General features: G+C 52.6%; 2 protein-coding genes and 1 long non-coding RNA gene across 6 annotated transcripts; 2 read left to right on the forward strand and 1 right to left on the reverse strand.

The window, feature by feature from the left end:
- The first annotated feature begins 6,135 nt into the window (after positions 1–6,135).
- On the forward strand, positions 6,136–15,413 carry KLF11 (KLF transcription factor 11). 2 transcript variants are annotated; one of them, XM_047845170.1, is made up of 4 exons: positions 6,136–6,319; positions 8,271–8,540; positions 10,027–10,990; positions 12,757–15,413. In XM_047845170.1, the coding sequence occupies exons 1-4, from the start codon at positions 6,278–6,280 to the stop codon at positions 13,035–13,037; spliced, it is 1,557 nt and encodes a 518-aa protein (XP_047701126.1). In that variant the 5' UTR covers positions 6,136–6,277; the 3' UTR covers positions 13,038–15,413. The 2 variants fall into 2 exon arrangements, with proteins under 2 accessions (XP_047701126.1, XP_047701127.1); XM_047845171.1 differs by lacking the exon at positions 6,136–6,319 and adding an exon at positions 7,239–7,401 and having other exon boundaries at positions 10,012–10,990.
- A 5,940-nt stretch (positions 15,414–21,353) lies between these two features.
- On the reverse strand, positions 21,354–44,030 carry CYS1 (cystin 1). Of its 3 annotated transcripts, none has more exons than XR_007149315.1 (4): positions 43,620–44,030; positions 27,561–27,613; positions 22,843–23,226; positions 21,354–21,412 (listed from the first exon to the last, which is right to left on the reverse strand). XR_007149315.1 is itself a non-coding variant. In XM_047845172.1 (3 exons), exons 1-3 carry the CDS (start codon positions 43,956–43,958, stop codon positions 23,112–23,114), a joined length of 507 nt encoding a protein of 168 aa, XP_047701128.1. In that variant the 5' UTR covers positions 43,959–44,030; the 3' UTR covers positions 21,589–23,111. The 3 variants fall into 3 exon arrangements, 1 of the variants encoding a protein (XP_047701128.1); XR_007149314.1 differs by lacking the exon at positions 21,354–21,412 and adding an exon at positions 21,589–22,234; XM_047845172.1 differs by lacking the exon at positions 21,354–21,412 and having other exon boundaries at positions 21,589–23,226.
- On the forward strand, positions 43,370–52,175 carry LOC125158288 (uncharacterized). The gene is made up of 3 exons (XR_007149316.1): positions 43,370–43,488; positions 45,505–48,254; positions 50,876–52,175. It is a non-coding gene; the product is annotated as an uncharacterized LOC125158288 (long non-coding RNA).
- The last annotated feature ends 17,365 nt before the right edge of the window (positions 52,176–69,540 follow it).

The raw sequence follows: 69,540 nt of genomic DNA on the forward strand, positions 1-69,540 counted from the left end.
CAGCAACCTGTGTTCTAACACTCCCCCCCGGGGAATTCTGGTGCTGCTCAGCGTGACAACGGACCTGGATGCTCTCACAGGTCTTTTCCCGAGGCTCCCTCGCTCTATCGGGCACCCACTGTGTAGGCAGCGTGGAGGTGATGTGTCATGAATGCCAAAACATCACTTCCGTTCCCTGGATGGCTCCCGCCCACCGGTCCCTTACTTCTAGTTCCGATGACATCCTCTAAGGGACACCGTACCAGACCACCCCCCACCAGGCCCGAAGGCAGAAGTAGTTGGATGTCCTCTGCTCCCTCTGCACCTGTGCATCCGGCATGGCTCGAGGTACATTCCCTTGTCTGTGGATCAGTTTCTCCTGCCAAACGGGACCTGAAGGGCCGGGGTGGGTCTTCTTCCTCCGTGCTCCCAGAGCACCCGGCACAGAGCAGGGGTCTCCTTCCCAACATCACAGAGCAGGGGTCTCCTTCCCAACATCATAGGCCGCCCTGCCTGGGCTCTCAAGACCCCCCACCAAGTACCTTCCCCCCCAGAGAAGCCTCTAGGGGCCCATCCTCGGGCTTTCCTTGGGCAAAAGTTGCCGGTTGAGGCTCACGTGACCCTTCTCCCTGAGCCTGGGGGCCTGACCCATAGATATAACCTGGTTCTCCCTCTTGGAAGGTATGAGGACATAACACACAGGCTGCGCTCGAGCCGGAGACACAGGGTCATGGGGCTCATGGTCAGCAGAAGCAGAGCAGGAACAGAGCTTCCTCACTCACCCCCCTCCCCGCCCCTGGAGGGACGAGACTGGGCCCTCCCCTCGTGTCTGGGGGGGGGGGGCGCCGCTGCCACCCCAGGCCCACTTACAGGGACTCACATGTACTCTCAGCACCTGTTTCCTGGGAAAACGGGTCCCGGCTGGGGCAGCCCCAGCCGGCGACAATGGACAGGTGGCTTGGCCTCTCGACTTCTCAGTTTCTTCATCATAAAATGGGGCTGAACCAGAGGATTAAAAGGGAGGAAGAGCTGGCACCTTGCAGAACTCTTGACCCGCATTGACCCACATTTGATACCTAATAAATGTCTGTTGAGCTGAACCTCCTTTATAACTCCACTCAGCGGGGCACCTGGGCAGCTCAGTTCGTTAAACGTTTGACTCTTGATCTCAGCTCAGGTCTTGATTCAGGGTCATGAATTCAAGCCCTGCATTGGGCTCCAAGCTGGGTGTGGAGCCTACTTAAAAAAAAAATATATATATATATATACACACACACACACACACACACACAGATAGATATAGATATCTATTTCTTTCTATCTATCTATCTATCTATCTATCTATCTATATCTCACATTAGACATCACTATCATTTCTCTCCGGAGCAAAGTGGCTCCTTGCGGACCCACTGGGCCTCAATTTCCCCATCTGTGAAATGAATGGATTGCTCTGGATGATGCATGCCTCAGCTACCCTCGCAAGCCCGTCCAATGCCAGTGCCCCCAGCAGGGGTGGGGACAGGGGCCCTAGGGTGTTAGGCATGGCAGATGCCCACGGTTGGTGAATCGATCACCCAACAGGTGGGAGACTGGTGGGTTGGTGACTCATTAATCCCTCCACCAGTCAGTCAGTGATTAAGTGGGTCATTTAGTCAACCGGACCACAGTCCACAAGCTAGTCAGTTTGCAGCACGTCCTGGTCCTTGTGTGGCTTCCAGCCAGTGAGCTCAAGCCAGGGGGAAAGAGGGAAGGATGGGACCCAGGCCCCATGGGGAGCCAGCTGTCCCCTCACATCCACTCTGCCTGCCCCCTGCCTGTCCCCCATCCCCCCGCAGCCTGCTTTGCTTTGCGGCTCTTGGTTCCACAGCTGGGCTCCGGCCAAGGCCAAAACACTCAAGAGCTGGCAACGCCTGGGACTGCCGGTCGGGGACCCGGGGGAGGGGTACTGAGGGTCAGGAGGAGGAGTGAGTCAGCCTGCTGTGGGTCCAGGGCTCTGCGGGGGGAGGGGGGGCACCCAGGCCAGAGTGTGAGGAATGTCAGCTCCACCCATCTGTTTCCTCCAAGGCTTTGAAGTCAGCTCCTCTAGCTGAGCTTGGAGGCCAGTCCAGGCAGCCCTTGGATAATCACAGTCATCAGAGATGGAATGGGCCTCAGAAAACATCTAGTCCAGAGATCCCCAGATTTGGGCATTTCACTGACCACAGACTTTCCCAACAAACCTGGGAGGGCCAGTGTTTTGTTTTCACAGGTTAGGGCATCCTGTCCCGTCTGCGATCCCTGCCTCTGCCTACAACACAGGACATTCTAACAAGAAAACATGAAGAGAAGATTGTCTCTGAATAAATGACAGTCCTTAGGTGGTACTTAACTACATGAAAAAAACAATGCAACAAAACCACAAAGACCAACTTGATCATAGTCCGGGACGGATTAGGATCACGAAGCTCATCCACCGCCATTTTGCAAGTCAGGAAGCTGAGGCTCACAAGTGAGAAAGAGGCCCATTCTAGGTGACCCAGCACCATCATACCAGGAGCTAGGACAACAGTCGAATTCAGTCCAACAGTGTGACTGGGACCTCAGTGTGGAGGGCAATCGCTGTCACTATCCCTGGCCGTGTCTGTTCCAAATGTCAGGGCCCCCTCCCCAGTAGATGACTCCCATATCACCAAGAAGGTGGATCATACGTGAACACCCTGGCCTTCTCTCCTCTCCATTCCAGAATCTTCCTGGATCTCCAGCCATTTTCTCTCCCTTCCCCTGTTCTCCCATGAGGCAAGTCCGTCTTCCTGCGCCGGACCAGCATCCCCGTGGTGACAAGGACCCCTTGTCCTCCTCAACACATACTGAGCAGAGGAAAGGTAGAGAGAGAGGGAGACACAGAATCTGAAGCAGGCTCCAGGCTCCGAGCTGTCAGCACAGAGCCCGACGCAGGGCTCGAACTCACGAACTGTGAGATCGTGACCTGAGCCGAAGTCAGACACTTAACCGACCGAGCCACCCAGGCGCCCAAGATGGCTTTTAAATACACGTAAAACTCCAAAGGCAACTCCCCCAAAGAAATACAATATAATATGATGAGTTCTCATCTTTTCCACTTAGCTTGGTAAAGGTCAGAAAATTCGCGAAGGCCCAGCATTTGTGAAGAAACAGGGGATTGGCTCTGCAGCCCATTGTTGGGGGGATAAATAGGCACAAGTTCATGGTTGGAGGAACATTGGACAATCTTTCTAAGTTTGAAATAAACACGCTCAGGTATCAAAATTTTTATCGCAGCATTATTCATGGCAGACTGGAAACAATCCGGATGTTTCAACAGAAGAATGGGCCCAGGCATCATGGTCTGTTCTACAGCAACTAGAATAAATGAATTCCAACTGCACGCAACTACATGGCAGACCCAAAAAAGAACACACTGTGGGATTTTCGCTGTACAAGCTTCAGTACAATATCCTATGGTGTGAGGAACCACGACGGGGGGCACCCGGGTGGTTCTGTTTCTTGCCCCGGGTGCCAGTGACACAAGCGTGTGCTTTGTGAAAATTCAGAAAACCCTTGGCTTTTCACGTTTTCCTGCATCTGTACTGTACTTCCGTAACATTTACCCAAAGGAAAAAGGACAGAACAGAAAGGGACGTGTAGGTGACCCAGCAATTCCAGTTGGAGGAAGCGATCCGGTAAGTCCCCCTGCACGTGGGCAAACCATGCTCGGCCATCAGGCCCTGGCAAACTTAAAATAACCTAAGCACCCTGGTGATTTAGCCAGGGGTGCTTAAATAAATTATGTCACTTGCCTGTAGGGTAATATTCTTTAACCCTTACGAGGCATGAGACTGGTCGCCGTGAGCTGATCGGTCACACCCCGGAAGACACGTCGCGAAACCAGCCGGCAAGATTCAGAAGGTGCACGGAGCACCACCCTCTGCGTAAACAGCATGTTTGCAGATACGTCGTGGCCAGAAGGCCCGTTCGCATAGGAGTCCTCTGTGTCCACATCTGGGCTATCCACCCCTGTCTGAGGGTCTGTGGGGCCTGGTACCGACCGGGGCCTCAGAAATGTCCCTGAGTGAATGACTGTAAGCGTCTTTAGTTGAGAAACATGTCAACGCCCCTCGGGCTACAGGCAGGACCAGCATCTGGGCTTTGGGAGCAACCACCACGTGGCGTGTGCGTGTGTGTGTGTGTGTGTGCGCGCGCGCGCGCGCGTGTGTAGAAAGGCTTCGTGCAGAAGCGGTATCTGGGTAGAGGTGAGGGACGATGGCCCGGGCCGGTTATGCAGGGTCAGAGATTCTTGCCTAACGAGCGAGCGAGGCTCAGTCCAGTAGCTACTCGGATGCCGGTTGAGAGTTTTGCATCCTAGCGAGGTACCAGCTCTGCTTCCAGAAGATCATCCTAGCAGTGCGATGAAGAGCAGACGGAAAGCCATGAGGCTGGCGGCAGCGAGACATGCTGGGAGGAGGCGGCAAGAATTCAGGCGAGAAAGGGGGGTGGCCTGGGCTGGGGCAGGAGTGGGTGATGAAGGCAAGCCAGTAATTTGAGAGATACTTGGGAAGAAGGGCAGGCACGAAGTAGCTGGGAGAAAGGAAGCAAGTGCAGGGAAGGGAAGGGGCCAAAGTGACTCTGGTGTCTGGGTAGAAGCAGCGGGGTCTCTGGTGATGCCCTTCCCAGAGGTGAGCAATCCGGATGTGGGGAGAATGTGAGTTCAGTCTCCAGGACCCAGAATCAGAGGTGTCGGCAAGATGGCTGAGTCGCGGGGGTGGGGCAGGGGGGTGTTCGTCTTCAGTGGCTCATCCAACCAATCGCTACTGTGTGCCAGTCACCGGGAGTTCGCAGTGAATCGGACAAGCTCCCTAACCTAGCGAGGGTTCCTTCCGGTGGGGAGGCAATTAAATAACTAAAGAGACAGAACAGGCACGGGTCATGAACCGTGCCACGGAGGACCTGAGGAAGAAATGGAGAGAAGGCGGCCAGCTTACCCTGCCTCTACCCAACCAGGCCTGTGAGGAACAAGCAGTGGTCAGATCCCTTGGCCTCACCAGTATAGGGAAGAGGTCCTGCCGCTCCTGTGGCCTGTCCCTCCCACCCAGGGCTTCTCTTGCTCAGAGCACAGCACCCACAGTGCAGGGATCCTCTACTTTCCCCTGCCCTTGGCTTTTAGGGCAGAGGACTCTTCGCTGTGGCCTCTGCACCTTAGCTGTACCCACCCACATCAGAGCTCAGCAAGTGTGGGCAGCACGAGTGGATGAAAGGCTGTCCCGCGCTGAGCTGCAGGCTGCAGGGGTACAAATACACACAGATTGGTCCCTGATCTTCAAGAACTTAGAGCTGCAGAAGTGGATAAACCATACCCAGAGTCATGGTCAACCCAAATACAGGGGAAAAAGAAAGAGGTCAACGGGTATCTCACTCAGGCCCGAGGACTTCCTAGAGGGGGTGACGCTTACACCGGGTCTGGGAAGAATGGGTGGGTTTCTCCCGCTCCCACTTAAAAGAGTGGAAACTGCGGCCCAGGGCTGCCTGGGAAGGGGCGTCAAAGGCAGGCTCAGGCCTAGAAGCTCGGGCTCTGGGTGCCTGCAGAAAGGAGCCATGGATGCAGGAGTGTCACCTGGAGCCAGCCTGCTTTCAGAACTCTTCCTGGTCAGGGATGCACTCCTAGGAGCCGACGGTAGATCAATCAAAATAAAAACAAGCAAGCAAAACCCAGTGGGTTCCCTCTACGAGTCGAATTCACTCCACGGGTCCTGCACTTGGGCAGGCTGAGGACGGTACCCCTTTAAACGGCGTGGCACTCCCCAGCCAGCCCTGCCAGGGTACTTCCCCAGCCCCATGGGCACCGCCCTTCAGTCCCGCGCGGCCGCCGCTGCCGCCGGGACCTTTCCCCTACTTTCCAGGTCCTCAGGCCCCGCCCCTCGCTCGGACCAAAACACGTGCCGCATCCCGCCCTGCCAGATCACGCCTCGACCAGGCTCCGATCACGCGGCTCCCCGCGGCGCCCATTGGCCGGCGGCGCAAGGGCCTGGCGCGGACTGGCTGGTGGGCGCCCGGCCCCGCCCCGGTGGGGGCGCGGTGTATTTTGGTTTGCCTTCGCGCCACGCCCCCACGGCCGCTCCCTCCGCGGCCGCCCCGCCCCTCCCGCACCGCGAGGGCCGCGCCGGGGCAGAGCGGCGCGGGCGGGCGGAGGCTCGCGCCGGCCGCAGGAGCTCGGGGTCGCCGCCGCCGCCCGCGGCGCACGTGCGGCTGCTGCCGTGCGCTGAGCTCCCGCCCGCGGCTGCTTTGTTGCCTCCGGGCCGCCGGCACCATGCACGCTCCGGGCTCCGTGGGCCCGGGCGACGCGCATGCGGTGAGTGAGCGCCCATCTGAGCGCGGGGCGAGGCGGGGACGTGCCGCCTGTGCGGGGCCGGGGCGTGGAGGAGGGCGGGGACGCACGGGGCCTTGGCGGAGCCGTGCGGTTAGGGGCGAGAGCGGGCTCAGGAGCTGGGAGGGGCAGCAGCCGGGCAGGGACGCTCCGGGTGGCGCGGGGGCGTGTGCCCCGCGCCGCCCTACGCGTAGCTTTGTCTGGAGTATCCGCAGCGGCCCCCGCTTTGCCGGCTCCCAGCGCGGGGCTATTTCCAGCCATGACGTCACCAGGCCGTGTGAGGAGGCGGCCGTTGGGCGGGGCGCGGCGGGCGGGAACGCGACACGCGGACGGCGGGGGTCCGGATGATGGAAAGGGAGAGGGGGGGCGGGGTAAAAGCTGGCGGGAAGGTGGCACGCGGGGGGTGGGGTGGGCGGGATTGTGGGTGGGGCAAAGTCTGGCGGGAAGCCGGCAGGCGGGGGGGGGGGGGGGAGGGGGGCGACGTAGGGGGCGGGGCAAAGCTGGCGGGAAGGCGGGGTAGGGGAGGGGCAGAGTTGGAAGGAAGGTGGTACGTGAGGGGCGGGGCAAGACTGCAAAGAAGGCAGTACATAGGGGGCGGGGCAAGGCCGGCCTGGAGACCACAGGTGGTGGGTGGGGGTACAGGGAGGGGCAAAGCTGACGGGAGGGCGGTACGTTAGGGGGCGGAGCAAGCTCGTTGGAAGACCACTTGCGGTAGGTGGGGGTAGAGGGCCGGGGAGAGCGGACGGGAAGGCGGGGCAGGGGCGGGGTAAAGCTGGCCTGAAGACCAGATGCGGTGGGCGGGGCAAAGCTGGCGTGAAGACCACGTTCGATGGGTGAGGGGAAGAGGGCGGGGCAAAGCTGAAAAGAAGGCGGGGCGGGGGAGGTGAAGTAGGGTGCTTATTTCCTCAGCCTTGGCCACCTCGTGTCCGGGCTTGAAGGCGGCTGGGACCTTGGTCGTCGAGATTCGAGGACCCTGAGGGCTTGAGAGAGAGAGGTCTGAGTGCGCTGCATACCTGCCGTCCACAGCCTCCTGTCTGTGACCTCATGATTCCGGGGACCAGGCCGAGGTCAGAAGCCCGGCCAGCGGCGGTCACGCTCCTGGCCTGCTCTGGGGGGACCGGCGGGACAGAAGGATTTGATGCTGAGGCGAGCTGAGTGGAAACGTGTATCTTTGTAGATTTAAAGGGTCTTTGGGCAGGGATCAGTGGATTCCAGTTGCTTCTGTCCCCCCTTCCTGCTTAGACCGGTGTGACACGCAGGAAAGATGTCTCTCTCCTGGGTTGCAGTAGCTTTTTAAAATTCTTCCTGTCTGCCGCCTAGCCTTGTGGCGTTAAGGAGTGACTGAGTGTTCTCAGCGTGGGGAACAGGGCTAAACCAGCATGGGCTCCACCTTCCTGGCACACGTGGAGTTCAGCCGCCGGGAAGTTCTGCAAGTGGTGATGCCCTGAGTTTAGAAGGCTGTGCTCAGTGCTTCAGAGAGTTCCAGAAACGCATCCGTAGGGATGCTCTTCGGGTGGCGGTGCCAACTCTGAAGAGCCGTGTTTCCTCTCGCCAGCCGAAGACTCAGAGTCCGAGTCCGTTTCTCCCCCGGGGCTTACACCTGTGGCATTAAAGGCTTACTGGTCATTTACTGGAGGAAAACATTAACTTAACTTTTTTTTAACAATCGGGGTTTTCCGTGGACACTGGCTTGCCAGCCGAGTCCAGTCGTCCTCACTCTTCAGAACGTTGGCTTAAAAAAAAAAAAAAAAAAAAAGTGAAATTGACGTGCATGTTCCATTGGCGTATTTTTCTAGAATACGGGGTTTGTGTGTGGAGTCACGTGTGTGTGTTACGTGTGTAGTGCACGTGCTTGGGGTGCGTATCCACGCGCCCCTCGGGGTCGCGCCCTCAGCTTCCCCCGGACTGAGAAGCCATTGTGTTGTGTCGCCTTTAGGTGGACCTCATGGACATCTGTGAGTCGATCCTGGAGAGGAAGCGGCACGATAGCGAAAGGTCTACGTGCAGCGTCTTGGAGCAGAATGACATCGAAGCCGTTGAGGCTCTTGTCTGCATGAGCGCCTGGGGTCAAAGATCCCAGAAAGGTGACCTATTAAAGATAAGACCCCTCACGCCTGTCTCTGACTCTGGGGATGTCACTACCGCTGTGCATGTTGACGCAGCCGCACCTGAGCTACCAAAGGACTTCGATTCTTTATCGTCTCTGGTAAGAAGCGGGGAGAAGAGCATTTTATGTAGTGGCTGGATTACGTTAAATAAATGTGTTGAAGACCTTGCGGGTAGAGTCATTGGCGTGCTGCTAGTCAAGTGCATAACCTCTGTGGACCCTCAGGGTGCAAACTTGTCTTCTCCCTTCAAAATGCGCTCTTTCCGTTGCTAGATCGTAGCGTGCAGCCACAGGGTACAGCGTGCATAAGATGAAATCTGCAGGTCGATGGGAGGAGGTAAAACGTACTCGTTTCCCTGGGGAATTGCAGAGTGGGGGCTTAGTTCCCCGCCCCCCGCCCCGATGCCCCCGTCCGGGATCGGGAAAGACGGGTGGCGGCCAGAGACAGCCCGTGCTTTGGCTCCGGCCTTCCTTAGCTGGGTTGGAGTGCTGGCCTCTGCCTCCCCCGAGCAACCCGCTTCTCACGTGTGCCAGTTGAGTGCAGTCAAGCAAGGTTTCGTGTTTGTTTTCTCGCCTTGCTGGCGCTACAGAATCGCTGCGAGAGACCGCTTCTCGGCTTGGAGAAGTCGAGGACGGTCCGTTGGTAACAGAAGCGAAAATCAGAAGCTCGTGGTGCTGGGCTGGAAGCTTGCACTGGAAGGAGAGTGTGGAAGGCAGACTTGGGAGGAGGGAGGAGAAGGGACTTGCGGACGGTGGGGAGAATTAGACAAACAGTGGGCCAGAACCCCCTCGCACAGTTACTTGGCACCGGGCTCCGTAAGCGGGAGCGGTTGGGTGCTACGAGGGAGGCTCGGTGCAGGCAGCGCCGCTGGTGAGAGCCTGGCCTTTGGGGGATCATTCCAACAGATTTTTACCTCGCATCCAGTAGGCTCTGGATAAGTGTGTGTGAAATGGCTAACGCGGGGGGGTTTTTTTGAAAAAAATGGAGAATCAAAAATGCTTGTGAAAAGCTCTTATTTTGAATATAAATTAGTTTTCTCCTTTGTAGTCCTAATACTTCAAATTGCTCGTGTCAGTGGCCGTGCAAGCCCAGGAGGGCACTGAGGTTCTTTTTTTTTTTTTTTTAATTTTTTTTTTTTAATGTTTTTATTTACTTTTGAGACAGAGACAGAGCATGAGCAGGGGAGGGGCAGAGAGAGAGGGAGACCCAGAATCCGAAGCAGGCTCCAGGCTCTGAGCTGTCAGCACAGAGTCTGACGGGGGGGAGCTCGAACTCACGGACTGTGAGATCATGACCTGAGCTGAAGTCGGTCGCTTAACCGACTGAGCCACCCACGTGCCCCAGGACACTGACATTCTTAAAACTAAGCAAATTGATTGGTTTGGGAGAGGTCCGGTAAGGGGGAAGAAGCCTAGAAAGTAAGGTATCTCACGTTGCCTTGAAACGTGCTGGGTGCCGTTGTGAGTGGGCTTGGATGAATTTTTTCTAGATACTCTTTGAAGGCATTGGGGACAACGTGATCAAAGTCAGTCCCCTTTAAAATGTAACCAAAACAACCTTTTCACACAGTACTTTTTTTTTAAGTGCATGACTCCTCCTCAGAGCCCTGATCTTGTGGAGCCATCGACAGGGACACTTGTTGCTTCCCAAGTAACTGATTCCAAAGCGTGCATGGTCACGGCCGTCCCCCCAGCCTCTGCTGAGGCAGCCCAAGTGCTGAGCGGGAAGGCGGAGAGGGGCCTTCCTGGTTTGAAGCCAGAGCCACTGGAGCCAGACCCCGGCCCCTCCTGCAGGCCCGTGGTGACGAGTGTCATCCGCCACACCGGGGGGAGTCCTGCTCCTGGCCACATTCCTACTGCCCAGGTTCAAGAACGCCAACTTTCCGTCAACAGAGAAGGAGAAGCACGGTTTCTGGGACACATCGAAGCTTTGCTGGGCACACGACTCACGGACAATCTACTGAACACTGACTCGTTGTCCTGTCGGCCTTGCTTGCGCGAGTCTGGTGGCCTGATCCCCACGGACAGAGGCCAGCAGGCAGTGTGGCCTGTCGCAGTTCAAACCTGCTCACCAAAGAATTATGAAAGTGACTTGCCGAAGAAAGCCACCCCCGTGATCTCTGTCCCTGTCCCCAGTTCCCCTGTCTTTTGCCAAATGATCCCTGTGACTGGACAGAGTGGCACGTTACCGGCTTTTCTGAAGCCTCCTCCCCAGGTGTCTGTGGGGACCGTGAAACCCATCCTACCCCACGCTGCTCCGGTGCCCCAGCCTGTGTTCGTGGGGCCGCCTGTGCCTCAGGGAGCCGTGATGCTCGTTCTGCCCCAGGGGCCCCTGCCCCCGCCTGCCGCCGCCTCACCCGGCGGGATGGCCGTGGGCAGTACAAGGTTCCTGCCCCTGGCCCCTGCTCCAGTGTTCATCGCCTCCGGTCAGAACTGTGCCGCTCAGGTAGACTTTTCCCGAAGGAGGAATTACGTTTGCAACGTCCCAGGCTGCCGGAAAACCTACTTCAAAAGTTCCCACCTCAAGGCCCATCTCCGCACTCACACAGGTGAGTACTGACGGGTGTGAGGACGCCGGGGCCTGTGTTCAGGAGACACGCCTGGGCCTGCCTCCGGTGGGAGGGACGCGTGAAAACCACCGGGAGGAGAGGAAATCTGGCCTGTTTCCTTCGGTCCTGAAAAGCCCTCGGGGTCTTGTAGGGGTTGGGGTTCACATTAGCACGACCATCACTGGTTTTTCTGGAACATGCCGTCCGCTCATCCCCGCACGCAGAACGGGTGGTTCTGGGGTCGTGGTTCTTTGATAGGTTTCTCAGGTGGTGCTCCTACTGTCCCTTTCTCTTCACATGGCCGCACACTCCTCAGTCTTTTCTTTCAGCGTTTTAGAAAACGTGAATTTCACGTTCCGTAAACATCAGCGTAACTTACTTTGGTTCCCTCTGGGGAAAGGTCTCTCTAAAGTACGGAAAAGCTTGAATTCAAAAATATGTGAACTTTAGGGGCATGGAGTTTTCTCACTTGGGGGAATATGTAGTTTTTTATTCGGAAGAACGCCGAGACTCTGATGACTTGGTGACATCTTTATTATCTCATCGGCTCGGTCCAGTAGAATTTTTGGCAACGGGGGAAGTGTCCTCTGCCCAGTTAAGGTAGCCACTAGCCACACGTGCTTGAAATGCGGACAGTGGGACCAAGGAAGTGAAGTTTTCATTAAGTTTATACTTGCATAGCTACACGGGGCTGGTGGCCTTCGTGTTTGACTGGGGTCCAAGAGCTGCCTGGGAGAGTTTCAGCTTTGGTAGATTAGGTTAGAATATCTCTCATGTTCTGTGGCACTCTTGTTCCTTGAGTTGGTGTTCTGTTTTGCTTGTGAGGCTCCTGTGGTTCAATAGTCTGCTTGTTAAGCTCCCCTTTCGGAGGGTCGCACTCTTACATAAATGTCCGTGCAGTAACCGGTCACGCAGGGTCTGTAGGATCAACCCCTGATCTTGGAACTCCCTTCCACCGAGATGTCCGCTGATGGCTTGTAGGACGCTAGCGAGTTGTGGAACACAGTGTAGGAAAGGCTAAACTGGAAGGAGTGATCGTTGCGTTGTTTTCCACGATGCATTTCGGGTAGGCGGGTTTTGGTTAGCACATCAGAGCTTGACTGTCGGCAGCTCCGACCGGCAGAATGAAGCAGGGTTTAGAATTGAGGCATGAGCGTCCTGGCTGTATTGGAGTGAATGGGTGCCTCTCAGGGGCTCTGCTTTCCAGGGAAGGAATTGTTCTTTCAAGAATCTTCCCCCTACCCTAGGCTATACCAATGAAAGATTTGTTTTTATTTAAAAAACACCTGGGTGTATTTTGGGGCGCCTGGGTGGCTCAGTTGCTGGAGCATTGATTTCAAGCTCAGGTTATGGTATGGTGGTTTATGGGTTCAAGCCCCACGTCGGGCTCGCGCTGCTGACAATGCAGAGCCTGTTTGGGATTCTCTCTCTGTCCCTCTCTCTCTGCCTCTTCCCCCCTTCTCTCTCTCTCTCTCTCTCTCTCTCTCTCTCTCTCAAAATAAATAAACTTTGAAAAAATTTCTTGCGAAATGTGACATTAGTTTGACATCTCTGGGCCTTGACATATATATTCTGTATTTTGGGTGTGGCAAAAAGAAAAGCATTTTCGAAGAATTCTTGACATTTGAATAACTCAGTACCAGAATAAGACGATACTACTTTCTTAGATTTTGATGAACATAATTTAAAAGTGACATGAATTAACCTGTCCAGTAAAGCCGCTGAGCATTTACGTCTTCTTTAATGTGTGTTTTCCTGCCTCTTAGGAGAGAAGCCTTTTAACTGTAGCTGGGATGGCTGTGATAAAAAATTTGCCCGTTCTGATGAACTTTCTCGCCACCGCAGAACTCACACCGGGGAGAAGAAGTTTGTGTGCCCCGTGTGTGATCGGCGTTTCATGCGCAGTGACCACCTGACGAAGCACGCCCGGCGCCACATGACCGCCAGGAAGACCCCTGGCTGGCAGGCAGAGGTTGGCAAGCTGAACGGAATCGCCTCGGCAGAGAAATGCGGGAGCCCGCTAGTGGGCCTGCCAGCCTCTGCCTGAGAGGTCAGCCAGGGAATTGCCAGTGCGAATTTTAAAAAGCATTTTTCAGGAATGGAACTGTCCCCCCCAAAAAAAAAAAAAATTTTTTTTCTTGGGGGGGCTAGGAGAAAGTGGGGAGCTGGTTCTGATGAAAGTATGTTAACTTTTCCTTTTTCGGTTGGGACCCTGTTCGATAACGTTTCGTAGTTTCAGAAGTTTTGTTTTGTTTTGTTTTTTTGAGGAAATGGAAGAAAATTTGATGATCGGAATCACCAGCATTCAAATAGACATTTTGGCAATAAAGTTTACAAAATCTGGATTTTTACAGCCTTTCTATTCGTGTTTTATAGAAATGAGACAGGGTACTAATTTTTATACTGTTTTTTATTAAAATATTTATATTGTTGGTGTTCAGAGCACCACTTTCTAGATAGGTGATTTTACAGTCTTCAGCGTTCAACGATGTTTTTCACAATAACTCTTAGTCAATTTGGCACATTATTCGGCCACAAAAAGAAAAAATTACGAGTCTGTAATCAGGCCCTTTCGATTTAAGAATTGTTACGAATCAGAACTAGTTGAATGGGGGCTTCTTAAATGGGTGGGGAAGGGATTTGCATTTAAGTTTTTCATAGCATTTTCGAGGGAAATTCCAGGCAAGCGTTCCTTTAAGGCCGTGGCCCAAGGAATCACAATTTTGGTTAAGTAGAACGAGTCATTTATCTATGTCCGTGGTGTGACTTGTGAAGGATGTGCCCCAGAGAATAATTTAAAATACCTGATAGGTACCCGGTGAGCGGCGAGCTGCTGTCGGATCTGAGCGTCTGCGTCTTTGGGGGCCCTCGCTTTACCGAGAGCAAACTGCTTAGTTGCCTGTTTGTACCTCAAACACCAAAAAAAGGTAATGTAAGCACTCAAACCCAGCCGCTTCGTCAGTCGTCAGTCGACTTCTTTTGCTGTGGCCTTACACGTAGTGTTTTGTGGGTAGAGTGACTCCTTAGAGAAGAAGAAAATGTCCTTACCGGTTGGAGGAACTTTCCACCAAAGTACAGTTGATCTGAGCTAAAGTGTACATGCAAACAGCCCAGCTCCAATATTCCGATTCCTTTATTTAAGAACTCTAGGAAGTGCGAGTTACGCTCTATGGCACTGGTGCTACCCAGCTTCTCTTTCGTTCATTTGATTTGAAGGAAATTGATCAGACAGAATTACTTGGAACGGGGTATTTTGCAATCCGCCTAGAAGATGAGACCCGCGGCAGCACTTTGAATCCGTGTGATCTCAAGCCCTAGTTACACAGACACTGTGGCCCTGGTGTCCGGGGAGCCACGGAGATCGCTCTTGCTGGACGGCGTTGGGAATCCAGGCGACACGGTGCGTGCAAGGAACGTGTGACCGTGGCACCGCTTTGTGAGCCCGGGAACGGGTTTTATTGTGCCGCATGTACTTAGATCTTGCCTTTGCGTCTTTGTTATATTGGCGTTTACTTTTATCAAAATGATGGTAAGGTGAAATATTAAATAAATACAATTAGGTTTTATGTTCAGGTCCTTTTAGTATGATAACCATCACCTGGACACCCTGTAAATTGCCCTTTAGTGTCAACTGCTAATTGATGTACACGTCTGAGTGCCGGCTGTTACGTGCAGATGGCCCTCACATTTTTGCACACTTCGTTGTTGAGTATTCCTACAGGTCATGGGACGTAAGACAGGAGCAAGAGAACCATAATTAAATATTGTAGCTCGTGTTTCCTCACCCCCCCCCCCCCCCCCCCGTCTTTTCTCTTTCTACTTACATCTTAAATCAGCATAAATATTTCTGACTCTATGTCGTAAATGGCATTCAATTTGCATATTTTTCTTAATTATGCAAAGTAATGGAAGTCCTATTGTTGATAACACAGGGTGTTTGAGAATCGGGTTGCTGGCTACATTAAATTTCATTCTCTGAGCAGTGTTGTTTGTAAAGAATAGATGTGTTAAAATGGGTTTGATTTCTACTTCCATTTCCTGATTAGATTTAGAAATACCTTCTGTAAACTTTTCCCCCTCTGTTTTGTTGACTGAAAGACTATAAATTAGGAGAATTTCCATCTGAAAAAGACTATCCTGAGAACCAGAACCTTGTGTTGTCCCAGCACGGAGTCCCTCTGCTGGGAGCAGGGCTCGTGCGGCAGCCCCCCCTCCTCACTACCCCCCCTCCCCGTGCACTTTATTGCCTGAGCAGTTTGCTTGATCTTTTTTGACTTTGAGCCTTTTGTAGTTTCAATAATAAAATTTTAAATGTTTCAGAATTACGTTTTATGTAACAGACTTTGACATTATTTAAATGAACGTGTGTGATGTAACTTTTTTCTTTGAATCCTATAAAACTTTTTTGATTTGCAAAACTGAACTTGTGTCCTGTGTCATTTAGCTGCCCCGGGACACACCCCAGTATCTTTTCAGAAAAGAATCAACAAAATTCATTATATATTGGCCCAACCCGACCCTTCTGTTGTCCGGGGTTCTGTTCTGCTCCCGGGGCACCCTTCAGATTCCTCGGAGGATTCTCTACAAAGGAAATGAGGGAAGGGGTTGCCTCTGTGTGACCGCGGTCACGCTGGTCCGGTTCTGGCAGGGTGAGACCGTGAGAGCCACGTAACCTGTGACAAGGTGGAACGGGAGGGAGCCTCTTCCCTCCACTCCAGCCCGGACTTGACAAGTGTTTCGCGGAGCCACGCTCTTTACTCCTGCTCCTGGGGTACGTGCTGTCTTGAACCCGCTCCGGCTGGGGCTCGCGTCCACACCTCACTGAGGGAGCAGAGACCTCCCCGAGTTCAGGCCTCCGTCTTCCTGCGTTTCTGCCAGCGGCGCTGGGCAGAGCTGAGCCCCGCCCCGCAGGCCACACTCCTGTCTCCCTCGTGCTGCCCTGTCTGCTCCTTCGCTGGTACCCCTCCTCTCCCCGCCCCCCTTTCTGCCGCCGCCCCCCCCCCCCCCGCCCCGCCAACCATGTGATCTTTTCCAGTCTCATGACTCCGAAATAACATCTCTACCATAGAGACCTCCGTGTGTGCCTCGGTCCTGTGCACCTCTCACCTGAGCATCAGAGTCCCATATCCAGCTGTGTCCACTTAGCATCTCAAACTTGGAATGACCCGAGCTCTTCGTCTCTCCCACACCTACTTGCCTCGCGGTTGGCCCTACCGTCTTTAGAACGGTGAGTCCCTCCTTCCAGCGTCCCGGTGGAAAACCCTGGAGTCACCTGGACTCCTTTCGCACTAAACACGCCATCTGTCACAGGCCTGTTGACTCCCTGCCTCCCAAAGCCAGCCGACCTGGGAAGTGATTCAGTAGGTCACGCTGCTCCTGGTCATGTGCGTGTGTGTGCGTGTGTGTGTGTGTGTGTGCGTGCGCACATGCAGGTGGGGGTTGGGGGGATCAAAGATTTATAACGGGCCTTGCATCCAGCAATTCAGCAATCCGCCTAGGAAAGTCTCTCCGACTCCGAACGTGTTTGTTGCCGGGGGCCAGCCTGTGCCTTTGTACCTGTTGTCCTCTCTGTGGCCACCAACCGCTAACTGCTTTCTGGCTCTAACATCCACTCTCCCTCATGTTTCAACCAACCTGCCTTCGTTCAGGGACTTCTACAATGAGGAACTTGAGACATTTTCCTAATATCTGTGACCCCCTCTTGAGAGAAAGCCCAGGCACCAGGACTCCCCACCCTAGAGGGTGAGACACCGGCCCCTCTGAGTGAGGGAGGTTCGTTCCCAAAGGCCCCTCACCACTCAGAAGTTTAGTGGGTTCCAGGACTGTCCTGAGCTGGCCCTGCAGGCAGCCTGCCGCTCCCCAGCACGTCTCACTGAGCTCAGGGGACAAACTGGCCAACAAGCAGAGCTGATAAGACGCCACGAGCCAAGTGCTGGACAGGGCTGCACAGGTCCAGTGGAGATGACAGTGCTACAAAGTAGTGACAGTATTCACACTTCCTCCTCAGCTCTCAGTGCCCAGTTCTGATGGCAGCCTCTGCGGAGCCTTCCCCCCCGCTTTTCTGGACTCTCGTAAGACTAGAGTTTCTGTCCAGGAGCCTGGGTGGCTCAGTCGGTGAAGCGTCCAACTTCGGCTCAGGTCATGATCTCGTGGTTTGTGGGTTTGTGGCCCGTGTCAGGCTCTGGGCCGACAGCTCGGAGCCTGGAGCCCGCTTCCGATTCTGTGTCTCCCTCTCTCTCTGCCCCTCCCCCACTCGTGCTCTGTCTCTCTCTCTCTCTCTCTCAAAAATAAACATTAAAAAAAAAAAGGCTAGAGGTTCTGTCCTCAAGGCTAAAACCTGTCATATTTTATTGAATTTTATTGCGAGTCTAATCTACCTGCTGAAATGTAAGCTCCCCCTTGACAGGGATCAGATCACATCCACCTGCCCCCCTGTCCATCCACCCATCCACCCCTCCATCTACCACCCACCCCTCACCCATCCACCCATTTATCCACCACCCAGCAGCATTGAATGGAGTCCGTCGCGTTGGGGCAGAACCCCAGAGGTGAGTCATTCTAGTTTCTGCCCCCGGAGAGCTCACAGTCCTCTAGGTAAGACGCGGAAGCACGCGAGGAACGTTTTGAGCAGCAAACAGGATAGAAGATAGACGGTCGGGGAGCGCAGTGCAGTGAGTGGCCGATGGCGCCACTGGAAAAGTCTCCTGGGGGGACATCTGAACTGAAGGTGAGGAGAAGGTTTTCCAGGCCCCGAAGAGGACGGCAGCGTGCGCAGAACAAGGATGCCGACATACGCCCCAGGCTGCAGCTGCCAGAGGGTGGGGTGTGAGGGCCCCGGCGGCGGAGCGGAGAGGGTGTTGCCGGGGAGGTGGCCTGGTGTCTTCCCTAAGGGGCAGCAAGTGTCGCTGAGGGCTCCCCGGGGCGGGAGTAGGGAAGCAGCCACACCTGCTCCAGGACTCACCTGCATCCTGGGGAGGGATGTGGGGAGGCTGCGGGTCTTTTTTTTTTTTTTTTAATTTTTTTTTTTTCAACGTTTTTTATTTTATTTTTGGGACAGAGAGAGACAGAGCATGAACAGGGGAGGGGCAGAGAGAGAGGGAGACACAGAATCGGAAACAGGCTCCAGGCTCTGAGCCATCAGCCCAGAGCCCGACGCGGGGCTCGAACTCCTGGACCGCGAGATCGTGACCTGGCTGAAGTCGGACGCCCAACCGACTGCGCCACCCAGGCGCCCCGGGGAGGCTGCGGGTCTTTGCCCTTCTCCCCCTTTCCTGAACTGCCCTCTCATGCCCACTCTCCACCGCCTCTCCTGGCTGAATTAACTGCCCGGCCTTCTTTCCGGGACCTGTCATTGTAACCACACCCCTGTGTTCGCCTGTTTGTCCCCCGTCCGTAGACGGTGGGTTCCCTGGGGACAGGGGTGACAACCCCTCCCTGTGGCTTGTCTGTGTCCCTAAAGCCTAGCATCCTGCAAGGCTCAGGTGACTCCCTCAGTGTTTGTTAAATGTGAGGGGTGGGGGCGGGATTTATGCTCAGGTCAGACCGCTCTGGCTGAAGGGACCGGAGGGGTGAGGCTGGGGCAGGAGTTCAGTGAGGAGACACTGACCAGCAGAGAGAAGGGAGCATGTCGAGAAATAGGTGGGCTTTGGGGCACCTGGGCGGCTGTCCAGTTAAGCGTCCGACGTCGGCTCAGGTCATGATCTTGGGGCTCGCGAGTTCGAGCCCCCATGTCGGGCTCTGTGCTGACAGCTCAGAGCCTGGAGCCCGCTTCGGATTCTGTGCCTCCCTCTCTCTCTCTGCCCCTCCCCCACTTGTACTCTCCCTCCCTCTCAAAAGTAAACATTTAAAAAGATTGAAAAAAGAAAGATGGTCCACGGCCATACCACCCTGAACGCGCCCGATCTCGTCTGATCTCGGAAGCTAAGCAGGGTCGGGCCTGGTTAGTACTTGGATGGGAGAAAGATGGTCTTTGAGAGGCAAAGGCTGTGAGGTCTCCACGGGAAAGGCGAGGAGGTGGGCAGCCCTGTCTCTCCCAGTGTCCAGTCCGAGGGCGCGCGTGCAGAGGCAGCGGGGGAGAGAGCGGCCTTCTTTTCCGCCAAGCGGTCTCGTAGGCCTTGGATTCCTGACCGGCCACTTCGCTAGCCTGGCTGAGGCAGGCCGGCCCCCTGCAGCCCTGTGTTGCTGGAAGACATTCTACCTTTCTGAACTTTAATTTCCTCATTTGTGAAATGAGGACCAGGACACTGGCCGGGCCAGCCCTGTGCCCACCGGGCTCCATGTTCAAATCCAGGGAGATGGCTGTGCGTGCAAATCCGGGGAGCCGTGACACAAAGTGGCCAGGCAGTGTCGCTGTGGGATACCGAAGTACCGCAGAGGGGGTGGCGTGATCCCGCCCCCCCCAAAAGACCCTAAGACGTTGGCCTTGGCAGCGGCTGGGACCCTTGAGGCAACCGTGTTTTCTCACAAGGCCCAGAGCCTTGTGGTTGGCCTCAAGGGGGCACGATGGAGCATGGGGTCCCCAGGCCTGTGAGTACGCGGCCGGAGACCTCTCAAACATAACACAGGGAATACCAGAAAGATGCAGAATTCCTGCTGGTAGACGGAGGGCGGGGGCTGAGGCCATGGGTCCTCGCTGGTAGCCTCAGGGGCATCTCCGAGGAAGAGCTGTGCCCTCTTGGTAGACCAGACCCCAGACCCCAGACCCCAGACCCCAGACCCAACTGGTGTCCTGCGGAGCACAGACCAGCCCCTCCACCTACACTGAGGGGCCCGACAGGGTCCCCCTCCCTCACGACCAGGCCCCCACTTCTTACCTATATGGGCTTTGCAGTGACAGAGCACACAGCCAGCCGTCTGTCATTGAAGCCTCCCGGTAACCGTGGGCGGCAGGCTGGACAGACCTCTGCCCGCTGGAAAAATGACGCTAAGATGCCGGGATCACTGGAAAGTGAGGCCAAGACCAGAGTCCGGGCCTCCTCCCTCCACGAGGCGCTCTCCCAGCTCTCGCTGCAGAGAGAAGCCGATCGGCCTCCAGACGGAGCCTGGCTACTTCCAACCCCACGTTTTCCGAGGACGCGTGAGCAGCGGGGCCCGCAGGGTCCAGACCCCAACGGCTCCCTGCACCTGCTCGCCCGGCACTCGGCTCGCTCCTATCACGTGTGCATTTTATACCTCCGGGGCCCACCTAGCACAGACCTTGGCGGGGAGCAAACCCTCTTCAGGTACTTGTACAAATTACACACACACACGCCATGGTTCTGTGACCGGTGCTTCACTCGCGTAAGGTGCCACCAAGGTCGTATTATTATTTTCCACTCAGATTCTCTCCTGCCAGATCAGTAGGAACCTCAGCCCTTCCCTCTGTACATTCTCCGCTTTCCCTATAAACTGTCCGAAGCCTCTTGGGGCTCAGCCAGCCCACGTTGGGATCGTCCCAGCTGCAGCTCCCCAGGGATCGAGCCAAGAAAGCCAAAGCGACGCTGCCACGGGTGATTCTCGCTGCCAAGTGGTGTCACTGCTGACAGCTGGCCACAGGCCCCTGACACTGGTGGAAGTCGGGGTCTGGGCAGGGCAGCCCCGTGCCCTTAGCACTACACGAAACCAGGTGCTCCTTCGGTCTCCTGTGTAGCCACACCCCACAGACACCGGCTACACGGGGCCTCCGTCAGGACTTACACCGAGTGTGGCCTTTCCTTCCCCGTGTCCACACCCCACAGAAAAAACAGCTTTTCCTTTCCAGCTCTGGAAACTGAAGATTTCAGCACGCCAGAACATAGAGCCCTGACCACCTGTCAAGGTGGGATTTGTCCCCAGGGGGTCCAGATGTCACCACACCAAAGGTCTGATTTCGTGTTGCCTCCTTCCTGAGCCTCAGACGTGTTTTATCCTCCCGATGACACCCAAGAAGGCCTATCTTCTGCCTAATTATCGCCAGAAGAACCTCCACCCACGTGGATTAGACCTGCAGTGGGGCGTCGGCTACACTTCTCCCACGGCCTTTACCTTCTCTAGGGTGAATACGTGTTTCTGGGTGTGCCGGCCCCTGGAGACAGCACGTCGTGCCGAACGGAGACCAGAGCTGACTCACGCACGAACCTGGCATCCAGTGGAGGGCCAGTCTCCAAGTGGCAGGGGCTCGGAAGACGCAGCCCTGGGCAGCGTTGAGCAGGGCCTCCAGGGGGGCACAGCCCACGAAAGGCAGCCCGGTGTGAAATGGCTTGAGACTCTGGACCACAAGGGGCACCTGGGTGGCTCAGTTGGTCGATTCAGCGTCCGACTTCGGCTCAGGACAACTCAGGATGATCTCCCGGTCCGTGAGTTCGAGCCCCGCGTCGGGCTCTGTGCTGACAGCGCGGAGCCTGGAGCCCGTTTCGGATTCTGTGTCTCCCTCTCTCTCTGACCCTCCCCGTTCATGCTCTGTCTCTGTCTCAAAAATAAACAAGCGTTAAAAAAAATTTTTAAGTCAACATTAAAAACTTAAAAAAAAAAAAAGAAGACACTTTTCTGAATCCAAGAAATTAAAAAAAAAAAAAAAAAAAAGACCTGGGAACAACTGCTTCGCTTTGGTTACAGGCATTCACCTTGACTTCCACACAGACTGCAGTAACCACATGAGGAATTTTATTTTCTTAACACTTTCGTGTCCTTAAGGGTTGTGTGAGGTTTCCCCTGGACGAGGCAGGGGTATCATCTTTCTCTCGGAAACTGGCTGAACGTTTTCTGCTTTAACAAAATAACGACGTAAACTTGTAAACACTTTACATCATTGAATTCAAGGCCTTGTCCTTGAATAACATTTTAACTTCTCTTAAAAGGAGTGTTTCATATTATTCAAACAGTAATGGCTGTCATCTCTGATCAAAAGAGAGGATTGGGGCTTGGATGGGGCATAGCTGTCACTCTGTCAAGGTCCTGGTCCATCCCTCAGGGGCGGCTGTGGGAAGGCTCCGTCAGTCGGGCCGTCCTCTGGCCCAGCGGGAAGAACCTCCCAGCCATGGAACAGCCCATCAAAGGCTCTCTTGTCAAGTAATAAAAGTTCATGGCAACATCCGCCTGCCGATGACGGCAGCAGGCCCGTGGGTCTGGGGACGGTGCCAACGGGCCCTTCGTCAGCTCCCGAGATGCTCTTGCATCTTGCGGGCGACGCCAGGGAGGTGGTAAATGCAACAAGCTGAGACCCATCCTGGTTTCGGCCACAGCTGACGTCGCCCCCACGTGCCCCTTTGTTCTGACGCCTTCTACCTCCTACCCGGTGGGAAGAGAGTAAAACAGTCCCGTCAGGCCGTGGTCTGCCGAGAGCGGTGTCCCTCAAGACCTCCTACAGGTGCACAGGGGCGCCCACCCTCAGCAGGCGGGGGGCAGCCCTGTGCCCCAGCGGGTGGCAGAACAGCAGGGATCAAAGAAGCCTGGAGTTGTCTAATTCCAGACTGTCAGGGCCAGAATGCCCGGAAGAGCCTCCAGGACCCACTTTCTGGAGAGGGAAACTGAGGCCCACAAGGGGAAAGTGAGGGAGGATCAGAACTCGGGGCTCCAGCTCCCAGCCCTGTGCTCCCCTCTGTCACCCAGGCCCAGCACCAGGAAGGAAGCATCACGTGAGGTCTGAAGCTTAGACTCAATCCCTCCTACCCCAAGGGAGGCTGGGGACCCGGGGGCCTGGGTCTCACCTGGGAGCTGGTTAGAAATGCAGACTCTAGGCCCTGCCCCGGGACCCACAGAGGGCAGCCGGAGCCGGTGAGCCGGTGAGCTGTCCCCAGCCCAGACAGAGAGAGGGCCATCGGAGAGGGGAAGGACCTTGTAGACAAGCCCTCCCCGGGGACTGAGAGGAGCCTCTGGGAGATCCCCCGCCCACGCACCTGTGGGGCAGCCCCGGGGTCTCTCTTCAGGCCATGGTCGGCATGACGGACCCCTGGAGCCAGCTTGCCGGAAGCCGGGTCTTTTGAAAGAGCGGGGAGTAACTGCGTGTTGGAGGGGGCTCAGCTCCAGCCAGAGCCTGGACAGGGGGAGGTGAGGCGCCACCCCAGTCCGGTCAGGTGGGACCGGTGGCAGAGGAGCGGCGGAGGCGGGCGGGGGTGGGGGCGGGAGCAGGGGGGCCTGCCAGGCGGCGGCAGCGGCCTCAGTGGCCTCAGCAACAGTATTCCTGCTCGATGCTGGCCATCAGCGCCTCCTCTGAGTAGTCATACGAGACGGCGGGGATGTCCGACTGCCCGTCTGGCCTCCCGTGGCTGCCGTCTGGGGCTCTGCGGGCCGGAGACACGGACAGGGTGTCAGGAGGTGAGATGTCACCTTCAAACTCGTCATCTCTACAATGGCCCCTTCGTGGACTCCTGATCCGTCCTAAGACCCAAACTGAAAACCTTTGTGGGATACCTTCGTAATCCTTTACATGAGCAGGCCTCTGCCTACTTCTCTGGCTTCGTTGCCCATGACATTATCCGCGAAGACCTCACTTCCCCCTACTTACCCAGGTGAGGAAGCCAGCGGCTGGGAAGTTGAAGGGTCAGGGTTCAAATCCCAGCTCTGTCACTTACTAGCTCTGCGACCCTGGCCGAGGCATTTGCACCTCTGAGCATCAAATGTTTTCCCTCTAAAACGGAGCTGTGTTCAGGGGCGCCTGGGTGGCTCCGTCGGTTCAGTGTCAGACTTCAGCTCGGGTCATGATGTCACAGTCCGTGAGTTCGAGCCCCGCGTGGGGCTCTGTGGCGACAGCTCGGAGCCTGGAGCCTGCTTCGGATTCCGTGTCTCCCTCTCTCTCTGCCCCTCCCCAGCTGGCTCTCTGTCTCTCTGTCTCTCTCTCTCTCTCTCAAAAAATAAATAAAAAATACAATACGATACCATACAACAAAATAAAACGGAGCTGGGTCCATAAATTCATTCCAGGGCATAAATAATATCGTGTGCAGACCGCGTGTGACACTGAATCTTACACGCTGCACAGCCCCTCGCAAATGTGACTGCAGACATCCGTGTGCCTGACTGACGCGCTGGGCCTGCGCCCTCGGGGGTCACACAGGAGGTGCGGCATTCGGACAGGACTGGACACGGGAGAAGCGACCACAGTCAGACCCCTGTTCCTGCTACCCAGCCTTCAGAAAGTGCTTGCCTCCAGCCTACACCTGATGGTTCACCCCCTGACTTTCTGGACTTTGTAGGGACTTTTGGGTGGTGTTCGTTGTACCCCAAACTTCCCTTTCTTTCCGGCCACTCCCCTGTCGTGTCGCAGGGACCTCCCACCTGCCTGCCGGAGGCTCGCTGCTGTGCTGGAGAGGGAGCCCGCACTGCCCTGCCGGTCGGAGGGCTGGGCCGGCTCCCCCCTTCCAGGTCCGTTTCCCCACCTATGAACACAGGTGGCCGGGCTGGGGGATCTTCAGTGGCAGGTGCAGACCGGAGCCACCGCGATCGCCAGGCTTCCCCTCCTGGGGCCTCAGCTTCTGTGGCCCAATCCCCAGAGACCTCAGGGGAGGCCGGCCGTGTCCGCAAAGCCAGCCTGACCGGCCCAGCCCTGATGCTTCCACATGTCTCCGCCCTCGTCCCTCAGAAGAACGCAGATGTCATCAAGGATGATCAGGTCTCGGGAGTCAAAGGTTTTCACGTTTGGTCAAGGCCCCCGTGGCCCAGGTTTACATCAAACAGGCCTTTCCAAGAAGCATCTGTGAGACGCCTACTATGTGCCCAGTGCTGTGAGGGACCAGGGATGAGTCAGAGACCCATCCTGCCTTGCTGAGGCTGGGCGAGGGTATAAGCCCGCCTGTCCTGTGTAGCTGCTACGTTACAGGTCACAAGTGTGGAGGCTGGGTGGCAGGCAATAAAGGAGGGAGAGACACCAGCTTGATGAGGACAGAGGGGAGGGAGAGAGTTCGGTGGGGGGATATATTTTAACCGGGCTTGGAAGGATTTTGCTCATCAACATTTTATTACAACGACTTCCGAGCATAGAGAAAGGTTGGAATTATAGATGCGACGATTAAGTAAATACATTTTTTTTTTTTGCCGTATTTATCACACCATCCACTTCATCTGATTTCTGCAGGTATTTCATAGCAAACTGCAGATGTGAGGATATCTCTCCCAGAAATGCCGCTCTGACAGGTTCTGACAGCAGAGCTGGGGGTGGGGGAGGAGGCAGGGAAGGAAGTGTGGCTACTGCCCCGGAGAGCTGCATGGGCAGCGGGGGGGAGTGGGGAGAAGGGCCACGGAGGGCCCAGAGGCAACGGGAGCCACAGCAGGTGTGGGGCAGGAGACCTGCTGCTCACTCCCCGAGGGGGTTCTCCTCAAAGGCCGCGGAGCCCAAGTTTGGGGACCAGAGGCAGGCTGCCGCCTGTCCTGACCTTGGGGAGGGTCAGCGCCCCCACAGCGCCTCTGTGACCCTGTCCTCCTTCCCAAGGCACCGGGGCAGGCTGACAGAGCCTGACAGGGCCAGCGAGTAAGTAGACTCCTGGGGAAGGTGGTAAGGAAGGCTGAGGGGCGTCCTGGAGTGCGGCCTCTTCTCTCGAAAAGAAGAAATAACGAATTCATTCGTGGCAGAATTTAACCCTTCTAAATTCCTCGGGTTGATGGAAACTGGAGAAAGTCACGCTCATTCTCTTTAAAATCAGTGGAAATAGGGGCTCCTGGGTGGCGCAGTCGGTTAAGCGTCCGACTTCGGCCAGGTCCCGATCTCGCGGTCCGTGAGTTCAAGCCCCGCGTCAGGCTCTGGGCTGATGGCTCAGAGCCTGGAGCCTGTTTCCGATTCTGTGTCTCCCTCTCTCTCTGCCCCTCCCCCGTTCATGCTCTGTCTCTCTCTGTCCCAAAAATAAATAAACGTTGAAAAAAAAATTTGTTTTTAAAATAAAATCAGTGGAAATATTCATCCAGGACTGAGCTGTGGGCGGTTCATTCCTGGGGACCCACAAGCAGGCCTGTCCCCATGTCCCCAGGTAAGAGCCACCTGCTCAGGCGCCCCCCGGGGCAGGCGTTACAGTGGGACATGGTGTCCCACCCCAGCTCACGAGACCACACCCGGCTGCCAAGGGCGAAGCCCACTTCCTCCAGGCAGGCAGAGCCGTGAGAAGGGTTTGAAGGAGGCCCAGGGCTCTCCATGATGCTGATAAGGCTCTGGGCCTTGACTGCTGGTGCAGGGGTGGGGGTGGGGGTATGTGCTCTCACCGCTTCACCCTCTACGCCAAGTCGGGTCCCAGCAGGCACTTAGTGCCCTCTCTACAACCCAGACCTTCCCGCCCTCCGTGCCCTCACCGCCCTGTGCCCAGATGCCACCTGCCTGCACACGGCGTCCTCGGCTAGAGAGGCTGCTCTGACCGCCCCCTCCCCTCGGCGAACTCCCACGTGCCTTCAAACCATTGTCATCGTCCCCAACTCCTCCGTGAGCCCTCAGGCTGCTCCTGTCCCCTCTCTGACCGCTGCCTGCACTTCTGAAGAGACCAAGCTCCTCCGGGAAGGACCCTTGCAAACATGTGTCAAATAAGGGGCCCCTGGGTGGCTCAGTCCGTTAAGCAGCTGACTTCAGCTCAGGTCATGATCTCACGGTCTGTGAGTCTGAGCCCCACGTCGGGCTCCGTGCCGACAGCTCGGAGCCTGGAGCCTGCTTCGGATCCCTTGTCTCCCTCTCTCTCTCCTCCTCCCCTGCTCAGTCTCTGTCTCTCAAAAATAAATAAACGTTAAAAAAAAAATTTTTTTTTAAAATGTGTGTTAAATAAGGGAAGCCAGCAGGGTTCTTGCCCTGAAACCATTTGGAATCGGTAAGAAAAACAGCTGTTAAGCCCAAAGTTTGACACCTGTCCCCACCCATGATCCTGGATACCACAGTCACCCACAGGCCAGTGACAGGGCGGATCACGGTCATCAGACTGGAGGTGAGGAAGCCAGGAGGGCAGGGTCCGGGGGGGGAACAGAACAGGGTCCCAAAGTCATTGCCTCCTGCTGGGCTGCTGGTCACTCGGCCCAGAGCCAGGCGGGATGTCCTGGAACAGAGAAGGCCTGGTCTCCGGGCCTGGGGTCCTCAGCTAACCCTACAGGGGTTTTAAAAGCACTTTCCCGAGAAAATTGTAATGCCATCACAGGAGACCCATCTGTCATCCCTTCAGGCTATAAACTCCTGAAGGCTGAGGCCCGCGTCTCCTCCACAAATGCGCCCCTGCACACAGTTTCGGAGCAAATGAGCGAGGCGTTTCGGAGCGAACGAACGCCCTGGATGACCTGGGTCAGGCTGGCCTTTCTCAGGAGGAAGATCAACGCGGCTGGAAGGTGTAGGGCTTCTGAGCTCCTGTGGCTGGGGCCCTCCCTGTAAGGACAGGGCCACATCTGGACGGCGACCTGTGAGCCACAAGGGCTCTGTGGGCAGCTAGAGCCAACACAAGAACCTGTGGCCTCGGGGACATCGGGGCGAGGGGGGGGGGGGGTGGGGGCTCAGTCAGTTAAGTGTCTGACTCTTAAGTGTCAGGTCATGATCTCTCAGTTCACGGGATCGAGACCCGCATGAGGCTCTGTGATGACGGTGTGGAGCCTGCTTGGGACTCTCTCTCTCCCTCCCTCAAAGTAAATGGCAGAGGCAACGTGCTGGCCCCAACCTATCACTTACCCGTAGACACTGCTGCTCCCTGGGTGGTCGTCAGCGCTCTGCTTTGAGGACACCTGGAAAAGGACAAAAGGAAGGAGCATCAAAATGTTGGCAACGGTGCGCCCCGCCTAACGTTCTGGCCTTCTGCCGGCCGATGACGGCCACCACCAGGTTCAACCCGGGACTAGGCAACCCGGTGCCAAAAAGTTGCCCTCCCGCTTTCCAGTTCCGTCCGCTTATTTCACAGGTGGAAGGGCCGAGGCTGGGGAGGGGGCGACTTTGCAAAGCTCACACAAAGCAACTCTCTGCCTCCCAGCCAGGTACCCCCGCTACCCCCCCATCTCTCATCTCCAGGGGTCACCATCCGCCGTCCTCTCTGCCCAGCCGAGCTGTCTCTGTCCCAAGACAAGGGTGCATGGACACGGTGCACAGCCGTGTGTGGGCTTTTCCGGGAGTCAGTGCCTCGCCCCATAGGTCGCACACAGCTTTAGAAGGAGCCTGAACACCTGCTCATGCAAGTCTTCCCCCGCCCCCCTTTTTTTAAAAAAGAGTCTTGACCACTCTTGGTTCTTTGCATTTCCCTATGTACGTATGGAGACCAACTTGTCACACTTTATGGGAAGAAAAAATCTTGGGGATTTTGTTGGGTTTATATTAAACTATGGATCATTTGGAGGGAACTGATATCTTCTCCATTCATTCAGGGCTTCTTTAATTGAGTCTTTTTTTTTTTTTTTTAAGCAACGATTTTTTTAAGTGGATTTATTATTTTTTTCTTTTTGAGAGAGAGAGAGAGAGAGCAAGAGATAATGGTGGAGGGACAGAGAGAGAGGGGGAGAGAGAATCCCAAGCAGGTTCCACACTTGGGGCTCAATCCCACAAACTGTGAGATCATGATCTGAGGCAAAACCAAGAGCTTGACTGACTGAGCCACCCAACACCCTTAGTTTAGTCTTTGAAGGAATTTTTTTCATTTTCCCTGTGGGGACCATGGATGTCTCTTTTTAGACCAGTTCCTAGATGGTTGGTGTTTGCAATGCTATTATCAACAACATCTTTTTATTTTTATTTTTTTTTAAATTAATTGTTTTTTGAGGGAAAGAACACGACTGCACGCAAGGGGGGAGGGGCAGAGGGAGAGAATCTTAAGCAGGCTCTATGATCAGCACAGAGCCTGATGTAGGGCTTGATCTCACGACCGTGAGATCATGACCTGAGCTGAAACCAAGATTCTGATGCTTACCCAACTGAACCATCCAGTCGCTCCATCAACATCACCTTTTTTTTTTTTAATGTTTATTTATTTTTGAGAGAGAGAGACACACAAAATCTGAAGCAGGGTCCCAGCTCTGAGCTGTCAGCACAGAGCCCAACATGGGACTCGAACTCATGAACCAAACTGTGAGATCATGACCTGAGCCGAAGTCGAATGCTTAACCAACTGAGCCACCCAGGAGCCCCTACGTCATGTTTTTAAAATAAAATTTTATTTTATATCTCTTGTTGTTGCAAAAATATAACAGAAATTTATATATTGGTGAGGGGGGTGGTCAGTGAACTTACCAATTCACTTGTTAATTTTAATAATCTACTTATAGATTCTCCCCAATAATTTCCCCCTAACCTTTCTGTACTCCTGGCACCACATGGAAAGAGGTGATGATAACAGCCATCTTTGTCTTGCTCCCTTATTGAAAGGGAAAGTTTCTATTGTTCCACAGCATAACGTCTGCTGTAGTTTCTTTCTCGAGCATTCTTGATCCGACCCTCATCTGGCTGCTATGCTCGGGGTCATTTCTCCAGTTCTGTCTTCCAGCTCGCCAATCTTCTCTTTGTGCCTGTCTAATCTCCCGCTAACCTGTACCTCGGGACCTTTAACTTTGTTTATTCTAGCTTCCATTTCTACAAGTTCTGTTTGGTTCTTTTTCAAATATACTAGGTCACTTTCTCTAGGCCCTTGTCCTTTGCAGGTATTTTCTTTAAACAGAATAAACATAAATTGATTATAACCTGTGCCTGGTAATCCAAATAACTGAGGTCTTCACCGATCTATTTTTTCAAGATTTTATTTTGGGAGCACCTGAGTGGCTCAGTTGGTTGAGCATCCGTTCGACTCTTGATTTGGTTCCAGTCATCAGTCCAGGGTCGTGAGATTGAACCCCACACTGGGCTCCATGCTAAGTGTGGAGCCTGCTTAATATTTTCTTTCTTTCCCTCTGCCCCTCTCCCATGCTCACACAAGCTCTCTCTCTTTCTCTCTCAAATAAATGAAATGCAAACATTTTTTAAATTTTATTTTTAAGTAATCTCTACACCCACTGTGGGGCTCAAACTCACAACACTGAGATCAAGAATTACCCTCTCCACCAACTGAGCCAGCCAGGTGCCCTTCTGACTACTATTTCTTCTAGTTTCCACTGGGTCCCTTGCATAGTTGGTTTTTTTTTTTTAACGTTTTATTTATTTTTGAGAGAGAGAGGGAGAGAGCACAAGCAAGGAGGGGCAGAGAGAGAGAGAGAGAGAGAGACAGAGTATCCAAAGCAGGTTCTGTGCCAACAGCGGAGAGCCCAACGTGGGGCTCAAACTCACCAACAGTGAGATCATGACCTGAGTAGAAGTTGGGACACTCAACTGACTGAGCCACCCAGGTGCCCCACAGTCGGTTATTTTTTTTATGGTTTGCTGCTCATTGTCCCTGGAAACTTCTTTGTGAGTATCTTCTGAGGCCTAAGAGTAAGATGACTTTTGCCAGGCACCTCAGGGGCGTTTCCAGTCTGGGACCACTTGAGATTAAACCTATGCATTCAGGCCTGGTATAGGGACCTTACTTATTCTGCAGACATTGGGAAGGTTTAAAGGTTTTGTGTTTTCGCTGTAATAGTACAGCAATTGTGTTCCTCATTCCATGATCCTACACTGTGAAAAGAGAGGATTTGCCTCCATAGGAAGCTGTTCATATTCTCTCCACATTCTCTTTCAAAGCCCCCCTCCCTCCTCTGAGTCAGAGATGTAATCACACGGATCAATCATTCAACAGCCATTCACCCAGCGCCCCCAGCGTGCCCAGTGCTCTATCAGCTGCCATGGAGACATGCGCTCCACGTTCTTGAGGTGCTGGCGACGTCACTGGAGAAGTAAGTCTTAGACACATTAAACAGCTGGCAATATGTGTAAGAGCACAGAGACCGTGGGGGTGTGCAGTTGGATAGTGTGGGCATGTGGTAGTCAAGGGCATGAATTTTGAAAGAGTGATAGAACAAACCCTGCCCTACCAGCTATGAGGTTGTGGGTGGTTTTCCTGACCTTTGCTTTTCTTTCTTCCTTTCTTTCTTCCTTCCTTCCTTTCTCTCTTTCTTTCTCTTTCTTTCTTTCTTTCTTTCTTTCTTCTTTCTTTCTCTTTCTTTCTTTTAATGTTTATTTATTTTTGAGAGAGATAGATAGAGAGCTAGTGGGGAAGAGGCAGAGAGAGAGGGGGAGATAGAGAATCCCAAGCAGGCTCCATGCTGTCAGCACGGAGCCCAACGTGGGGCTTGAACTCGCGAACTGTGAGATCGTGACCTGAGCCGAAACCAAGAGTCAGACGCTTAATTGACTGAGCCACCTGGGTACCCCTGGTTTCCCATGTGAAACACACATTTTCTGTGAGATATTTTAGGGTGATTCCAAAGCGCCTGGCACTTAGTAAGTTCTCAGTAAGTATCAGCTATTATCGTTTCTATCATCGGACCGACGCTGTATTCTATACTGTCGTCTAGTTATTAACCTGTTAACGTTACTTAGTCCTCCCCAGCAAGAGTATCAGTTCTCCCAAGTTTACAGCTCTCCACGCTGGGCACACAATAAACACGAAATATTTCCCAAATTAAGTTGTATGTCAAGTTGCTGGGTTGTTACAATGTTGAGTTTAAAATCTGTACAGCAGTCGGCATAGTTGAGTAAAAATAGCATTAATACGGAAAAAGGTTCAAATCTCAGTTCTGCCATTTAATAATGATATGCCTCCGGGTGGATTGTGAGGCTCTCTGGGCCTCAGTCTACCCGTCTGCATAATGGGCACTTACCCATTATCCATCCAGCTCATCCTTAATGTAACACCCATCCTATAGACGACCAATAAGTATCCGAACCAACGTCCGATCTAGAGTAACGTCTCACAAAGCTCCCCTGGAAGGTAATCGGAGCACATGAAGAGGTTGGCCCAGGGAACATCTTGGTCTTCAAGGCGTAAGGAGAGGGTCCGGTACGACACGTCGTTCCCGGAGAAATGCGTTCTGACATGTTCCTTGGGAAACGTCCGCGGTGGGAAATGGAAGGAAGCACGCACTGGGTATGTCCTGCCAACCCAGGCCCTGTGGGGGTGGGCAGTGGACGGCCAGCCAGCTTCAACGCATTGTCCGCATTGTTCTTGCCCGCCCAACGCTGTCTGCAAGTGGGGGCCGGCCGCATGGCAGAGGTGCACAGCCCCGTCTCAGGGGTACCCCAAGGGGTACCGCTGCGGTTGCTGGTGATCGTGCTATGGGGGAGCCAATATCATGGCACGTTTCTTTGAACACTCATTGTTGCCTCTGGGGGGATAAAGATGAAGAGGAGACGACTCCCACGTCAGCGGGGAATTCACAATAGGAAGAGGGACAGAGAGTGGGGGGTGGAGCAAAGGCAGAGGACAGGAAGTGATACACACATACACAACTCACACACACACTTACCTCCGCTGCCTCCCGAAGCCACCCATCCCCTCTCAGAGCAGCGCAGCCTATCCAAACGCTCTTTTTGGTTGAAAAAAAAAAAAAAATGCTTTATTGGCGTAAAATACACATAGCCTAAAATTTACCATCGTAACCATTTTTAAGGGTACATTTCGGTATCACGTACATTCATAGGGTTGTGCGACCAATCTCAAGAGCCCTTTCCATCCTACAAAACAGAAACTCGGGCTCGTTAAACAACTCCCGGTCCCTGTGCACATCCCTGGTAACCACCCTTCTATTGTCTATGAATCGGAGTGGCCACCTCATTTAAGAGGAGCCCTACAATATTGGTCCTTTTCTGTCTCGCTTATTTCAGTCGGTGTGTCTTTGAGTTGCATCCCTGCTGTAGCATGTGCCAGAATTTCCTTCCTTTTCAAGGCTGAATAATACCCCGCAGGACACACGCACCGTATCTTGTTGATGCCTGCTTTGGATTCTCTTGGGCACGTCGGAAAGTTCCCGTTCGTATCGGTACCAACCTGCCTCCCTACAGCTTTCAGTCACTGGGCCCGCGTGCCTGCTGAGAGACGCCAGAGAAGAAAAGTAGTCCTTTTACCCAACCACCCTGGAGCTACTTTTTATGGTGTCCTCCTGTTTGGACGCTTGTTCCCTCTTGGCAGCTTCTGGAACCAGCTTCTGTCCTCACCTGCTTTGGCTTTGCCCTATACCCCCCAGACTGTGTCATAGGGTTGTTACAAATGTAGTTTCTCCCATCGGGAGGGCAACCGAGGGTCAAACCTTCGCAGGATCAGCCTGACGGGGACGCACTGCCGGCCACGCAGGGCAGCGACGACGCGGGACCGCATCCGCCACGTGAACACCATCCCCCACGTGAACCGCACACCCTACGGCGGGGTTCGGAAGGAAGGTCATACTCTTGCTTTTGTAATTTCCCTGATGGCTCAGCCCTGTTCCGTCTGCTTAACGTTTGCTGAGGCTTCGTTCTGTGCCTGCGGTTTGAACGCGGGGTCCTTTCCTTGCCAGTTTGTTTAAGCCTTTAACTTGACTGTCTCACAGGCGGACTGTGTTAGATGCCCTCCCGGAAAAACGGCTTGCAGAAGCCGCCGGGGAGCTTGGATGAAAAGCAAAGACACAGCGGCCCCTGCCGGCCGCTCCAGACCTAGTGCAGCCTCGAGTTCCCGCCGCCTGCCAGCTGGCGGCCTGCCACCCCTGGGCCAGACAGACACGGGGCCGGTGGGGGGCCGGTGGGGGGCCGTGGCGCCTGGGCTGGGGCCGGCCGTGGGAACTGGGCTGAGCTCAGGGGAGCGCGTGAGTGCGTATGGGCGGGCGGGGGATGTGTCATCACTCGAGATCTTACCGAGGCTTTGAAGAAGCCAGAGCTGGCGGAGAAGCAGAAAAGAGGAGGAGGAAGTGAATAAGACGGTCTCTTGCAGTCTCCTCAGACTCTTACAACTAAGGGTTTTCGAGAAAGGTGAGGTATCAATGGTGGATTTTTAGAAAATTCACTGCAGCTTTTATTTACCAAAATGTACACATTCTGCTTCTTTTGATTAGAGATTCCTCCCCACTAAGTCTTCATGGTTAACAGATTTGTATGTATATATACATACACATATCAAGGATGCGGTAATTGACATAGAACAAGCCACAGATGCTGAAAGAATTCAATTTGGTTGGCTTCGACAAGTGTATACCGACCATCATCGCAGTCATGCCCTCTGTGGTCCCTCCTTCCCTCCGCTGCCCTGCTGTCTCCAGGCAACCATCGATCTGCTTCCTGTCGCTGCAGATTCGTGTACTTTCTTTGGAAGCCAAGACGCATGGAATCATAGAGCGCGCACCCATTTTCTGGCTTCTTTCATTCAGTATAATGATTCTGAGATGCATCCATGTTGTATCAATACTCACTCTACACCCAACAAACTCTACACCCAACGCCGGGCTTGAACTCATGACCCTGGGATCAAGAGTCATGTGCTCTACAGACTGAGCCAGACAGGCGCCCCAGTAGTTTGCTCCCTTTTGCTGCTGGGTAATATTCCACAGCACGGATAGACTTTCCCCTTCTTCGTTGGTGAAGAATTATCCTTCTTTGAAGCTCACGTTTGTTTGGTTGATTGGGTATTTTATGTTTCATTACGGACATTGGAACACAGGCAGTAGAGAGAACAGTGTAAGGGAATTTCTGGTACCCGACCTCCCGGCCTCGGGCCCAGCCCTCCCACCGCCAGCGGGCGCTCCTGTCCCCACACAGCCCCTGTCCGCCGCTTCCCAGGCAGCAAACGCTGCGGGCCACGGTGGGTTCGGCAGTAGACCTGTTCTGCGTTGTTAAAATGACAACCAGACTTTTTCAAAAAGAGGTTCTGACTCCGAGACCACCAGTCCTGGAGCCCCCACCCCCCTCCACGAGGCCCCGCCTTCCGGAGCCCCCACCTCCCTCCACGAGGCCACGCCTTCCGGAGCCCCCACCTCCCTCCACGAGGCCCCGCCTTCCGGAGCCCCTACTTCCCTCCACGAGGCCACGCCTTCCGGAGCCCCCACCCCCCTCCACGAGGCCACGCCTTCCGGAGCCCCCACCTCCCTCCACGAGGCCCCGCCTTCCGGAGCCCCCACCTCCCTCCACGAGGCCCCGCCTTCCGGAGCCCCCACCTCCCTCCACGAGGCCCCGCCTTCCGGAGCCCCCACCTCCCTCCACGAGGCCCCGCCTTCCGGAGCCCCCACCTCCCTCCACGAGGCCCCGCCTTCCGGAGCCCCCACCTCCCTCCACGAGGCCCCGCCTTCCGGAGCCCCCACCTCCCTCCACGAGGCCACGCCTTCCGGAGCCCCTACTTCCCTCCACGAGGCCACGCCTTCCGGAGCCCCCACCCCCCTCCACGAGGCTACGCCTTCCGGAAAGGGTTTCCGGAGAGAATGAAGGCCTGGAGGCGCCGGAGAAGCTAAAAGGGGCGGAATTGGAGGAAAATGACAATAAATTGCATTTACATAGCCTTTTATCACCTTATAAATCACACTCACGTACGTTGATCACATAATTATAAACACCGAGGGCTTGGCTAGACTCACAGATGGGCTACAGTTGGGCCTGTTGCCCACCCTAGGGTCCTCCCCCACCCAACCGGTGTGTCCTTGCACCGGCAGGGAAATGACCTGGCGAGGATCCTGGGCCTGTCGGACCCTTGGGCAACTCCTCCTGCTGAGCCCCCGAGGCCTCCGATGTAAATGAGATGTGGGCCTCATGGTCTCTCGGGACCCTTCAGTGCTAGCAATCTGATCCTCAAACTAAAGAGCCCACCGACGTTGGCCGTCGGAAAAAGAGTCCAGAGGCCACCTTAGCTGGTGGCCTTGGGCTGGGAGCTACCTTCCTTGCCGGTCACGGGCCCCTGGCATTGAGAAACGCAAGAACCCCCCGTTCTGCCCCGGCCACTGCTGGCCCTCCTTCACCGGAGCGCAGGTAGGGCTTGTCCCACGCCCGAATCCGAATCACCTGTCCCAGAAAGTCTTCGCCAGCGCCCCCCGGAGGTCATGTACGCTGCGCGACACCCTGCCCACTGCATTCCTTCACCTCTACGCCCAGCGGCTCAGTAGCAATTGCTGAGGCCTGGCGGCGGGCCAGGCGCGGCGGGACTATGCTCTCAGCCCTAAACACAGCTAGCCTCCCCACCCCCACCCCCGCCCCGCCGCCCAGCACAGCAGCCAACAACCTGCGACCGTGGAGGGAGGGAGCCCTCTGGGGTCATCCGTCCTCCCCGCAGCTCCAGGCACTGTACCTCTGAAGGTTTGAGATCTCAGTTTTTGTAGATCCCCTGAGGGACAGATTCTTCTTTCAGTGTTTGATGTTCTCCAGGCTTAGCACTCTTCTCCAATCCACATGCTTCTCCGCTCCCTCCCTCCCCTCCTTCCCCCCCCCCCCCCCCCCCCGCCCCGATTGCCTCTGCCGGCGGCGGCGGCTGCCCGTCCACCCGGCTGTCTACACTGGTTGTGAATTTCTGACAGCCCGAGGGAACCGGTCTGACTCGCACATAATTTGCACAACAAAACCCAATTTGCACAACACTGAGCATCATTATCCACTCAACGACACAAGCCAGAAGCCTTGGAGCCCGTCTAAAACCTCCTCTACCTTTGCTTGTCACGCCAAGTGTCACCTTGTCTTCTCCCACCTTCTCTGACCTCGATTAGCACAGAACCCTCCTACCTGAGCTGTCCTGCTTCCTGCAGTCTCCTCTCCTTCCCTCCCTCCTGCCGCCTCTGACTCTTCTGAAGGGAGGCTGGCAAGGAGGCTCGAGAAGACAGTGGTGTCTCCAGGGAAGGGAACCCAGGAAAAGGTGGGGACGGCAGAAGGGAAACCCTATTTTCAGGGCACCTTTTACATTTTTTTCTCCTGTGCATGTATATTACCTATTCTGGTTTTTAAATCAACATTTAAAAAAAATGTTTATTTGTTTTTGAGAGAGAGAGGGCACGGAGGAGGGGCAGAGAGAGGAAGACACAGAATCGGAGGCAGGCTCCAGGCTCTGAGCTGTCAGCACAGAGCCCGATGCGGGGGCTCGAACCCACGAACCGTGAGATCATGACCCGGGTGGAAGTCGGACACTTAAGGGACTGAGCCACCCAGGTGCCCTGACATTTAAATATAATAAACAACAGGAAACTTCTACCAGCTTCCCACTGCCTACGGGCTGAAGTTCCATCCCTCAGCCTAGAAGGTCATGAAATCATGACCCAAAGCCATACGGTTGCCTTTTATGCTGCATCTGGCCTCACCTTGCTGTCCAGCCACGTTGGGCCACAGGCCACTCTCCTACAGCACCCACATCCCATCGGGTTTTTCTACACGCTGTTCCCTCTGGATGGAATGTTCCATCCTTTTCCCACTGCTGGGAAACTCAACGGATCCTTTAGAACCAACTCGGGCATCAGGTGCACTGGGAAGACCCCTCCCTTAGATGGGATTATCTGACTCCTTGTGTGTATATAACACCCCCTCGGTGCTCCCGCTGCACGGCTTCCATGCTGAAAGACGCTTGTGCGTTTACACAACCCTCCACAACAGAGTTACGACATTTTTGGGGTCAGCGCTATGTTTTACTCTTTAATTAATCCTAGATTGATCAAATACCACTTACTACCACTTAAATTCGTGTTCTTTTCTGGGACGCCTGGGTGGCTCAGTTGGTTAAGTGTCTGACTGTGGCTCAGGTCATGATCTCATGGTTCGTGAGTTTGAGCCCCACATCAGGCTCTCCGCTGTTAGTACAGAGCCCACTTCAGATCTTCTGTCCCCCTCTCTCTCTGAGCCTCCCCCACTTGCGTTGTCTCTCAAAAATAAATAAACATTAAAAAAAAAAACTAGTCCACCAACTGATGAATGGATAAAGAAGATGTGGTTTGTATATGCAATGGAATACTACTTGGCAACGAGAAAGAATGAAATCCTGCCATTTGCAGCAACCTGGATGGAACTGGAGGGTATTATGCTAAGTGAAATAAGTCAGTTAGAGAAAGATATATATTTTCATTCATATATGGAACTTGAGAAACTTAACAGAAGACTATGGGGCAAGGGAAGAGGAAAAAATAGTGTCAGAGAGAGAGGCAAACTATAAGAGGCTCTTAAATACAGAAAACAAACTGAGGGTTGATGAGGGGATGGGGGAGAAGGGAAAATGGGTGATGGGCATTGAGGAGGGCACTTGTTGGGATGAGCACTGGGTGCTGTATGTAAGCGATGAATCACGGGAATCTACCGCCAAAGCCAAGAGCACATTGTAGACACTGTATGTTAGTTAACTTGACAATAAATTATAATAAGTAAATAAATAGGTAAATAAATAAATGCCATAAATAATAAGAAACTATATAAGGCTGCTGCCAAAAAAAAAAAAATAGTGTTCTTTGCTATAGGTTAGGTCTGAAAGCAGACAGAGGGTAAGTGTCTTCAAAATAGTGGCTTTTTTGCAAAAAGTGTATCATATTACCCATCACTTTTGGGGTTTTTTTTGGGGGGGGGGGACAGGGGCAGAGGGGGAGAGAGAGAAAGAGAGAGAGAGAATTTTAAGCAGGCTCAAGCTCAGCCAGACATAGGATTCAATCCCACGACCCTGGGATCATGACCTGAGCCCAAATCAAGAGTCAGATGCTCAACTGACTGAGCCATCCAGGCATCCCATTACCCGTCACTTTTTAAGTCTCTCTGTGAGCTACTTTCCAGCCATGAAATTAGTTTGATGGCTCGTTCTCACCATCACATCCCATAGGCGCTGTGAACCAGAATTACTCTGAAGTCCCGGCTGATGGTAATAGACAAGATTGACCCTGGTCTTCCTTTGCTAGAGCAAAATGGAGCCTTTGCAAAAATGGTGGAAGTTGGATTCATTTCCCCTAACCAGAAGACACTATTGGCCTAGACCTTCTTGTAAAAAAAAAAAAAAAAAAAAAAAAAGTGTTACATTTGCAGCAACAATAAAGTTCCCAGAAAGCAAACCTCCCTAGACCTTGAGCGACCCAGATTTATTAGGCAGGGGAGGACAAAGTCTGAACCATAATCTGGTAGCAAAGGTGCTGAATTTATGTTCACTGGATGGGAAGCAAAATTTCCTCTTTGAGGGTGCCCTTGAATTTTATTAGCGCACTGAATCTCAAACACCGCACTTATCTAGCCCATTCTGGGACTGAGATTTTATGGCCAATTCAACATCCTACCAGAGCCATCCTTGGCTATCCACGACCGCTGCTCTGTAGAAAGCAGCCTCCACTCTGGCTGCTCGCCTCCCATTCCCCACGAACCACAGCCCATCAGGCTTCCTCCACTGCTCACCCGCTCAAACCCCAGCGCCCGGGACGCAGGCAGGTGCCAGCCGGCATCGTTGTAAGCGGTGCCCTGGTCGAAGTGCCGAGCTCCTCTCTTCTGCCAAGTCCCACGCTCTTGGCTCCAAACCCCACCTCTCCCCTGAGCGCCAGGCTCTTACAAGGAGAGGGACCCCAGACCTGTCCCTTCCATATGTCCACGTCAGCTGACAGCAGCTACACCCTTCTAGCTGCTCAAACCAAAAACTTTGGGGTCATCTTGGACCCCTTTCTTTCTCACACACCCCACAGCCAATCCACTGGTAAACTGGTCGTCTCTATCTTTAGTCCGCGTCCGTGGCCAGCCAGTCCTCAAGTCCCACGCTACGGCCTTCTGGTCTCAGGGATCCCTGTGGAAAAAAAAGCCTCCTAACTGCATTCCCAGCTGGGGCCCTGCCACCGCTCCCGCTCTGTCTCCAATGTGGCAGCCAGCGTGGGCCTTCAAACGAATCAGGTCGTCCTAGTTCAAAACCCTCCAGGGGCGCCTGGGTGGCGCAGTCGGTTAAGCGTCCGATTTCAGCTCAGGTCACGATCTCGCGGTCCGGGAGTTCACGATCTCGCGAGATCTCGAGTGATCTCGCGTGAGTTCGAGCCCCGCGTCCGGCTCTGTGCTGACAGCTCAGAGCCTGGAGCCTGCTTCCGATTCTGTGTCTCCCTCTCTCTCTGACCCTCCCCCGTTCATGCTCTGTCTCTCTCTGTCTCAAAAATAAACGTTAAGAAAAAATTTTTTTAATTATAATTTGATTACATAACTTAATAAAACACAAATCCAAATCATCAGCTTTTCTCACATACTTTTCCCAACCTAAATAGTTTTCAGCTTCAACATCCCCCTAAATACTGTTAATTTTAAAGCTCCACGGACTCGGTGAAAGGAATTCTGCCTTGCACCCCTAACACCGCATAGGCAGGAAGTTGGAAATTAATCCAGGACATAATAGACGATGGTTTAGTGAATTAAAGTACATGAATTTGGTGGATATTTCGCATTTATTAAAATAATAATTAAGGATATCATGCAGCAAGGACGGCTGGGTGGCTCAGCTGGTTAAGCGTCCAGCTGCTCAGGTCATGATCTCACGGTTCCTGAGTTCGAGCCCCGCCCAGGGCTGTCGGCTGTCAACACAGAGCCCACTTTGGATCCTCTGCCCCCCTCTCTCTCTGCCCCTCCCCTGTCTCACTCTCTCCTTCAAAAATAAAGAAACTTAAAGAAAATTTAAAAAAAGAATATTATGCAGCAGTATGAAAAGCTGGTTATGAGATTAAGTATAAAAATTCAAAATAGAATATTGTCATTTCAATGATGTCAACACAATGCCACCAGGACCACTGCAGTAGCCCCTCTATGTAGATATATATCCTTCTATGCCTCTATAGAGAAAGAGACATATGTCATCTATACAGATATATATGATTGATTGAAATACTTTTCACACTTCTTTTTAAAAATTCCAGTTTTATGGGGCGCCTGGGTGGCTCAGTCGGTTAAGCGGCTGACATCGGCCCAGGTCATGATCTCGCGGGTCCGTGAGTTCGAGCCCCGTGTCGGGCTCTGTGCTGACAGCTCAGAGCCTGGAGCTTGTTTCAGATTCTGTGTCTCCCTCTCTCTGCCCCTCCCCCGTTCATGCTTTGTCTCTCTCTGTCTCAAAAATAAATAAACGTTAAAAAAAAAATTTAAAAAAAAAATAAAAAAATAAATAAAAATTCCAGTTTTAGAATATGACAATACTTCATTCCTATCCAATAACCTTAACTGTATCAGGAAAACAGCCAAGAATTGAGAAAGAAGACAAAAAAAGAGAACTTGATCAACTGAAGTAATTGCCCCAAGCACCAAGCCCCGTGCTTATGTGATTCCACCCCGGAAGGGCAGCACCCAGAGAGGGCTCCACCAGGTCAGGGGATACAGAGAGGCTGTGACAGTTGCCAACTGACTGTGGACCAAGGCAGAGACGCATCACAGGTATCACAGCTGGTGGGGACACCTTGATAGTAAGGGTACAGGAGCTGTCAAGAGTCTGATCTCTGCTCTGCCGTAGCTGTGTGGCTTTAGTTAAGTTGCTTGACCTCTCTGTGCCCGTTTCCTCTTTCCCATCCGTAAAAATGGATGATGATAATGTTAAAGATTAAAAGAGTTCATGCATGTTTGGGACCCCAGTGCACATTAAAATATTGGCTTTAACTATTCTTGAACATAGTCAAATGTAATACATAATATTCAGGATAATGGTTCAGAGATAGTGTACATAATTAGCCTCCAAGAAATTCTCATCAACAGTGGGTAAAATTTTTATTTTTATTTATTTATGTTTTTAGTGTTTTTATTTATTTTTGAGACACAGAGAGATAGAGCATGAGCAAGGGAGGGGCAGAGAGAGAGGGAGACACAGAATCCGAAATAGGCTCCAGGCTCTGAGCTGTCAGCCCAGAGCCCGACGCGGGGCTCGAACTCACAGACCGCGAGATCATGACCTGAGCCGAAGTCGGCCGCTTAACCGACTGAGCCACCCAGGCGCCCCAAGGAGCTTTCTTACAGATCGAATAATCTGTGATTCTAGGATCCACTCAAGAAAGATTTATGGCACAGAGGATACATATAATCCACATCCATAAGAACACCCACTGCTGGCTGATTTTACCTTTAGGTACCTCTGGACTGCATCTCCCCTTCAGCCCCCTGGCTGTCCTGCTTCGCCCAGGACCTGCTCACCAGACCACTGAGGCAGCCCCCGGCTGGCCATCTGGGCTCCAGGCTTGCTTGGCCCAGCCCCTCCCACAGCTGCTTGTGTGATCTTCCCCAAACACAGAAGATCACTCCGCCTCCCCCTTCAAAGACACCCAGAGCTTTCACGGCAAAGTCTGAACTCCCTCCCCTGGGAAAGTCCTAGCATGACCTATGACAGCCTGGCACGCACCCTTTGGGGCCTCTTCAACCCATGTCCCCACCACCCACAGACTGTGCACCGCCGACCCCGCCCCCTCGCCTCTGCACATGCACTGGGGTTCTCTCTGCGCAGATGCCCTCCTCTCCTTGGCGCATTTGCCCGGCTCATGCCACAGATCCTTCCAGAGTCGGGTCCACTGCTGTCCTTCTGGAGGGCCACCCTGGCTTCTCCAGGGGGCTCCTTCCTGTGGACTCTTTATGCAGGTCTGTCTCTGCTTTCTGTCGGGTCTCCCCTCCCCCCCCCACCCTTTCAGGCAAGGACCGAGTGCCATCCGTGCCCGCTTTAGCACCTGGAGCGGTGCCGGGCACACAGAAATGTCTGCAAGGGTGAGTGAGGCGGCCCTGCACCCCGAGACTCACTGTGATGCTCAGCAAATCAGGGGAAATCCATTCTTTCTGTTTCTTTCCCCTTTTCACTTGGGAAGTTTCCACGGCACCGGAAGATGGAGCGCTAAGTGATTGCCTCCATGCTGTCTCAGAATTTCCCCCCAATTTCTCAACTGTGTAGCCACCTTCAGGGTTATGTAACTGAATGGTGACGTAGTCCTGAAGGAATCTCGTGAACTAATCAAGTCCCACCTACTACGGCTCACTTTGGGAGGATGCAGGGGACCCGGAGGAAGTCGCCCGGCACCGTCTGCCTTGAACCGTTGCTCTTCCCCAGCCCTCACGGGGGCTTTTTCAGGGTTCTACTGTTTGGTGGCTGCCCGGGAAGACGCCTTCCTCGCGTCCCCCCCTGTCCCCTGCTCCACTGTCCCCAGCAGTTAAGCAAAGCCTGTGGGGGCTCCGGGGAAGGGGGTGATGCCTTTGGCGTCCTCCCCAAGCCCAGGAGCTGATAGTAAAGGTCTTGTGCATTCTGCTCTGCTGGAGCGAAGACTGCTGCCAAACCGGAGTGCTCGTTTTTATTGTTTTTCTAGAACAACGGGGCTGTTATTACAAGTGTGCTGGAAGACAGGGTCGGGAAGCCAAAAACAGATCCCACAGCATCGTAAAAATAGCCAGTAGCTTGGGAATTGCTTGACTGGCAAGGCAAGGACCTTGATGCGTCTGACGCGCGGGGCCTTGGGGAGCCACCGTCGGCTACCGGTCCCACCACGTTAACAGCCTCCTCTTGAGACGGGCGCCCTGGCCGGCTCCCACCGGGGCTGGAAGGAGTCTGGGATGCCGGGCTGTGAGGGTGCTCGCACGGCTCTAAAAGCCAAGGAAGGCGAGCTCTGGCCCTCTGGCCGGAAGACAGCCCGGGAGACGCTTATCTGCCAAAGGGTGTGTACTCACCCCCCACCCCCAGCTCTTCGAGGCTGCTCCCGGCACGGTCACCCCAAACTCCAGGCAGTGAGACCAGCACCCGGAAGAGGCAGAGAGGGAGACGATCGGGGGGGGGGGGGTGGTCAGGGAAGGAGAGGCCCCGTGATCGGCAGAGACCTCGGAGGCATTCGGAGACACGGAGACGGTGGGTGACCCTCGAGGCGGAGGGGGGCAGGGCACCGCGGGCGCGGAGGCGGGTGGGGGCGAGCACGCGGCTGCGGCGCTGGGGGGACAGGGCGCGGCCCCAACGGCTCCGCGGGCCCCGCCGACACTCACCGGGCTCCGGGCGCCGGCTGCGGGTCGGGGCCGCGTCGGGCCCCGCGGGGCCGGCTCGCCCGGGCCCCAGGCCGCCGACTCGGCCAGCAGCTGGTCCAGCAGGCGCAGGGTCTCGTCCCCGCCGTCGGGGGGCGCCGCGGGGCCCGGGTCGGGGCCGGGGTCGGCCGCCCCCTCAGCCGCCTCCGCCTCCCGGGCCTCCTCCGGGGCGGCCGCCGCCGTCGCCGAGACCACAGGCCGCGTCCCTCCCTCCGAGGCTGCCCCGCCGGGTCCCGCAGGCCGGCTGTCGGGGCCGCGCAGCCGCCTCAGGGCCCGGCCGCTCCGGCTGCTGCCGCTGCCCATGGCGCCCCCGCCGCCCGCCGAGCAGGCCCGTCTCCCCGCAGGAGCGCGGCCCCGGGGCGGGAGCGCGGCCGGGGCGGGGACGCGGGAGGGGGCGCGGCCGGGGCGGGGGTGCGGGCCCGGAATGGGGGGGGGGACGCGATCCGGGAATGGGGGCGGCGACTCGGGAGGGGGTGCGGCCGGGGGATGGGGTCGCGGACCCCGCGGCGGGGTGAGGACGAGGTCAGGGTTGGGGGCGGGGACTCGGGAGGGGGTGCGGCCGGGGGATGGGGTCGCGGACCCCGCGGCGGGGTGAGGACGAGGTCAGGGTTGGGGGCGGGGACTCGGGAGGGGGTGCGGCCGGGGATTGGAGGTGCGGATGCGGGCCTGGGGTTGGGGGGACTAGAGGGCCGGCCGGAGGACCAGGGTGCAGATCCGGGCTTGAGGGACGTGGATGAGATGCGGAGATGCAGACCCGGGCCTGGGGGACGCGGAGGTGGGGGGCAGACTTCGGCTGGCGCGGATCCGGGCCGGGGGTGAGGGGTCCAGACCCCGAGAGGAGGGCCAGAGCCAGGGGCGGCCGGGAGGGAGGCGGGGGTGCGGCCCTAGCCCGTGCGAGGTGGTGCGGAGCCAGAGCTGAGTGGGGAGCACTGGGGTAGGGGGTGGAGGACATCGGAACGGAGCATCCCCTCCTCCTCAGTCGTCTTCTTCGGCTCCTCCTCCCTCCTGGGGTCGGGACCCCCTAGCAGGTCCGCCTGCCGGGCTCTCGCTCCGCCGCCCTCGGGGCACTGAAACCACCAGGGGGCGGACAGGCCTTGGGGAGAACTTGACTGGGCTTTTCGTTCGTTTATGGGAAACACTCCCCAGGCAAACGCTCAGACAGGCCCCGGAGAGGACGTGATGAGTGTAGGGAGGTGACATCACAGCCTTGCCCCACCAGAGCCCCACCATCCCTCAGTGGTTCGCCCGGGGGAAGGGGTACACACACCTGAAGGTTGTGTAAGATGTTGAGCAGGGCCTCGCACCTCAGTGGCCCCCCAGCCTCAGATCTCCGCCCCTCTCCCTCCCGCGCACGGAGGGACCTAAGCGGAGACTGCAGGAGCGAAGAAGGGAAGATCCCCATCCAGCCTTTCTTTGAGCCAGCCAGCGAGCTCAGCGGCAGGCAGGGGCGGGCCTCGGCTTCCCGCCCCTCCCCTCCTGCCCCATGCGTGCGCCCCAACGCTGCCCCTCTTCCAAAACCCTCATCATAAAGAGTAGTCACTGTTAGGAAAGAAAAATTACAAAAAGGGGGGACAGAGAAAGCATCCTCTCCCCTCCCAGGAAAAAAAAAAAAAAAAAGGAAGCAAAGGAAATACCAATAGGTACTGACCGTTAATTCTAGCTTTCGGTCATTGGCTAATAAAAGAAAACGCTTATTCAGAGTGAACTAACCCCCCAAATAAGGGCAGGAGACTCCTCAGAGCTGTCTCCTCCAACCCCAGGGATGTTATTGTTGGTCGTGCCTGTGTTGGATTTACTCTTGATTTCTTTCTCTCTTTCCCACTTACTTAAAAACCCAATTTTTCCAAAGAGAATGCCAACATCGTGAGCCTTGCTTACCCATCTTGACTTGGAGTCAACCAGAATCCTGACTTGAGTTGCAGACGATTGGTAAGATGAAATTTAGGCTAACCTTTCCCAACCACGGACTTGAAATGTTACTGTTTTATCACTCCAGGAGTAGGGATTAAAACTTCATGCCGGAGAAAATGGAATAAACATGGGATTCAAGTCCATATCCATTTGTCTTATTCTCAACAGACCAAAGAAGGCTTTCTAACTACCCCCCCCCTTTTTTTTGACGTGCAGTCTCAACCATCCAGATGTGGGAGATGGGCCCAATATATCATTATTTAAACTCATCTGGGTGTTCTAAGTCCACAGATGTGTCTAATTTGGAAGCTATTGATTTAAGTTTTCTCTTTAAGAAAACAAATCTCATCTTGAAACTCTTTAAGCCTGGAGAAAAAAAAAATTCAGAGGGAAAAGGACATTCTCTTGAACTAAGTTCAACTAAGATTAATCATCTAAAGGAAAACATGTTTTACTTCGGCCCAAGTAGAGTCTAGTCATGTGACTCATAGTTTAAATACATCCAGAGCTCCTGTGTTCACCTCCCAGGGCAACTGATGTCTCTCTGACTTCTCTTGATTCCAATCTGGTTTCCCCAGACTTGTCTAGCTCGCTTGGCTTCGGTAACAGTCACGCCAAAGCCTGTGTTCTTTCCACCTGAGAATCCATTTAAAATCGGCTACATTTGGAGAGCTGGCTTCTATCAAATATGCTAAAAACCCAGATCGATTTTTTTTTAGAAGTTTCCCGTAATAAGCAAACAACCTAAGCTTTCCCACATGACTAACACCTCCTAAGATCATCTCTAGAAAGAAACAAGAATCTCTTTGTCCCAAGGGGTTGGCAAAATCCCGGGAATGTTGGGACATTGGGAATGGGGTCTAATCCTTCCTTAGGAAGCATGGCGGCCACACCTCTTCACCTAAAGGCTCTTTATGCAGTGGTGGTGGCTGGTGAGGGGGGTGGAAGACGAGGCCCCGCTTGGGAGTCTCTGCTTAACTCTTGGGGAACAATAACTCCCTTGCAGCGAGCAAATGAAACTTTGGGAGAGAACTGTAGTTGCTGATACCTGCAGCAGGAGACGTGGCCCGACTGATGTTTTCCTTGGCCACAGAACTAACCGGGCATCTGGAGATGAAGCCGGTCCTCTTCTCACCACAGCCCAAGGACCACCCCCCCTTTTAAAGCCCAAATCAAGCGCCCTGCTTCAAGGACTCTCCAGATCTCCTCTCCCTGCTCGGGAGGGAGCAGGGACCTCCACAATCGTCCACCATTCCCGATGCATCACCAGCGGTTATGTAGGAACGATACACCGTGTAGGGTCTGGTTATTAGGAATATACAGGAAGTATTTATGGTCAGACAAAAAATGATGCAGCATTTGAAACACAGGCCAGCCATGTTTCTATTTTCAATGCTTAGTAACTTGAGAGAGCCACGATGCTATCAATTATTGCTGATTCGTTTGGAGGGCAGTATCTCATATAATTGCTATTGTCTTCTTGCAAAGCGTCCAAGCTTTTGCATTTGGTCTCATGGTTTCACCAGTGAGAGGGGTGGAGAGAAAGGAAGAGGCAACACTATTCATTAAGGCTAATTAATGAGTTACAGAACTCTCTTGCAGTGCTGACTCAGAAATCTTGGGGCACCTGAGTGGCTCGGTCAGGCGTCTGACTTTGGCTCAGGTCGTGATCTCACGGTTCGTGGGTTCGAGCCCTGCGTCGGGCTCTGTGCCGACAGCTCGGAGCCTGGAGCCTGCGTGGGGTTCTGTGTCTCCCTCTCTATCTGTCCCTCCCCCGCTTACATTCTGTCTTTCTCTCTCTCTTCCAACAACACATAAAACATTTTTTTTTAAAAAGAAATCTTAAGTCCTCAGAGTTGGCATGCATACATCACGATAGATTCTATAACATTGTAAAAAGTTGTGATCATATGCGGTAAAACTTGGGTGACTCCTACCCCTCTTAAAAGGTGCAAAAGCAGGGTTTAAGATGCAGGCTTTCGGGGCGCCCGGGTGGCTCAGTCGGTTAAGCGTCCGACTTCGGCTCAGGTCATGATCTCCCAGTTCGTGAGTTCGAGCCCCGCGTCGGGCTCTGTGCTGACAGCTCAGAACCTGGAGCCTGCTTCACATTCTGTGTCTCTGTCTCTGCCCTTCCCCTGCTCGTGCTGTGTCTCTGTCTCAAATAAACATTAAAAAAAAAAAATTTAAAAAAAAAGGTGCGGGCTTTCCATTGGGTGACCTGTTCTCATTGCTTAAAGAGAGATCTATGGACTTCTGGTTCAAAATGGCAGGTCGGGCACCTTTTGCTTATTACTTGAGACCTCCCCCCTGCAATCAAGATATTGAAGTGAAAAAGAAAAAAGGGCGGGGAAGGAATTGTAAAGGGAGAGAAAATCACAGAGAACATCTCAGCACCTTTCTCGAAGATGGAAAGCTGACCGTAGAGAGTTTCCGGATGGAACAGGAAGAGAAATTACAGCCTACGGAAGGAAACGGGAGTCAGTGTCTGACAGTGAGGCCCTGGGACTCTGTCAGCAGATGTGAACGCAGCTGGGAGCGAGAAGTAAGGGGACGAGCCAGAAGACTGGTGGAAGGTCTTCGTGTGGACAAGGCATCGTCCTCCGGCCTCACCCAGTTCACGCGTAAGGAAAAACGGATCGGGTCCCTGGCGTAGAGCTCTGCCGCCGTGTAAGAAACACTCTCTTCCCGGTGAGTTTTTACCCGGAATGGGGAGCTCTGGTTGGGGTGTGGTAGTTACCGATGGGCACGCTAGAGCTGGGCTACTCCAGGTTCAGGCACCCACACCTGGCCCGTACTTGACTCTAGGCTTCATTAGAGTTATTTTCCATCCTGAGGACGTTGTGTGGCAGGGGTGGGGAGAGGGGGGGAGGACGGCGGTGGGGTGCGGACAGGGAAGCCTGTGCAGATGTGGACTTGTGGGTTCCAGGCCCGCGTCGGGCTCTGTGCTGACAGCTCAGAGCCTGGAGCCTGCTTGGGATGCTGTGTCTCCCTCTCTCTCTCTCTGCCCCTCCCCAGCTCGGACTCTGTCTCTCTCAAAAATAAACATTAAAATATTAAAAAAAAAAAAAAAAAACCCACGGGGCGCCTGGGTGGCGCAGTCGGTTAAGCGTCCGACTTCAGCCAGGTCACGATCTCGCGGTCCGTGAGTTCGAGCCCCGCGTCAGGCTCTGGGCTGATGGCTCGGAGCCTGGAGCCTGTTTCGGATTCTGTGTCTCCCTCTCTCTCTGCCCCTCCCCCGTTCATGCTCTGTCTCTCTCTGTCCTAAAAATAAATAAACGTTGAAAAAAAAATTTTTTATAAAAAAAAAAAAAACAAACCCACAAACCAAACCATGAAATGTCCAGCTTTAAGTTCAAACATCCCCACGAGGAACGGCGACTCTGCAGTGTGGAAAGTGTGCTGTTAGGCTGGTCCCCTCTGCACGGAACCAGCCCGTGGCCCCAGAGAGCTGGGAGGATGCGTCCATTCCTGCTTCTCCCGGGAGGCCTGAGAATTTTCCAGTGAACTCAGCAGCGAAAGGAACAGAAGTCTCCAGCTAAAGCTCGGGTTAAATATTAAGTTTGCTCGGCCCTTTCATTCACAGTGTTTTAACTTGTACGTGGTATTGAAGCCCAGTGAATTGTTTGCACAGGTCCTCCTGCTGGGAAGGACCTCCCGTCCTGTGGAATTCAATCAACCATCACCCAGGGGGCACAGCTGGCACTTCCTGGTCCCTTTACAGACCTTGGTTCCTTAAAGGAGCCTCTCCGCAACCTCCTTCCTCCGTTTTATGGACGGCAAAGCCGAGGCTCAGAGGAGCAGTGGACTTGCCTAAGGGCTTGAAGCTAGGAAGTCGCAACGGTGGGACTCGAATCCAAGTCCGCCGAGTCCCCATGGTCTTTTTGTTATGCTGGCTCCACCCAAATATCAAGAAAATCAGCAGAATAGACAAACTGACCTCCGTGTAAGGAATGACCACCCTGGTACCCAGAGTTACCGTGTAGGTACGGGTGACCAACCGTCTCCCTTTGCCCAGGACCGAGCGTATTCCTGGGTTGTGGGACTTTCGACCCATGAGTTGATCACCCCACACGTAGGGTTGTACAGATTATTTACTGAACAAAAGCGCCTGACCCAGGAGCAGGAAGAGGCTGCCGTTCAGCCATGCTCCATGCACCCAGCTGTCCCCTGTGCATCAGGGCTGCGTCCCCTCCCCGCCAAGGAAGGTGCAGTGTGGCCTAGCAGAGGCCCAAGGGCAGCCTGTCTCAAGATGAGCCACATCGGCATGGGGATTATTTTGAGCTGAAGGCAATTGAGACCCTACAGGCTCAAGAGAAACGTTTGCCCCTCTTTCAACTACATAAAGGAATCTAAATCAGAGGATCTTTCCAGAAATAAGGGTTATTACCAGAGATAAGTTTTATCTTGAGTGACCCATCTGTATGGCAGGGCAAATGTTGGTTTTCCAAACATGTACTCCTTTTCATCTTCCTGTGAATTACATTCTTTCCCTTTGAAGTCTGAGACCCCTACCCCCTTCTCCTTAGTTCAGAATGGCATACGTACCTCATTTTGCCTGTCTTTGGAATTTCCACGTCTGTGTGGATTCCCTGTACGTATGCTATTAAATCTGCTTTCCTCCTTTCCTCCTGATTCTTAGTCCAGCTAGAATGACCCTTGAAGGGGACAGGAATTCTTGCTTCCTGATGCTGCCTATGGTCCCACCAATTCCTCTGACATTACTAACCCAGAAGTCTAAGCAGATGAGTAATCAAGGTAATGTCCTCAATTTTTTTTTTTTTTTTTTTTTTTTTGAGACAGAGAGAGAAAGTGATCGAGGGGCACAGAGAAAAAGAGAGAGAATCCTACAAGGGGCAGAGAGAGAGAGAAGTGGAGCTCACCCAAAGTGGGACTCGAACTCACAAACTGTGAGCTCATGCCCCGAGTCAGATGCTTAACCGACTGAGCCACCCAGGCGCCCGGGTAATGTTCTCATTTTAAACTAACCTTCTGACCCTCTTTGGCCAGAGAATTTCTCCTAGTTCCCCCCCCCCCCCCCCACACACACACATACACTATCAAACACAAATTCCTAACCGTGTTCTTACAAACTAGACCTGTCACAGATGGGAAGTGAAACTGGAGGGCTATGGTAGATCTAGAATGCTCTGTCTGATAGCAAGCCTGTCCTCCTGGGTATATGGTAGGAATGCACTTTCCATCTTGGAATCGCCAGCCAATGACTCGTGAGCAAAATTGAATGCGTCGCTTCTGGACTACGGCCATCAGTTCTGCTGAAAGTTCTCAAATGGTCTTTCTCTGTGCCACAGTGAGGGTAACGTTCAAGATGGCGGCAGCTCTGTCCCAGGGGTCCTGTCACTGAACAGATCCCCTGGCTAACGTGTGATGGACATGGAGCCTAGGTAAGAAACTAAATATTTGCTGTTAAAAGCCAGTTGTCCTTGGGGGGCGTTTCTCACTGTGGCATAACCCAGCCTCGCTGCGCTCCATGGCGAAGAAGCTTACACTTGATTCTGTGAACTACATGTGGGGCTCTGGAGGGGAGTGTAGTCAGGCTTGCAGTTTCCAAAGACCACTCTACTCTATCTCACTGGGGTTGTTAAACATAAATAAGTTTAATAACAGGGCTTAAATATATTCTCATGTATATTCTTCGATATATTCTTAGAAACTACGATTTTTTTTTTAACTTTGATCTTACTTTTCTTTGGGTAAACGTTACTTTAATGGTAGTTGTGATGGTTGGCTCTATGTGTCAACTTCACGGAGCTAAGGGATGCCCAAACAGCTGGTGAAACATCATTTCTGGGAGCGTCTGGGAGAGCGTTTCCAGAAGACATTAGCATTTGAATCGGCAGATCAGGTAAAGAGACATCTTCACCTGTGTGGCCGAAGGTTCTGATCAGAACAGAAAGGAGGAAGGGTGAGTTCTCACTCTCAGCTTAGGGACCCCATCTTCTCCTGTCCTTGGACATTGGCGCTCTCCGCTCTCAAGCCTTTCGGACTCGGACTGAGTTGTGCCACCAGCTTTCCGGGATCTCCAGCTTGCAGACGAGAGAGGGTGGGCCTTCTCAACCTCTACCATCATGTAAGCAACTCCTGTAATAAGCCTCCTCTTACATATACGTCACTCTGTATATCCTATGGGTTCTGTTTCTCCGGAGAACCCTGGCTAATACAGGAAGCCGCGAAAAATCTCCGGAGTGATACAAAAAGCAGATTTATTGTCCTACATTGATTAAAAGTCAACACTTCCAGTCGGGCCCCATGGGGCTTTCTCAGCCACGCTGCCGGCCCCAAGGTTCTGCATAGTTTTGTGCCCTCCCAACCCTGCAGTGGATCAACACAGCCCGCAGGCTCCCTTCTGGGCAAACAGACCTGGAAGATAGTGGGGGGCTGGGCAAGGAAGGGGTCAGCGACAGCAGGAAGTGAGCTCTGCCCTGGCTAGAGGCCAGCCGTCCTTCTGGATCAGAAGCCGCCATTCAAGACACTTCTCTAAAGAAGACATCCGGATGGCCCACAGGCACATGAGAAGATGCTCAACGTCGCTCCTCATCAGGGAAATACAAATCAAAACCACACTCAGGTATCACCTCACGCCGATCAGAGTGGCCAAAATGAGCAAATCGGGAGACTGTAGATGCTGGAGAGGACGTGGAGACACGGGAACCCTCTTGCACTGTTGGTGGGAATGCAAATTGGTGCAGCCGCTCTGGAAAACAGTGTGGAGGTTCCTCAGAAAATTAAAAATAGACCTACCCTATGACCCAGCAGTAGCACTGCTAGGAATTGACCCAAGGGATACAGGAGTACTGATGCATAGGGGCACTTGTACCCCAATGTTTATAGCAGCACTCTCAACAATAGCCAAATTATGGAAAGAGCCTAAATGTCCATCAACTGACGAATGGATAAAGAAATGGTGGTTTATATACACAATGGAGTACTACGTGGCAATGAGAAAGAACGAAATATGGCCCTTTGCAGCAACGTGGATGGAACTGGAGAGTGTGATGCTAAGTGAAATAAGCCATACAGAGAAAGACAGATACCATATGGTTTCACTCTTGTGTGGATCCTGAGAAACTTAACAGAAACCCATGGGGGAGGGGAAGGAAAAAAAGACAAAAAGAGGTTCGAGTGGGAGAGAGCCAAAGCATAAGAGACTCTTAAAAACTGAGAACAAACTGAGGGTTGATGGGGGGTGGGGGGGGGGGGAGGGTGGGTGATGGGTATTGAGTAGGGCACCTGTTGGGATGAGCACTGGGTGTTGTATGGAAACCAATTTGACAATAAATTTCATATATTGAAAAAAAAATAAACACTTAAGGCAGACTCAAAAAAAAAAAAAAAGCCGCCATTCAGAGGTTTGCTTGTTTCCACTCATTTGATTCTGTGTTAAAATGGCAACACCCGGGATGCCTGCGTGGCTCAGTCGGTTAAGCATCCGACTTCGGCTCAGGTCATGATCTCACAGTTCGTGGGTTCGAGCCCCGCGTCGGGCTCTGCGCTGACAGCGGAGCCTGGAGCCTGCTTCGGATTCTGTGTCTCCCTCTCTCCGCCCCACCCCTGCTTGTGCTCTGTCTGTCTCTCTCTGTCTTTCAAAGATGAATAAACATAAAATAATTTTTTTTAAATAATAAAAAAATATATTTACCACCTGGCCTGTCCCAGAAAGTTTGCCAATTCCTGGTTTAGTTGAAGGACATGGGAGTTGTCACCCATTTGTTCCGGATGACAGTTTATTCATGAAAGAAGCAGTTAATATTAACCACCCGCGATCTTTATTTAACTTATTTCTGCCTTCATACCGAGCTGCGTTCTCACCAGAGGCCTTGGGTGGGCGCGTTGAGCTATGCAATCCGAAGTAAAAGGTTCTTGTGGACCAACCAGCCTTCCCAGTTTTCACGTTCCTTCTTTTGTCACCGATGACATGTTGCAGGCATTCCCCTCCCCTCCCTCTTTCTCTCATTCAGACACAAATAAGGGGAAAAAAAATCTTTTTTTTTTTGCTTTCCAGTCCCGCCCCAACCTCAACACTGGGAACGTATCAAAGTTATTTTATTTTATTTTTATTTTTATTTTTTTTTTAATTTTTTTTTCAACGTTTATTTATTTTTGGGACAGAGAGAGACAGAGCATGAACGGGGGAGGGGCAGAGAGAGAGGGAGACACAGAATCGGAAACAGGCTCCAGGCTCCGAGCCATCAGCCCAGAGCCCGACGCGGGGCTCAAACTCCCGGACCGAGAGATCGTGACCTGGCTGAAGTCGGACGCTTGACCGACTGCGCCACCCAGGCGCCCCTCAAAGTTATTTTAATCCATATAGGAATACATATCCAATTATGCTTCGATTCCTTAAACTGAAAACAAACTGATTATACCAAAAGGAAATCATCAGAGAAGAAACTCAATCTGCTCGAACAAGTGTACGCCCCACGTGTATTCAATGTGATTAACGCTACAGGTATTTGTAAAACACAGCGCGATAAATTTGGGGACGAAACAAATAAGTGATCCATAAGCCCTACCCTCCAGAACTCGGGAAGAGACAGCTGTGTTAAATAAATAATCGAGGTAAAGGGAGCCACGGGAAAGAACAGGTACAAAACAGGAAGGAGAGTTAACAGAAGCGAATAACTCAGAGCTCAGGAGAGCATCACAGAGAAAACACCAGAGTGGGGTTTTAAATTTTGTTTTTTAATGCTTATTTTTAGTTTTGAGAGAGAGAGAGAGAGGAGGAGGAGGGGCAGAGAGAGAGAGAGGGAGACACAGAATCCGAAACAGGCTCCAGGCTCCGGGCTGTCAGCACAGAGCCCGACGCGGGGCTCGAACCCACCAACTGGGAGATCGTGACCTGAGCCGAAATCAGATGCTTAACCAACTGAGCCCCCCAGGGGCTCCCGGAGTGGGGTTTTAAAAGAGGAGCAGAAGGTGAGTGTCCAGAAGCAGGGGTGAAGGCCTGGAGATGTGGAAAGCATGGAACATTTGGAAGCTTGGGGGGTGAGGGCCAAGAAGTGAGAGCCGGTGCCCTCTTCCAAATGCCCTCATGGACGCTTAGCTTCCTTCTCTGGTGGAGAAAGCAGCAAGCTGATTTTTAAGTAGAATCCTGTGTTTGGGGGCGCCAGGATGGCTCAGTCGGTTAAGTGTCCAGCTCTTGATTTCAGCTCAGGTCATGGGATCAAGCCCCACGTGGGGCTCTGTGCTGAGAATGGAACCTGCTTGAGATTCTCTCCCTCTTTCTCTCTACTCCTCCCCTGCTCACACACACTCTCTTTCTCATAACGAAATAAATAAAGCAAAATTTTTTTTAAACCCTGCATTTGGACAAAATGAAATCCTCAAGTACAGAAAGGCTTCTCTCCGCCCCAGCTCATCGACTCCTCCCAGTGCCCACGTCATTCTGCCACTTGGAGCGTGGCCCTCACGGTCCCATGCCGGCGCGGTGTTCTAGACGGGCGCGGGGAGGATGGGCACACAGCTGTAGAGTCGGCCCCGGAAGGATCCTGGGAAGCACACGCTCCGAACAGAGTCCTGAAGAAGGAAAAGTGACTCACCCAAGGTCCCGCGGTAAGGATTTCAGATGTATCATTTATTGAGGGCTCTGGTGCCCCCACATCCTGCAAGGTTCTGATGGTTTGACCGTTGGCAGCATTATGGGGTAGATCCTGTAGTCCCCCCACTTGACAGGCAGGGCACTGAGGCTCAGAGAGCCCAAGACGCTTACCCACAGTCGCACAGCTCATCAGGGCCAGAGCCTCCGGCAGTCTCCGTGCACAGCCCCTGCTCCCCTGACGCCCGTCCTAATGCTAAGGCCAGGTGTCGTGGTCCCTGGCCGTGCCCTCCACCACCAGCGGGCCACCCCAACTATAAGACCAGTAGACAGTAGCACAGCTTTGGTGACACGTATAAAGCACGTGTCCTTGTCCTCTGAGGCGCCTCTCTCCGCGACCCAGGCTGGGTCGGCATCTTCCAGCCCCTGGAAAGACCCCAGCCCATCTTCGGTGCGCACGACCCGGCACCCTCGTGCCCACCTCGAGCGGCCAAGTGCAGAAGTTACGTGCCCGTGCCATGGTCACCGGGCCATCAGACTCTGCCCGATTGGAACAGTGCCAGCTACACCACTGTGGTGGTAGTACCCAAACCCAGCACTCAGCGAGCCGCTCACGTGCCTCTGGCTACAGGCTGCAGAACTCTGGGGGGGGGAGTGGGCCTGGGGGGGAGGGGGCGAGGTGGGGTGAGGAGGGGCAGAGAGGCTCTCCCTACACTCTCCCTGACGGTCGCAGTGTTTTTCAGCCTCAGGAGCAAATCGCCGAGTCAGTACTTTGGTCCTGGCCGAGCTCAGGAGAGCCTTTCCCAGAAGCCTTAGCCTTCTGGGTTTTGTTGGGGCACCACATGGGGACGTTTTGCCGCCCCCCAGACCCATCTCTGGTGGGGTTTTTTTGTTTTTGTCTTGTTGTAAGATTGTATTTGTTTCAGTAATCTCTGCACCCAACATGGGGCCCAAACCCGCAACTCCAAGATCAAGAGTCACCTGCTGCACTGACGGGAGACCCCCCCTGTCCCCCCCCCCCCGCCAGGTCTGTTGATAGAAGTGGCCTTGGTGTCCAGGGATTGGCAGTTCCCGAGGCCAAGAGCTGCCGTGAGCAGGGGACGAGGGCGGCGGGCCAGGCCAGGGAGAGAGTCCTGCTTTGGCTGCTCCTCTCTTGGTGCTGGCTGCCTGGGCGGGCGGCCAGAGCTCCACCTGTATCCCCCACCCCCACCCCAGACCCTTGTCCAGACCTGGAGCCCAAGAGGAAAGAAGAGCGATGCCAGGCAGTTAACAAGGAGATGGAGAAAGTGTCTCAGGGGGCGCCTGGGTGGTTCAGTCGGTTGAGCGTCTGACCTCGGAGCGCGTGATCTCGCAGCGCGTGAGTTCGAGCCCCGCGTCGGGCTCTGTGCTGATGCCTCAGAGCCCGGGGCCAGCTTCGGATTCTGTGTCTCCCCCTCTCTCCGCCCCTCCCCTGCTCACGCTCCGTCTCTCTTTCCTTCAAAAATAGATGAACATTAAAAAAAATAAAAAGAAAGTGTCTCAGGTTGGAGACTAAGGAGATGTGGTAACAGCACACAGGGAGGGGTCCCGCATCACAAAAATGACAGCAGGGAAGATTCAGGAAATTGGAATCAAGCCCGCAGGAACGTTAATAGTGTGGTACCACGGTCAGCGTCTTGGTTGTGTAATCATACTATGGCCATGCCACGTGGTAACAGTGGGGGAAGCTGGGTGCCCTCCGGAAACACCCTGTACTATCGCGACAACTCTTCCGTAGGTCTAAAATGATTTCCAAATAAAATGCTCAAAGCTTGTGTATTTTTCTGCATGAGAATTAAAGGAGGCACTACTGCCTTTCCTATCGGGGGACATCAGCAAACAATTTTGTCAGGCTGCCTTATTTCTTTGCCCCTCCCGCCGTGACACACACCGCGGCCACGGCCACGGGGCAAAGGTCCAAGGAGGCGGTGGGGAAACAGAAGAGAGAGCGGCCGGCCTCTTCTTCATGCTACGACGTTTTCCTAAATTCTCTATTATTCCTTTATTGTTGATTGTTAATTCTTCATTGTTGCTCAGGCCAAAAAGCTTGGGGTCATCCGTGGCCCCTCCCACTCACATCCCACCTTCACACATCGGCAGTTCCCTCGGTTCCGCCTTCCGGTTACATATCCGGACCATCCTGGCCACCTCCATTGCCCTCTCTCGTTCCTCGACAGCCTCCCTGGTCTCCTTGCCCATCCCCGGTCATGCCAGACACACGCCCACCCCAGGGCCTTTGCACTGACCGCATCTGTGTCACTCTGTCAGAAAGGGGCACAGCTCACGTCCATCCACATGGATGAATCCTGCTGAGTCCTGTTTCGTCACTGCAGGGAGGCCTATTTTAAGTCAACCCCCACCCTATACTTCAGACCCTCTACATTCTGCTCTATTTTCTTTCCTTAGCTCTTTCTCCTTCTAACATACAATTTAATATACTTACTGATTGTGTTTATTGTTTGCTTTCTGTTTCCCTTCTGCTAGGATATAAACTCCCAGGGGCAGGGATTTTTTTTTTTTCTGTATTGTTCCCTGCTATGCTCCCAGCACCTAGAATGGTACCTGGCCCTCTGTAACTATTTGTTGAGTCGATGATTAGTGTGAGGGAAGGGCGGATGACAGCCACTTTTTCCTCTCCAGGGACCAGCGTGGGCAAACTGTTCACAGAACTGTTCTCAAGTGCTAGCTTCGTGAAGACACTCAGATGTGAGTTTGCTCGCCACCATCTGTGTAGCCTCAGACAGATTATTATTATTATTTTTTTAGTGTTATTTAATATTTAATATTTAATATTATTTTTTATTTATTTTTGAGAGAGAGACAGAGTGCAAGCGGGGGAGGGACAGAGAGAGAGGGAGACACAGAATCCGAAGCGGGTTCCAGGCTCCTAGCTGTCAGCACAGAGCCCGTCGCGGGGCTCGAACCCACGGGCTGGGAGAGCATGACCTGAGCCAAAGTCGGACGCTTAACCGACTGAGCCGCCCAGGCGCCCCCAATGGATTATTTAATCTCACTGTGCCTCAGTTTCCTCATCCGTCAAATGGGCATTCATAATTCCTGCATCTAAAAACAAACAAAAAATACTTCCTGCATCATCGTGTTGTCCTGAGAAGTGAATACAGTTAAATGCGGTCGCGCGTGTCAAGCCATCAGAAGGTCGTAAGTGTTTAGCACGTAAGAAGCACTCAAAGAATGTGAGCGAAAAATGCATTTGAAAAGGTAACTGTTTAAAATTCAAAATACACTTTCCCCCCAGGGATTTAATTACTCCCTAGAGCTCCCAAGAAAGTTTGGTAACAGAACTGAGAACGTATCATCAGCCCAAGGCTGGTACCGGTTCAGTGAACATTTACTGAGGACCCACCACGTGCCCGCCACTGTCCCGGTGACAGCAAGGACTGGCTTCCTAAGCGCCGGCCACCTTTATTTACCTTCTGGCTCTGGATTCATCAAGGGGAGTAGAAATCAGTTGTCAGAGCTCAAAGGACACTTAAATGCCATCTTCCTGAGTGGGCAAGCTGAGGCCTGGAGAGGGTGTAAATAACGTGTCCAGGGTCACGTGGCTGCTCCCGTCCAAAATCGTGCCCCTTTTGATGTTCAACATGACCGTATCCGTAAGTAGGCGATGGAATAAAAATGTCTCTTTTGCAATAAAAATGTCCCAATGTCTTCTATACAATGAACAACTGTGTCACTGCTCTCAGGAGAACGTCAGTCCTGAGTTCCCTTCTCCAGCGTCTCCTTTAGGTCAAGTTTTATATCAGCTCCTAGGCGGCCGGGAGAGGCCTCCTTGGGTTTTGCTTCCAGCCTGGAAGGAAAAGAACCGGTTACTGACGTCGCGCCCAGCGCGCCCCCTGCCGACCGTTAGTGGGATCCATCTTCCAGAACTCCGATCCGGGCTCAGGCTGAACCCGGGTCTTGCAGAGCCTCTAGATGGGCAGGGCTGAGGGCCAGCCGTCTGCCCTTGAGGGTGTGAGAGCGGCCATGGGACTTGACCTGTAGCCTTTGCAACGCGCGCTTTTTGATTTGGGTCGTATGTTCATTTGAGGAGGGCTTAGGCGACATGCCCCATCGCCCCCCTCCCCCAGCACTCCACACCATCACCGACTCGTTCCTTCAATGTCACTTAGCTAAATGTAGTATTTATCATGTCCTGCCCTGTGCAGGCATCGTGCTCAGAGCCGGAGGAAATGTGGAGATTAACAAGATCTTTCTGTCTATTCACAAAGACGAAAGTACCGCGTGCTGTTGGGTTCAACCTGTGGAGCCCCTAACACGTGGGGAGGAGCGTGCCCTGCGTTGTGTAAAGGCAGTAACGGTCAGCAGCCTTGACCGTGAGACAGGTGCGCAACACGGCTCACGGTGCGTCCTCCATAAATGTCAGGGGTCATCATCTTTACCACCGGCCAGGATAGACGGACTCACTGAAGGTCCCCGAGTGGGAGAGAAAGGGTGGGATAAAGATGTCTGTATCTGCTCTGGCTCAAATGTTTCTACTTCTCTCTTAGCCCACCTATGGCGCTGGAAAAAAAAAGAACTTGGGCTTGAATGGCTTCCCTCTCTTCCTGGAAAGGCTGGTGAGAGCGGAGTGGGGTCTATTTCCCACACCTCCTCCTGTGGCTGAGGAAGTTCCAGGGGCTGACGGCCGGGTGGTGGGTCCAGTGTCCAGGAGGGAGGGGTATACGGGCCACCCGTTCCAGTCACTGAGGCTAACGGGGTCTTCTCGGCAGGACGTCTTGGGTCTTCAAATCTGCTAATGGGGCCTCTGGGAAGGAGATGAGGGGGTGACATTTTCCTGAACCCTCTGTCAAGGAGTACCTCTGAGGGATAAGTTTTCGGAGTTGGAGATAGAGTCCCCATGGCCTTGTGGGGACCCTGTACTGCCAACCAAGATGGCAGCTGTCCTTGGTGCTTCTGAAAATCAGCCCTGGCCATGCAGAGCCGCCTGGAGAGCCAAGCTGGACGGAGCCCACTGCCGGGGAAGAGAAGGCCAGGTGGTTTCCTAGCAATGATGCCTGAGCTGTGCGCTCCAGACGGGGTAGGAGAGTGTGTGCGTGTGTGTGTGTGTGCGTATTTTTAAGGGAATATTGCTAAATAACAGATCTATGTGTTTTATTATCAGGTTCTAAATTAATCGCCAGTCTCTATTTATGAGGAAGTAAGTAAAAAGTTCAAATTAAAAAAATTTTGGTGGGGGGGGGGGTGCGGCACTCCTGGGTGGCTCAGTGGGTAAAGCGTCCGACTTCCGCTCAGGTCATGATCTCTCAGTTTGTGAGTTTGAGCCCGGCGTCGGGCTCTGTGCTGACAGCTCAGAGCCTGGAACCTGCTTTGGATTCTGTGTCTCCCCCCACTCTCTGCCCCTCCCCTGCTCATGCTCTGTCTGTCTCTGTCTCTCAATAATAAATAAATGTTAAAAAAAATTTTTTTCAATTTTTTAAATGTTTATTTATTTTTGAGAGAGAGAGTGAGACGGAGTGCAAACTGAGGAGGGGTAGAGAGAGAGGGAGACACAGAGTCGGATGCAGGCTTCAGGCTCTGAGCTCTCAGCATAAGGCCCTATGCGCGACTCGAACTCACAAACCGTGAGATCATGACCTGAGCCGAAGTCAGCCGCTTAACCGACTGAGCCACCCAGGGGCCCCCAAAGCTCAGACTTTAAAAAACTAAATATCAGTAAGATTTTTTTTTTTAAACTCAAGCTAACATTAAGTAATGTTTAGACCTTTTCTGTGCTGTCTCTTGAGTTCTCCCCGAATTGTTAACAGAGAACTGGAGGGTCTCATACACACCCCATCTAGTCTTAGAAGGGGCAGGAGGGCGAGAAACGGGGGGTCACATGGAAGAAGGTGCTTAGGCGTTAACAGGCACAGGGGTGGGTGTGTGAGCACAGGTGGGGCAGAGGTAGAGGGTGCCGGCTGAGGGATGGGGGGCAGGGTGGGACAGCCACTCTGGGCTTTTCAGGCACATAAACATCCTTTTTGCTCCCGTGTCTATCACTTGCAACCAGAAGAGCTCTTAGAATATTCCTCTCGGTTCTGCTTCGCTCTGCATCGAGTCCACTTTCCACTCTGTGCTTCTGAGTCTCAGACTTAAGTCTCGAAGCTCCAAATGCAGCAGGAAGTCAGAGCCTCTCTCCCCGCCAAAGCCAGCAAATGGCCTGAAACTGGGCTTCCTTAGGAAGGCTTGAGTCGGTTGCCCATTCCTAACGGGTTAAGAGCTTAGGAATTGCCAGGGTCATGTCCTTTTCCCTACACCTTCAGGGGCAAGGAGGACAGGTGGGAAGCTGACCCATGGGCCTTGAGGGCCTCACAAGGACCTGGACATCTGCTCGCATTGTGATGAGACCAGTTGTGAGTTCGAGCCCGGCATCAGGCTCCATGCTGAGTATGGAGGCTGCTTGGGATTCTCTCTCTCCCTCCCTCTCTCTCTGCCCCATCCCCCACTCATGGTCTGTCTCTCTTTCTCTCTCCAAATAAATAAGTAAACATTAAAAAAAAAAAAATGAGATGAGACCAGTGAAGGTCAAAGTCATCGGGACCAGCACTGGGTGTGGAAGCCAGGCATCCGGGCCCTCTACTTCCTGGAACACCGTCTTGGCACTTTGCGTTATGTTGACCCGCCCAAAGTGTGATTCTGCAGGTTTTGAAAATGCACATCTGCCAGGCCCAGTCTCTAGCCTCTGTAATCTCCCCATAGTGCTGTCCTCAGCCTTGGGACCAAGCCTAGATAAGCCTCCCTGGGCCTGCCCATCAGGCACCAGCAGAGAAAGCACAGTGTCACCTCCCCTGGGTCTCACTGGGCAATATATAGGGCTTTCCTATGATGGAGGGTTGGGGGAGGGCTTGGAAAACCCTGGAACAAAGCTCCTAATCCTCATTATAGCTACCAATTACTGAGGATTACCAAATGCCAGGTACTGTGCTAAGTTCTTCCACGGAAGAGGGAGGGGAAGCTCCACGAGGAAGCAGCTTGCTCAGTCACACGGCCAGGATGTGGCAGAGGGCAGCGGACTAGTCTGTCTGACTCCAGAGGCCATGCTCTCAAGTCACGGCCCCTCTGCTCCCAGGTCCCACTTCAAATGCATCTCTGGTCTCTTGTCAAACGTTTGTGACCTTTTTTGGGGGCGCCTGGGTGGCTCAGTCGGTGAAGCATCCGACTTCGGCTCAGGTCACGATCTCGCGGTCCGTGAGTTCGAGCCCCACGTCGGGCTCTGTGCCGACAGCTCGGAGCCTGAGCCTGCCTTGGATTCTGTGTCTCCCTCTCTCTCTTCCCCTCTCCCACTCAAGCCCTGTCTCTCTCTGTCTCTCACAAAATGAATAAGCGTTAAAAAAAATTTTTTAAAAACCCCATTTTTGACCTTTTTCATCAGATAGGGTTATACGATAGGCAACGGAGAACAGTATCCATTTGGTTCCAAACGCTGCATTGTCAATCCATTAAAATGCTCCTATCCAAGTTAATGCTGGCAATATCAAAGCTACAATGGTTATTATTTAAAAGAACATAAGATAACAAGTGTTGGTGAGGATGCAGAGAAACTGGAACGGTTGTGCACTCTTGGCGGGATGTGTAATGGTGTGCTCACTACGGAAAACAATACAGCAGTCCTCAAAAAATTAAAAATCACGTTGTTCTCTGTATTTTTATTTTTATTTTTTTTTAAGTTTATTTATGTATTTTGAGAGTGTGTGTGGAAGAGACAGACAAAGCATGAGCAGGGGAGGGGCAGAGAGAGGAAGAGAGAGAATCCCAAGCAGGCTCACGCTGTCAGCACAGAGCCCGACACGGGGCTCGATCTCACGAATCCCGAGACGGTGGCCTGAGCTGAAACCAAGAGTCGGATGCTTAACCGACTGAGCCAGCCAGGCGCCCCGTGTACTTTTTAAATTTTTTAAAAGGTGAAGAAAGGAAAAAGTACACGCCACATGTTCTGATCACAAGGCAGTAAAAACGAAGAGTGGAAATGAAAAGATATCTGACGTGGAAATCAGATTGTATGGATAATTAACATTTTTGACCTTCTAAATCGCTCAGATCAGGTGGAAATCAAAACCAAAAATTCAGGGGCGCCTGGGTGGCGCAGTCGGTTAAGCGTCCGACTTCAGCCAGGTCACGATCTCGCGGTCCGCGAGTTCGAGCCCCGCGTCGGGCTCTGGGCTGATGGCTCAGAGCCTGGAGCCTGTTTCCGATTCTGTGTCTCCCTCTCTCTCTGCCCTCCCCCGTTCATGCTCTGTCTCTCTCTGTCCCAAAAATAAATAAACGTTAGGGGCGCCTGGGTGGCGCAGTCGGTTGAGCGTCCGACTTCGGCCAGGTCACGATCTCGCGGTCCGTGAGTTCGAGCCCCGCGTCGGGCTCTGGGCTGATGGCTCAGAGCCTGGAGCCTGTTTCCGATTCTGTGTCTCCCTTTCTCTCTGCCCTTCCCCCGTTCATGCTCTGTCTCTCTCTGTCCCAAAAATAAATAAACGTTGAAAAAAAAAATTAAAAAAAAAAAAACCAAAAATTCAGAATACTTAGGAAAAAATGCAAAAAATGAGACCACACCCGTTCAAACCTGTGGAATTTGGTCAAAATATCCTCGAAAGAACATATAAGGGCATTAATAATTTCTTCTAAAAAAAGATGCTTAAATGCAATGTGGGATCCTGGACTGGATCCTGGAACAGAGAGGACGTTAGTGAGGAATGTAGTGAAAGGGAATACAGTCTGTAGTTCATAATTTGGTACCAAAGTTAATTTTTTTTACTTTTAACAAATAGAAGATGTCATAATTAGGGGGAGGTAAATGGACGGTCCGTGGAAACTTTCTGTAACATCTTGGCAATTTTTCTACGAATCTAAAATTATTTCGGAATAAAAAGCTCAAAGAACAAGATGGCAGTTTATAGCTACACTGGCGTCAAGAGGAAAGGCATGGAGCATCTGCTTGGCAGCGAGGATCCTGGTGAAGCAGTGTGGACTTGAACCCTGAGCTGGGGCACTGGCCTCCTGATTCCAGTCCTCTGGCCATGCCACTGGGAGCAGCCGCTTGGGGGCCAGTTCTACAGTGTTCTGGGAGATGCTGCTCGAAGCTCCACCCACAGCCGACCCCCTCCAACACTTCCACTTGTTTTGTAAGCATTAACTCCCCCTAGTCAACCCTTTTCTGCTTAAATCAGCCACGGTAGTTGGTAGTTTCTGCTATTCTCAGACGGCCCCTAACTCAGAAATGCAGATGGAAACACTGACTATATTCACCCCATAGAAGGAAGTGAAAAAGTTATCAAAAATTTACCTCCCCTTGCAGCAGAAAAGGTGCTAATGCTTGATAGTTTGTACAGGCAAATTACATCAAACTTACGAGAGAGAGAGAGAGAGAGAGAGAGAGAGAGAGAAAGAGAGAGAGAGAGAGAGAGAGAATTTAAACTATATCAGAGCAAAGAAAAATATGGGAAGATTCTTAATTTTATTCCAACGAACTACTTAGATTCCAAACTATATGAGAATAGAGAACATAGCTTAAAAATTAACAATGTTTTGGGGGCACCTGGATGGCTCAGTCGGTTAAGCGTCCGACTTTGGCTCAGGTCATGATCTCACAGTTCGTGAGTTCGAGCCCCACGTCGGGCTCTGGGCTGACCGCTCAGAGCCTGGGGCCTGCTTCAGATTCTGTGTTTCCCTCTCTCTCTGCCCCTCCCCTGCTCATGCTCTGTCTCTCTCTCTCTCAAAAGTAAATAAACATTAAAAAATTTAAAAAGTTAACAATATTTATGTGTGTGTGTGGCTGATGCAAAATCTAAACAAGCCTGTTGGTTCTAGTAGAGTAGCAAAAGAATAAAAGACCTTGACAGACACACTTCGTGGTTAACAGCACAGATTCAGGAAAGACGATAAGGCTCAATTCCTAGTTTCACCTGTTTGATTTGGGCAAGCTACTTAACCCCCGTCTCACTTTTAATATGTGCAACAGGAATGATGATATACCTACCTCACGGGGTTGTCAGGAGTTAAAATAAAGACATAAAATAAAGACATAAAGACAAAAAGTGCCAAGAACGATTCCAGAATTATATAGTCAAGGCTGTGTGTTAGTTGGCTTTTATTATTAATATCATCCCAGGATGCAATGTAGCAAATCGTATGGATAGATTTAAGGGGAAGAATCGCATAGTTTTATTGGTAGATGCCAAGAGTATCTGATTGAATTCAAATACCCTTCTCATAAAAGCTCCCTGAGATCTAGGAAAATAGTGACATTTACTGAATGCGATAAAGGATATGTATCAAATATTGACAATAACTAGTTGTGGATAAAGAGGGTGATGTGAAGCCAGATCATAGATTCTCTTTTCCACCATTCATTTAAAAAAATTTTTTTTTTAACATTTATTCATTTTTTTGAGAGACAGAGAGAGAGCACAAGCAGGGAAGGGGCAGAGAGGTGGGGAGACATAGAATCCAAAGCAGGATCCGGGCTCTGAGCTGTCAGCATGGAGTCCGATGCGGGGCTTGAACTCATGAAACGCAAGATCATGACCTGAGCCGAAGTCGGACACTCAACCGACTGAGCCACCCAGGTGCCTGCCCCATCCTTCCCACCATTCATTAAGTGAATATTTATCAAGACCATAGGGGGACCCCTTGCTGACTATGCAGCAGTAAAGAGCTTGCTGGGTCCTGCTTTCCCAAGCTTACATTCTAAAGAAAAAAATCCAAGAGACTGATAAGTGCTATGCAAAACATTACAATGGGGGGGCGTGTCCAAGTGACCAAGCAAGTGACACTATGCTGAGATCCAAGTGAGAAGGATGAGCTGTACAAGAGACCAGGAGAAAGGGCATCTCAGCCCTGAGAACAGCCTCCCCCAGGGCTCTAAGTGGGGGTCAGCTTGGAACGGCCTGGAAACAGAAAGAAGGACCAAGCACAAAGGTATGAAGATAGTGAGGATTTAAAAAAAATTTTTTTTTTAAATGTTTATTTATTTTTGAGAGACAGAGCATAAGTGGCGAAGGAGCAGAGAGAAGGAGACACAGAATCCGAAGCGGGCTCCAACCTCTGAGCTGTCAGCACAGAGCTCGACGCGGGGCTCGAACTCATGAACTGCGAGATCATGCCCTGAGCCGAAGTCGGACGCTCAACCGACTGAGCCACTCAGGCACCCCCAAAACAAAATCTTTAAGAAAGAAGTAAAAAGTAGAGCTCAACCTTATGCAACCGCTCAGAGATTCAAGTGTACAAAATAAATGGTCAGTGTTCTACAAGAAAATGTATCTTTGTGTGGTTTAACAGGACAGCAAAAACAGAAACCAGAAAAGGAAAAATTGAACAGCTTCACCACATAAACACTTATAAACTTCTGAATGGTAAAAGACACCATAAATGATATTAATAGTTTTTTTAACGTTTATTTTTGAGAGAGAGCACAAGCAAGGGAGGGGCACAGAGAGGGGGACAGAGGATCTGAAGCGGGCTCTACTCTGACAGCTGTGAGCCCAATGCGGGACTCAAACTCACGAACCACGAGATCATGACCTGAGCTGAAGTCGGATGGTCAACCGCCGAGCCACCCAGGCGCCCCATCCAAGTGCTTATGAAGAAGGGGAGCGACTGGAACCGGCATTCGTTGCCAGTGAGAATGTTAACGGGACAACCAGTCTACAAAACAGTTTGGCAGTTTCTTCTGAAGTTAAATATCCACTTAGCAAATGACCCAGCAATTACACTCTTGAGTATTTATCCTAGAGAAATAGAAGCGTATATTCACACAAAAATCTCTACAGTTGAGTATTCATAACAGCTTTATTTGTAATAGCCAAAACCTATGAAAAAAACCCAGATGGCCTCCACCAGGGAAGTGGTTAGACACATGGACATAAGCCATCCACGCCATGGGGCACGACTCAGAAATGAAAAGGAACAAACACGATCCACCTCACCTCAAGCTCATTAGGCTGAGTGAAAACAGCCAGTCTCCAAAGGTTACACCCTGAATCATTCCATCTAGGTATTTACCCAAAGGATACAAAAATGCCGATTCGAAGGGGCACATGCCCCCCCAATGTTTATAGCAGCGCTATCAACAATAGCCAAATTATGGGAAGAACCCAAATGTCCATCGACAGATGAATGGATAAAGAAGATGTGGTTTATACACAATGGAATATTACTCGGCAGTCAGAAAGAATGAAATCTTGCCATTTGCAACTACGTGGATGGAACTAGAGTGTGTTAGGCTAAGCGAAATAAGTCAGCCAGAGAAAGGTAAGTATCATCATTTCACTCATACGTGAAATTTAAGAAACAAAATAGATGAACATAGGGGAAGGGAAGCAAAAATAAGATAGAAACAGAGAGGGAGGCAAATCATAAGAGACTCTTAAATACAGAGAACGAACTGAGGGTTGTTGGAGGGGAGGGGGGGGGATGGGCTAAATGGGGGATGGGCATTAAGGAGGGCACTTGCTGGGATGAGCGCTGGGTGTTATAGGCAAGTGGGGAATCACTAAATTCTAGTCCTGAAATCATTATTACACTATATGTTAACTAACTTGGATTTCAATAAATTAAAAAAAAAGAATAAGCATACTAAAAAATGATTCTTTTAACAAAAGTGCCTATGAGGTTAGATCCTAGCCAATAAAAAACAAAACATTCTCTAAGTAGCAAATTATGGTGATGGAGACAGATTGGTGATTGCCAAGAGTTAGGGATGGGCTGGTTTGGACTATTAAGGAGTAACTCAGGGACTTTCCTGGTGGTGAGGGAACAGTCCTGCATCCTGATTGGTGAGGATAACTCACATCTACACATGTGACCAAATTGCCAAGGACCATTTACACGTATACACTCACGGAAGTGCCTGCAGAAACTGGTAAAATCCAAATAAGCTTCAAAGCTTACTTAACGGCATTGCACCAATGACAATTTCCTGATTTTGACAATCCACTGCGGTTATGTAAGATACTGAGGGAGGCTGGGTGAAGGGTGCATCGGATCTCTGTACTAATTGTGCAACTTCTTGTGTGTCTTAAACTATTTCGAAAGAAAAAGTTATAATTTTAAGATAAGATATACATGAAATACAGGAAAATATAACTGCTGCATATGTAATAGAAAGAGAGGTACATTCCAAAACAAACAGCGCTCCTATAAATCAATAAGACGACGATGAAGGTTGCGCCTGGGTGGCTCAGTCGGTTAAGCGTCTGACTTCGGCTCAGGTCATGATCTCACGGTTTGGGGGTTTGAGCCCCGCGTGGGGCTCTGTGCTGGCAGCTCGGAGCCTGGAACCTGCTTCAGTTTCTGTGTCTCCTTCGCTCTCTGCCCCTCCCCCGCTCGCGCTCTGCCTCTCTCTCTCTCAAAAATAAATAAACATGAAAAAAATAAAAAAAATAAGAAAACGATGCATAACTCAACCAACGGATTGACAAATACTAGGACATTCAGAGAAGAAATATAAATGGACCTTAGATAAGTATCCATGTGTCCATATTCGATCTCACTAATAATCAAATAAATTCAGATTAAGACAACAAGCAAATATTAGTTTCCAGCCATACAAGATTTATGGCCAGGACAAAGGGACACTTCCATTCGTAAACTGGCCAATATTCTAACGGGCAGCTTGATGGCACCGACCCAGATGTTAAAAGTTTTCACCATTTGACCGAGTACTTCTCGGAAATACAAAGATCCAGGAAATACAAAGGAAATACAAAGATCTACATTGCAGTGTTGTTTATATATTTTTTTAGTGTGTATTTATTTTTGAGACAGAGAGAGATAGAGCATGAGCGGGGGAGGGGCAGAGAGAGAGGGAGACACAGAATCTGAAGCAGGTTCCAGGCTCTGAGCAAGCGTTCAGCACAGAGCCCGACACGGGGCTTGAACCCACGAACCCATGAACCGTGAGATCACGACCTGAGCCAAAGCCGGAGGCTCAACCGACTGAGCCACCCAGGCGCCCCTGCAACGTTGTTTATCGTAGTGAAAAATTGGAGGTGACAGAAATGTTTGTTACAGGCGACTGGTTAGACAAATTACAATAATGGCTACTAATATTCATCTGGTGCTTTTGACGTTCCGGGAACTTCTGTAAGTGTTTCACATTTATTGATTCATTTAATCCTCACAATAATCCTATGAAGAAGGTTCTAGATACTGTTAGGCTCGTTTCACAACCGGGGAAACTGACATGCATTAGCAAGTGGGGAAGCTGGGATCCACATCCAGGCAGCCCGCTCTAGACCCGCACCCTTAACCAAAGACCACACTTCCAGGCCCTAATGAGGGGGAATGTGCAGGTATTTTAAGTGAGACAATCAGCATGTATGATAGGATCCCAGACAACAGTGTGTATATAAAAAAAAAAAGTTCTGACGTTATCTCTGGGGCTTGTTGTTATGGGCAACGTGTACTCTTTTGTTT

Source organism: Prionailurus viverrinus, unplaced genomic scaffold, assembly GCF_022837055.1.
Source record: "Prionailurus viverrinus isolate Anna unplaced genomic scaffold, UM_Priviv_1.0 scaffold_33, whole genome shotgun sequence".
Taxonomy (NCBI): domain Eukaryota; kingdom Metazoa; phylum Chordata; class Mammalia; order Carnivora; family Felidae; genus Prionailurus; species Prionailurus viverrinus.

Coding starts and splice junctions, on each gene's coding strand:
- KLF11 (XM_047845170.1), top strand. CDS start 6,278: ATGCACGCTCCGGGCTCCGTGGGCCCGGGCGACGCGCATGCG. Junction 6,320..8,270: donor GCCCGGGCGACGCGCATGCG/GTGAGTGAGCGC, acceptor TGTCGCCTTTAG/GTGGACCTCATGGACATCTG. Junction 8,541..10,026: donor TCGATTCTTTATCGTCTCTG/GTAAGAAGCGGG, acceptor TTTTTTTTTAAG/TGCATGACTCCTCCTCAGAG.
- CYS1 (XM_047845172.1), bottom strand. CDS start 43,958: ATGGGCAGCGGCAGCAGCCGGAGCGGCCGGGCCCTGAGGCGGCTGCGC. Junction 27,614..43,619: donor CAGCCGGCGCCCGGAGCCCG/GTGAGTGTCGGC, acceptor GTCCTTTTCCAG/GTGTCCTCAAAGCAGAGCGC. Junction 23,227..27,560: donor GGGAGCAGCAGTGTCTACGG/GTAAGTGATAGG, acceptor TCCGGCCCGCAG/AGCCCCAGACGGCAGCCACG.